General features: G+C 39.6%; 2 protein-coding genes and 1 long non-coding RNA gene across 4 annotated transcripts; 1 reads left to right on the top strand and 2 right to left on the bottom strand.

Annotated features, from left to right (window-relative positions):
* Positions 1-12,752: 12,752 nt before the first annotated feature.
* SFRP4 (secreted frizzled related protein 4) lies at positions 12,753-22,407 on the bottom strand (the record flags this gene model as incomplete). Its single annotated transcript, XM_081346223.1, has 6 exons — positions 12,753-12,941; positions 14,115-14,178; positions 18,475-18,673; positions 20,859-20,924; positions 21,046-21,123; positions 21,954-22,407. The coding sequence occupies 6 exons, from the start codon at positions 22,405-22,407 to the stop codon at positions 12,753-12,755; spliced, it is 1,050 nt and encodes a 349-aa protein (XP_081202349.1).
* A 3,195-nt stretch (positions 22,408-25,602) lies between these two features.
* On the top strand, positions 25,603-42,530 carry EPDR1 (ependymin related 1). 2 transcript variants are annotated; one of them, XM_081344829.1, is made up of 4 exons: positions 25,854-26,514; positions 33,462-33,670; positions 34,720-34,939; positions 40,910-42,530. In XM_081344829.1, exons 1-3 carry the CDS (start codon positions 26,264-26,266, stop codon positions 34,908-34,910), a joined length of 651 nt encoding a protein of 216 aa, XP_081200955.1. In that variant the 5' UTR covers positions 25,854-26,263; the 3' UTR covers positions 34,911-34,939; positions 40,910-42,530. The 2 variants fall into 2 exon arrangements, with proteins under 2 accessions (XP_081200956.1, XP_081200955.1); XM_081344830.1 differs by lacking the exon at positions 40,910-42,530 and having other exon boundaries at positions 25,603-26,514; positions 34,720-40,458.
* Positions 29,617-56,877, bottom strand: LOC308678031. The gene is made up of 3 exons (XR_014028581.1): positions 56,783-56,877; positions 31,664-31,770; positions 29,617-30,201 (listed from the first exon to the last, which is right to left on the bottom strand). It is a non-coding gene; the product is annotated as an uncharacterized lncRNA (long non-coding RNA).
* Positions 56,878-60,948: the final 4,071 nt, after the last annotated feature.

Here is a 60,948-nt window from a genome sequence, read left to right as displayed (position 1 = left end):
AAATGTGTTCTAAATTCTTGTTTGGTAAAATGTTTTTTCCATTTCTGATATTATCACTCCATTTCTAGTTCTTCAGTTTTCTGAATCTGTCAATTAGTTCCTTCCTTTAGGTCCTCCATCTTTCGATCTGCTTCCTCTAGTTTTCCTTCTATTTTCTGGGTTACTAGTTCCTTCTTTGTAGTCATGTTCTGGGTTTGTAGATTTAGATTAGAAAATTGTTCTTTTATCTCCTTTGTGTTATTGTGTCTCATCACAAGCTAAAGCAAGAGTCTCTTGTATTGATTTCAACATGGAGAGAATTTCTTTCTGATCTTCATATTTTCTTGGTGATATATCAAACTGAAGACTTTGCGGACAGTATTAGAAATACCATTTAAAGCTGAGATTGGGCCATCCATTTCATTTTTTGCAGGTGGCCTTTATAATAAAAATTGTTCATCCATCAAAGATTTGTAATCCAAAATATTCCATCATCTCAAGCAATGATGTATGTTTCTCCTGCAGGGAAATAGCTCCACAATACAGCTCTGAAAGTCAGTTAATATTTATATTCATAAATATAAATATAAACCGTTTACCGGTTGAGCTCCGGATGGCTCCTGACCTTTGCTCCTTCCGCCGTGACCTAAAAACTTACTTATTTGAACAAGCCGGCCTGGTCTGATGGGTTTTGGGGTGTTTTAATATTAATTTTATTATTTTTATTGTAATTGGGCTACAATGTTTAATTCTGTCTTAACTTTTGTACATTGTATTTCTATTGTATTTATTGCCCTGTACACCGCCCTGAGTCCTTCGGGAGAAGGGCAGTATAGAAATTAATTATTATTATTATTATTATTATTATTATTATTATTATTATTATTATTATTATTATTATTATTATTATTATTATTATTATTATTATTATAGTTCAGGCAGGCCAGTTTCAAAATAGTTCATTGTCTCTGCCACACCAATAAGCAGCCCAAAAGGCATAACAAATTGTAGTGCCATAATTCACCACTAGATGTCATTAGTACCATTTTCCAGCTTTTAAAATCCAAACTTATAAGCTTTTCAAATCTCTCTTTTTTTTTTAAAGAAAAATCTCAAAAGCACTTTTAGGCCCCAAATTTCGAAGTCATATGAGTGTATTAATTCCAAATTAATCTTGTAATTTTCTCTGTTTCCCCCAAGTAATTAGTTCACCGCTTTTCTTTTCCTGAGGGAATAGGGTGGAAATTCCCCTTCCTCTCTCATCAGGGAGGGTGCTTTTGGCATTTTTTTTCTAGGAAGAAGTCTTAGAGTCATAAAGGGAGGATAGGGTCTCACCCAGTTTCATCCATGTTGCTGAAAAATTGCTTGTTGGTGCTTATTTTCTTCCATTGTCAGCAGCTTCTGACTGGCTACACAGAAGGGCCGCCACACTCCCACAATCAACAAGGGTTCCCTTCTTGCTTGTCGCCTCTACAGGGTGACTTTCGACCCTTTCCAGGGTCCCTAGTGGGGCAAAATTGAATGTTAAAGCTGGAGCAACGGCTTCCTGCACCCATCTTGCTGCAACATCAAACCATGCTTTTCTATGTTCTTAAAGATAATTTATATCAACAACCTAAGATATGCAGGTGATACCACTCTAATGGCAGAAAGTGAAGAGGGAACTAAAGAGCTTCTTGTTGCGGGTGAAGAAGGAGAGTGCAAATGTTGGGTTGAAACTTTCTTAACAGTAAGAAAACCAAGATCATGGCATCCGGCCCTCTCAATTCCTGGTAAATAGATGGGGAAGAAATGGAGGTAGTGACAGATTTTATTTTCCTAGGCTCCAAGATCACCGCAGACAGGGACTGCAGCCAAGAAATTAAAAGATGCTTGCTCCTGGGGAGGAAAGCCATGACAAATCTAGACAGCACACTAAAAAGCAGAGACATTACCCTGCCAACAAAAGTCCATATAGTTAAGGCTATGGTCATCCCAGTTGCAATGTATGGCTGTGAAAGTTGGACCATAAAAAAGGCTGAGTGCCAAAGAATTGAGGCCTTTGAACTATAGTGCTGGAGAAGACTCCCTCAAGTCCCTTGGACTGCAAGGTGATCAAACCGGTCAGTCCTAGAGGAGATCAACCCTGACTGCTCTTTAGAAGGCCAGATCCTGAAGCTAAAACTCAAATACTTTGGCCACCTAATGAGAAGGAAGGACTTACTGGAGAAGAGCCTAATGCTGGGAAAGATTGAGGGCAAGAGAAGAAGGGGGTTGCTGGATGGAGTCACTGAATGAGGTTGCTGGATGGAGTCACTGAAGGAGTAGCCGTGAGCCTAAATGGACTCCAGAAGATGGTAGAGGACAGGAAGGCCTCGAGGAACATTGTCCATGGGGTCACGATGGGTTGGACATGACTTTGCAACTAACAACAACAAAGATAATGTTTGTAGCAGTAGTTTTATTCATCCTCTGTTAAAAATGTCTGGATATTTGATATGATTTTTTTTTCAAGGCCTGCAGTGGTGGAGAAAAACAGACCACATAAAACTGATGTTAATCTGTTTGAATGGAGATTTTCTGTTCAGCCAAGAAGTTGTCTTGGATAAGTCTACTTTCCCTCAAGATTAAACTAATTTCCAAGAGATGATGTGATGAGCTAATTCCAGACTAGTTCCCTGGAATATATTAATATATAAAAGTAGGGTGCTTTGGCTTCCGGTGGCGGCGGAGCGCCGGAGACAGCCTTTTCGGGCTGCCCGCGGCTCAGCTATGTAGATTTCACCCGAAACAGCGCCGATCAGCTGTTCGGGTGAATTTGAAGCCCCCTCCTCGGGAGAAGAGGAGGGGGTGAGGCCCCAGGTAGGGGTCGAGTTCTCCGGGGCCGCCTGAGTTTAAAGCTTGGGCGGCTGAAGGATCGAACTCCCCAGTAGCCTGGGTTGCTCCCAGCTGGTCAGCGTCTCTGCTCCGGATTTCTTGGAGCAGAGCCAGGCGTTTACGACCACCCCTGCCAGAAGGAAAGACCCTGGAATAAAAGGAGCAGGCAGAGCGGTACAAGAGAAAAAGGACAAGAGGATCTTTATTTTTACTCTCGAGCTTAATGGACTTTTTAAACTTAAAGTGAAACTGCGTCACAAGTGAAAGTAAAAGATGGCGGCTAAACCTCCCTCAAAAACCCTTCGGAGTGCTGGAACTTCTCCGGTGCAACAGACACCGTTGCAAGCCTTGCTTCCTCCTGCTGCATTGACATCGAAGGATTTAGAAGATGCCCTTGAAAAACATGCCCAGGTAATTTTAGTAACATTGGGTGATAAACTGGCAAAAATGGAGGAGAGAATAGAAGAGAGGATGGAAGAGAAATTTAGTGCGATGAGGGTAGACATTTTGTCTACAGTGGAAAGTGTGGCTGAATGTGTGCAAAGTTTGGAAGAAAAGGTGGAAGATTTGACTCAAAAAAATGCTGTACTAGAAGTAAAGGTATTGGAGAATGAAGACTTAAGAGACAAAATGGACAGAGAGTTAAGCCTTGTTCAGTTTCATCAGATGCAGTATGCTGTTAGAATCAGAGGCTTAAAAGAAAATATTAAAGAAGATTTAAAGCAGCTGATTTCTGAAGCCCTGGAAGCAGTATTGAGTCAGCCAGCATCTGAAATAAAGGGATGTATGGATAAAGCTTTTCGTGTTAACTCATGGATTGCCAGACAGAGGAAGTTACCTAGAGATGTCGTGGTTTACTTTACAAAGAGAGAAATCAGAGATGAAGTTATCCAAGCTGCCTACGATACTAAAGTGGTGGTTGCTGACCAAGAAGTTTTGGTCTTAAAGGAAATTCCTCCAAAGATTTTAAGGAGAAGAAAGGACTTTGCATTTCTCGTGCAGGAACTTAAGCAACGTGATATAAGGTTCAGATGGGAGATTCCAGTTGGGCTGGTGGCGATGTATGAAGGTAAAAGATACCGTCTGGCTACTGTGGCACAGGCGCGTGATTTCTATAATAATGTCTTAAAAGCAACCCCACTATCACTTTGGAAGCGGCAAAGGGATCTGGTGAAGAAAAACCTCATGAGGCTGAAGATGGTCTGACAGAGGAGGATGGTGCTGGAAGGGATCAAACTACAACTTTGTTGGCTGATGCTGGAGAGCTAAGGGTGACGCGTGCTGCTTTAAAAAGAGCAAAACAAATAAAAGAACAAGACCACCAGAAGTTTATGGAACTTTCAAAGCGTACTTATAGCGAGGCAGTGGGAGGAGCGCGGCCCAAAGAAGATAGGGCCATTGGAGAGGTGCTCCAAAAGCTTCGGGGGGACAAGAATGGCGACTAAATTCTTAACTTGGAATGTTAATGGACTAAATTCGCCTCAGAAGAGGAAGAAAGTCTTTCAATATTTAAAACAATTTAAGACTGATGTTATATGTTTGCAAGAAACGCATATTAGGGCTATGGACCAAAAGTTTTTACTGAATTCAAGATTGGGTACGCAATTTGTTGCCTCTGCAATGAATAAGAAAAACGGAGTGGTTGTTTATGTTAAAAGTGCTATAACAGCGGACTTAATTGAAGCAGATAAGCATGGAAGATACGTAATGATAGATTTGTTGTTAGAAGGTAAAAAAACGCTTTTAGTTGGACTGTATGCTCCTAATCAACAACAACAACAGGCTGATTTTTTTAGCTCACTTCATACAAAGCTTACTCAGTTGGATTACAAATCGTTTATTTTTATGGGGGATTGGAATGGCGTATTGGATGTACAGATGGATAAAGCTGGTTTTTTTAAGCGTATTCCGTGCCATGCCAGACTGCCTAAGTCTTTTTTTGAAATGAAGGATGATTTGGAATTGCGAGACATTTGGCGTGACACACACCCGCATGAAAAGGATTATACCTTTTTTTCTGATAGACATCAATCTTTTTCTAGGATTGACTTCATTTTGCTGACTAATGACTTTTTTTCTAGGATTAAGAAGGTAAAGATCTGTGCAAGAGCTATTTCTGACCATAGTCCAGTATGGTTAGAGATCAATAAGGACAATAGAGATAGGCGCTCGTGGCGCGTAAATGAGAACTTGTTTAGAAACCAGAAAAATGTGGAAGAATGTAAACAACGGATGAAGGATTTTTTTGAAATTAATATGAATAAGGATACGTCTATGGACATGGTTTGGGATGCTAGCAAGGCATATATGAGAGGGGTGCTGATATATATGAATAATAAATGCAGACATACTTTGGAAGCTAGAAGGAAAGAATTGGAGAATGAAATTAAGGAAAAAGAGAAGGCCTTGACTTTGAATCCATTGGATGTGAAGACTAAGGAGGCTATCAAGCTATTAAGAGGGCAATTTGATAAATTAATGGCTGATCAAGTGGCAACCAACTTGAGGTTTGCCAGGCATAATACTTTTTGCAATGCTAATAAGCCAGGTAGATGGCTAGCTTATAGACTAAGGAAAAAGCAGAGGGCTTCTAACATAGACAAAATTGAACATAAGGGGAAGGTAGTGTTTCAACAGGACTTTATTAAGGAAGCCTTTGTGGATTTTTATTCTAAATTATATGCTAAGGAGAAGATTAATGAAAAAGATATTGATGAGTATTTGGAGAATGCTAGCATCCCGGTTCTCATGCAAGTACAAAAAGAGGAGATTAATCAATTGATTACAGAAGAAGAAATATTTACAGCAATTAAGGAGTTGAAGGTTGATAAAGCGCCAGGTACAGATGGTCTGACTGCGGCCTACTACAAAAATTTACAATTAGAGATGGTTAAACCGTTAAAGGAATTGTTCCAGACAATCCAGAGAGGGGGAAAGGTGCCTCCATCTTGGAGAACTGCTTTTATCTCTTTGATTCCGAAGGAAGACCAAGATGCTACTCAAGTAAAAAACTATAGACCGATATCACTATTAAATACAGACTATAAGATATTTGCTAAGGTGTTGGCTAATAGATTGATGAGGGTTCTGCAACGGGTGATTCATGGGGATCAAACTGGGTTTATTAGTGGTAGGCAAATGAAAAATAACGTGAGGCATATAGTTGATGTGTTGGAATTTTTGGAAAGGAACAACCAGATCCCTGCGGCGCTAATTTTTTTAGATGCTGAAAAAGCTTTTGATCAATTGAATTGGTAATTTTTGATGAAAGTTTTAGATAAAATGAATTTTGGGGATAAACTTTTGCAACCAATTAGGGCATTATATCAAAAACAAACTGCCCGAATAATAGTTAACAACAGCTTGACTGAAGCTTGTAGTATTGAGAAGGGTACAAGGCAAGGGTGCCCGCTATCGCCTTTGTTATTTGTGTTAACATTGGAGATATTATTGGTAAAAATACGAAATTCGGAAAGAATTAAGGGTATACGGATTAGAGATCAGGATTATAGATTGAGAGCGTTTGCAGATGATCTGGTTGTTACAGTGACCCAGCCTGAGAGCTCTGTTGTGGACCTGATAGAGATAATAATGCAATATGGGAAGGTTTCCGGATTTAAAGTTAATGTACAAAAAACTAAAATTTTGGCCAAAAATATGACAGCATCGCAAAAGGCCCTTCTAGAAGGGTTAACTGGATTTGAGATTGTCAAAAGGGTCAAATATTTGGGGGTGCTTTTGTCGCCCTCGAATACAAACTTATATAAAAATAATTATGAAAAATTATGGGGAAAAATTCAAAAAGAAATGGAGAGTTGGGAAAAATTGCAATTGTCTTTACTGGGAAGAATTGCAGCAGTGAAAATGAATGTCCTGCCTAAATTCTTGTTTTTATTTCAAATGATACCGATTCTTAAGAAAGATTCTAATTTGGAGGAATGGCAGAGAGGTATCAATAAATTTGTTTGGGCAGGGAAAAGACCACGAGTCAAACTTAAGATTATGCAGGATACTCGTGAAAGAGGTGGTCTTAAAATGCCTAATTTTAAATTATATTATGAAGCTGCTGCGTTAGTAGGTATAAGTGATTGGATCAATTTGACACAAGAGAGATTATTAAATCTTGAGGGCCACGACTTGTTGTTTGGTTGGCATGCATATTTGTTGTATGATAAGAAGGTAGATAATGTGTTTAGAGTGCATATTTTAAGACAGGCATTGCTGAGAGTTTGGAAGAAGTACAGACATAAACTAGACTGCAAGATACCATTGTGGGCAATTCCAAAACACGCAATAGAAAATATACATGCTGGTTTCAAACATGATGTGACTACGTACAAGGAGATTCTAAACTTGGAAAGAAATATCTGGTGTTTGAAACCATATAGTGTCTTGCGAGATGAGAAGATTGTTCAGAATTGGTTTCAATATACTCAGCTACGGGCCAGGTGGAAAGAAGATCAGAAAAATGGTTTTACAATGACTGATGAAAATCTGATAAAGCAAATCAGAAATCAGGGTCCAGCACATATTAAACGGATATATCTTGCATTGATAGAGATTGATTCAGAAACAGAGCTTGTTAAGGATTGTATGATAAAATGGGCCCAAAATATTCAAGAAGTTATTACAATAGACACGTGGGAAAAGATTTGGGTGAGGAATGTAAAATTTACACAAGCTCAAAATCTAAGAGAGAACTTTTATAAAATGTTTTATAGATGGCATTTAGATCCTAAAAAGCTTGCAAGTATGTATCCGAATTATCAACCAAAATGTTGGAGGTGTGGTGATGAAGATGCAACATATTTTCATGTATGGTGGACTTGTAAAAAGGTTAAGGCCTTTTGGATAAAAATTTGGTGGAATATGCAGAAGATTTTCAAGCAAAGGATAAAGTTCTGTCCGCAACTCTTCTTGCTGGGAATAATTACAGATGCTACGGTTGTGGACACTAAGTTGATGTTGAATTTAATCACGGCAGCAAGACTTTTAATAGGTCAGTATTGGAAGAAAGAGGAACTGCCGACTATAGAAGAATGGACTTTAAAGGTTTCCGACCTGGCAGAGATGGCAAAGATCTCGGCTTATTTGAAAGATCACTCGCAAGAACGTTATAGTATGGAATGGCGAAAATGGGTTGAGTACATCCAGAACAAATACAGGGTTAAGAAGTTTCATGTAGCATTTGAATAAGTCTTCCTTCGCTTTTTCTTTCTTTATTTCCTTTTTTTTTCTTTTCTTTTTCCTTTTCTATATATATTTAATATTATTAAGATTTGTATTATCCTGTATAAGCTAGAGAGTGATGGATTTTAGAGTTTATGGTTGTTAGCATATGTTTGTTTATGATTGTTTTTCTTTTCTATACCTTGTATTTAGCTCTGGGAAGTCGGGGGGGAGGGGGGGAGGGGTAGGGAGGGAGGGAGAGGAGGGGGAGGGGGGGATTGTTAAAGATAAACTGTATGTTAAAACTTTTCAATAAAAAAAAAAAGTAGGGTGCTTTGTCTGACATGATTTATGATGAATATTTTCTCTCTTACCAGTCAGGATCAGAATCTTAAAAAGATAAAATATATGCATGGATCTGTCTTGGCTGATGTCAGTCAGCTAAGTTTATGAAAATCAATAGAGAACCTTTAGTTTTCATTAACCTAGGAGCTAGAACAGAGAATGCCTGGCGTAAAAGCAGTTATTATTGGAGGAGCTGTATTTCCAGATCTTCATGCAGAGCAGTTAAAGTCAACTGAAACACATGAAGTCAAGATGTATCTTGTCCAGAAAGATAACATATTTTAGAACTTGAGGCAGAATGAATGAATGAACCTTTGGCTAAGCCTCCCTTCGTGCCCCACCACCACAACTCACAGTGACAACAAACTCACCATCTTGTTACACCATGTGAGCTAATTGCACAATGTGCCAGCCCCACAAGTCTATCATACATAGAGTTATTTCCCATTCAGGAGCCTGACAGCCCATGGATAGAAGCTGTTCTTCAGCCTGTTGGTGTGGCTGGCTATACTTCTATATCTCCTACCCAATGGTAGGAGAGAAGGTGTGAGTCATCCCTGAGAATTTTCCTCACTCTTCCAAGGCACCAGGCCCTGACAATGTCATTCAGTGGTATCAGGGTACAGCCCACGATATTTTGTGCTATGCTCACCACCCTCTGTAGTATCATCCTATCTGCAGCTGTCAAGCCAGCATACCAAACCACAATACAGTGTGAGAGGACGCTTTCTTTAGTAGACCGGTAAAAGAAGGTCATCAGTCATTGGTCTACCCTGTGCTTCCGCAAGACCCTGAGGAAGTGGAGTCTCTGTTGGGCCTTTCTGGCCACCTGAGTTGTATTGATTTTCCAGGTAAGATCTTCACAGAGGTAGACTCCCAGGAATTTAAAGGAGGAAAATCTCTCCACACCCCCCCCCAGGGCAGGTTCCTCTCTTTTCTTCCAGAAGTCTAGCACCATCTTCATTGTCTTGCCAATGTTCAGGTGCAAGTTGTTCTCTAGACACCATGAAGATAGTTTTTGTACCTCCCCCGTATGCTGTTTCATCTCCACCTGTAATAAGACCCACTGTGATGGTATTATCTGAGAACTTAATGATCACAGTGGATGGGTCAGATGATACACAATCATATGTGTACAGTGAATGCCATGAGAGGTTCTTCTAAGCCCTACCAGTAGAAAATCAGTGCTGCTTTTTTGGGGTGGTGGTGGTGCTATCCCAAATCTGATACATGAAATAACCTCACTGCCCAACAGAAGTACTAATCAATGCTTTTCTGAGATATTTTGGAAGACTTCTTCTAAGATAAATATGTTGAATACATGATCTGTGCTGGTCTTATATCATAAATATATAGAGCCTTGGTGGAGCAGTGGGCTAATGCCTCCTTAAGTAACACCAGCTGCCTGCAATTAGTGCAGGTTCGCATCCCACCAGGCTCAAGGTTGACTCAGCCTTCCAAGGTAGGTAAAATGAGGACCCAGATTGTTGGGGGCAATTAAGCTGACTTTGTAATAATGCCGCTTGGGGGGTGTATGAAAGCCCTAATAAGCAGGCATATACATAGAATGAAGGCTACTGCTAAGCTTGTAAGCCGCCCGGAGTCTTCGGAGAAGGGCGGGATATAAATGGAATTAAAATAAAAAATAAAAATAAAAATAATAAATTGGACATATCTTGCAATGTGTATAAGGTTTACTTGTATGGTGTTTGAAAAAAAGACTTACACATCAAAAATGACTAAAAAGGGCATTTCTACACAAATGTATATTTCAGTGTGCTGTATTCTCTTTAAGAGTGTATTTCTGTATATATAATAGTGATCATTTGTGTGTGAATATGAATACATACACACAAAACACACACACAGAGAGAAAGAAAGAACTATAAAAAAGTTTCATTTTCCCTCAAGCTAAATTTTTTTAATTTGCTATGTGAACATTTAAAATCTGAAAATAAATAAAAATATGATTATAAAATTGAGTACGTAGTGGCATGTCAGTCACGGTTGCTTATGTGTGAAACAATAGTCTGAATTCTATGATGGCAATCATGTGGTTTCCTCTAATTTTAAACACATGATTTCATTTTAGAAATAAACTATCAGAAATAGTGGTGCTCTAATCATTGGAGAACTTTAGACAAACCATTAACTTATTAGAAAGAAATACAGTATAGTAACATTTATTAAAACAGAAATAAACTGTTCAGATGATTATCTTACTTTTCCCCAACTAGATTCAACAGACTTTCAACAAAGTATATTACAATGCTTAAGAAACATATGTCATTGCATGAACTCAGGTCTTATCTCAGATATTTAGCAAGGAAGAAAAAGGTTTGGACATTTGGAGCAGAGCAAGGAGGCATAATACTTGCTGCTTTAATTACTATTAACATTATTTGCTTCCTTTCCCCAAAGCAGTTTAAACATTAATTTTTCTTTAAAGCAGAAAGATGATGCCATATTCTCATTTCTTTCTTTTTGAGCCAACAGAAAATGCTAACTAAAAGAAGTCAACACTTATCAGCTCGTGAGTGTGGTGCATTCCCCACTTCCAGCCAATTAATATCACACACAACATAAAGAATTGTCAAATCAACAAAGATGAAAGCTAGGTTTATCTTATCAGTAAAAAAGACCATTGTGGCAGTTGCTTATAGTCTTTATACATTATTTATAGATAAATTGTTCAATAACAGACAACAAACAAAATACCTGCCCTAGATGTATTCTACCATTGCAAAGATTGAAGGTTATTTTGACAAAGACACTAAACCTAATTCTTCAAAATTCCAATGCATATTTATGCACAGCTAAACAATTTATTCAAATTTATTGTCCAGGATTTTCAATAAAGGAAAGTCCATTTCTTAACTTGCCAGCACTCCAGTTATGTATTCCTAGTTGTCATTCTTCTATGAAGCACATGTATTACAATCTCAACAAAAACTCAGATGTATGCAAGTGAGTCACTTTGAATTTCACCCTTACTGTGGTACCAAAAATATACTAAATATGTGGCTATATTTTAGAAAACTATTTATACAGCAGAAGGCATGGGAAGCAAAGGACATTCACGTATGCCATTCTTCAATTAATATTAAGACTCTGATTGTGTGATTCTTAGCAATTAAATCATAATTCTTCAATAGGCAGAGTTGCATTCAAATACTATTACCACAGATAAGTTTGAAGGTAATTAGTATCAGCTTCAGGTATAGTACAATGGGTATTCAAAAACATCCTATATTGTAGATATTACTGCATGCTTTTTTACACTGCAGTCAATTGGCCTAATCCAGTTTAATTTAGGAGATGGAAATTTGGGAGATGAAAATATTTCCTCCATTTTTAAAGTTTCATCTTGTTCACCTGAAAAATCCATCCCATATACAAGACAGAACATGGTTGCTAAAAAAAGTGCTTCGCAGTAAAATGAATGGGATATCCCAAACATGGAAAAGAATCCATACCTACATTTTATTGTTGTGAGACCTGTAAAAGAGGGTAAATTAAGATAAATTTAATATAATTCACTTCTGCTAAATTCATTTCCCATTTTTATAAAAAATATTGAGACATACAGTAGTTGTGAATTTGCCTCTATGTTTTTAGTTAGCAAAGTGTTTGTTTTAATACTCATTTCTAATAAATCTACAGGTGACAAGTAAGTTCAAGTTTTCAGTTTGGTAATAGTAGATTTTTGAACGAATGGCTTTTTATAAATGTGAAAGTATAACAATGTACAGTATAACATTGAATACTTATAAACAAAAACAGATGAAGTAAAAAAAATAGAGCATGCTTTATAAAAACAAGCTCCCTTACACTAGTATGCCTTATTCCTTTGTAAGTGTATTTTGGTTAGCAGCCTTATATACTTTTGCCCCAGAAATCTGCATACAATACAATGACCCAGTGATATTGTTTATGCATGTTTGACAATAAAGCCACTATATTGTATTTTTCTTGTGCAATGAAGATAGGATGAAGCACAAGAGCAGTACATGGCATCTCATTCCTACACTCAGCAAATTTCTTCAAGATACTAGGCAAAGACTCTTTTTTCACTAGCATTATGCTAAAATACTAGATAAATGCCAAAACAACATACTGCTCTTCTGCTATGGGAGCTATGTAACACTATTCTTAGAACTGGAAGCACATTGGCATACTAAATTCAAAGGGCTACTAACTCAGAGCCTTGTTGATCAACTATGACTTGCAATGCTAAATGTAGGCTGTAACATCAACTCTCTCAGTTATGTGCTTTTATTTATTTTACAAATAAACTACTGCAAATAATTTGCAGCATGAAATGTTTAGGTTATGGAGTTCAGCAATTCATGTGCTTTTCAGGCCAGCTTGTTGGCTTTGCTCCAAGAAAAAAAAGGTGGAACTCATATTTTCTTAGAATTAATTTCTTTCTGGTGATTTCTGAGCTTATTGGTCTTCTTGGAACTGGTGAGCACAGGACCACTTTTCTTTAAGTTTTGTTTTGGTGTCCCAACATGACCAGCAGTTCTGGAATTCAGGTTTCTATTAGAGGTTGCTTGTAGTTTCTGTTCTTGAAGTCTCTGTTCCCATCGCTAGGAAACATAATGTAAAATAATGTTAGCATTCAGAAAACTTTGGTAGTACTGGAAGCCATTTCTTCTCCTAATCATGGATATTCACTATCAATGAAGCACTGAGAATAGCCCTATTACTTATTAGAAAAAAAGTAAATGAATTTAATTTCAAACTATAAAACAAAAGCATTTCTTTCCCTATAGCACGGGTGTCAAAGTCGCCATGTCATGTGTCGTGTCGTGATGTATCATGACTTTTTTTACATTGCTGGGGCTGGGGTGGGCACGGCCTCTGTATGATGAGCCAGCAGTTTGGGCCAGCAGTTTGACACCTCTGTGCTACAGAGATACATCAGGCTCTGAGTCGGAGGACAATTTGCTCTATATTCAAGTGTTCTAACCTGTGTTATAAAAACCCTGCCACACAAATCTATTCTAGTGCACTATATGTTATTCTTTCACTTATCCAATTTTTCTTTTAAAATAATATATCAGTGGTCAAACCTAGCTAACACTTCTATATACGTATTTTAAATACTCCATTTGTTCTTTCAATTCATGAAAATCTTAGTATATGGGCTGGAGTAGGGGTGACATTATGACTTAGGGCTAAAACACTGTTAAATAGTTCTTTCCAAAAATATATTCCTCAGTGGGGGTAAAAATGGCTTTTAAAACTTTTATTTTTCTGCTAATATATATGCAAAGTGGTTTTGGAGAAAAATTCCAGAAATACAAATAATTAAATACAAAAGGAAAAAAAAATTCCCCAGAACACTTGGAAAAAGAATTGGATCAGCGTGCTAAGGAAGTGGTCATTACAATACCTCACCCTGAAATCCTGTAGTGCAGAACGATAAACTTCAGTATTCTGTTCATAACAATAATAGCTGATTTGTATACTAACAGGACTTATGCAAATATGCTCCTAGTATGGTTTTTGTAGACATGCGCTTAATTAACTAAGCATAACAATAACAGTATCCAGTGTTGAAAATGCTGATTCATCATTCCAGAATTCTATCTATATTTCTAATTATGTAACATCACATACGAATGAATTTTTTAAAAATGCCATGAGAATTTGTATTTCTTTATTCTTGCTTACTTTGATCCTGGGATATAGGCTAGCATAATTCTTGCTGTTATGCATCCCATCCGTTCTATATGCTTACAAGAATATGTTCTTACCTGAAACCTTTTGCTTAATGGAACCTTCCACTTTTCCACTGAGCACTCATCAAGAAGCATCAATCTAAAACAATTGCATAACTAAGATGATCAGAATAGAAATGCATATAATCTTCATCCCATTTTAGTCATGAGATTTATTACCAACAGTTTAGATAGCTTTAAAATGTACAGGTAGTCCTCAAATTAAGATCACAATTAAGCCCAAAATTTATGCTGCTAAGCGAGACATTTGTTAAATGAGTTTTGCCCCATTTTACAACCTTTCTTGCCACAGATGTTAAGTGAAATCACTGCTTGTTAAGTTAGTAACATAGTTATTCAATGAATCTGGCTTCCCCATTGACTTCCTTGTCGAAAGGTCACAAAAGGTGATCATATGACCCCAGGACACTGCAACCATCATAAATATGGGTCAGTTGCCACAAGTCCGAATTTTGAACACATGATCACAGGGATGCTACAATGGTTGTGTGAAAAATGGTCATTAGCACTTTTTTCAGTGTTGTTGTAACTTTGAATAATCACTAAATAAACTGTTGAAAGTCAAGAACTACCTGTACTGGCCAACTTCATAAGGGGTCAGTTACCATTGGCTGGCTGCTTATGAATGAATGAACCTTTATTGTCAAAGTACAACCATGTATACATTGAGATTGGCTGAGCCTCCCTTTGTGCCCCCACCCCCAACTTACAGTGACACAAACCCTCCATCTTATTACACCATGTGAGCTAATTGCACAACGCACTAGCCTCGCAAGTCGATTATGCATAAAGTTTATAAAATTATTTTCCATTCAAAAGCCTAACAGCCCATGGATAAAAGTTGCTCTTCAGCCTGTTGGTACGGCTGGCTATACCATCCAGGGTGTGAGTCATCCCTGAGAATTTTCCTCACTCTTCCAAGGCAGCAAGCCCTGGCGATGTCATTCAGTGGTGTCAGGGGACAGCCCACAATGTCTTGTGCTGTGCTCACCACCCTCTGTAATACTTTCCTATCTGTGGCTGTCAGACCAGCATACCAAACCACAATACCATACGAGAAGACACTCTCTACAGTAGACCGGTAAAAGAGGGTCATTAGCCGTTGTTCTACCCTGTTCTTCCACAAGACCCTGAGAAAGTGAAGTCTCTGTTGGGCTTTTCTGGCCACCTGGGTTGTATTAATGTTCCAGGTCAGATCTTTGCAGAGGTAGACTCCCAGAAATTTAAAGGAGGAAACTCTCTCCACACAGTCCTCCCTGATGTAAAGTGGGGCAGGTTCCTCCTTTTTCCTCTGGAAGTCTAGCACCATCTCTTTCGTCTTGCCGATGTTCAGGTGCAAGTTGTTGTTACAACCCCATATGGATAGTTTTTGTACCTCCACCCTGTATGCTGTCTCATCCCCACGAACGTAATTATCACAGTAGATGGGTCGGATGATAACACAGTCATATGAGTACAAAGAGTACAGGTAGGGGCTAAGCACGCAGCCCTGTGGCGAGCCGGTGCAAAGCTTCAGGGGGGTGGACAAAGCAGACCCAACCCTTACTGTTTGTAACCAGTCCCTAAGAAAGTCTTGAATCCAATCGCAGATGGAGGGGGAAAATTTCAAGTCAGTCAGCTTCTCGATGAGAGTGCTCAGCAAAATGGTGTTGAAAGCTGAGCTATAATCAACAAAAAGCATCCTGACATAGCTTTCCTTACATATGAATATTATCTTATAGCTTAATGTGTTTAATACCAGTTGTTATGGAACAGAAGAAAGAAAATGTTCCTGCACCAAACTTGTAAGGTTCCTGTATTTCAGGGGTTCCCAATCTCTGGACTGTAGCCTACTACCAAACTATGGCCTATTTACAACTGGGCCATGCAAGTGGCTGGGCTGTAACACACACATATAGCTCAATTTGGCCAAGTGGCGAGCTGGCTGTATGCATTTGTGCACAAAGCAAGTTGTGCAAGTTGAGCTGCATGCACATGTGTGTGCACACTGGCCTACTGCTCACCCAAGTTGAGCTGCAACCCGGTTCCCCCTCTCCTTGACTCCCCACCCTGGCCAGGCCACCAAGTTCAAAGATTGGGGACCACCGCTGTATTTGGTTATCACATACATAACCCAGAAAACTGGGCTCAATGGTTTTTTAACCTGATTTATCAGGACTCTTCATCTATTCTTACTTTGTATGACCTTTGATTTCAATGCCAAAGGAGTGAATGGCAGGCAAAAAAGAGTGCCTTGATGGTTTATGGCTAGAAGAATTAAAGAACTGTCCCTTTTTTAATGCTTTAACACTAATGTTAATAGCGGAAAGCATTAATCATGCCACCTATTGAGTAATGTAGTTTCTGTCCTTATAATGGGAAATGAGAGTGCTTTAGAACCTGAAGATCCAAGGTCTCAATTGATATGAGCGTGGTCTACGTATGTTTTGCTTTTAATGCCAGGTAATCAGCAGTGCGTTAAAAAAAATGGTAAGAGTTTTCACCAATGTAACAATAAAAGACCTTCAGAGCATCACTTTCACCACCTTTGGGCTACTTTCTCTACAATGAAGTGAGAAATCTATAATTTTTTAAGGTTTGGTTATTGTCACTGGGACTTACCCTTTTAATTTCTCTTTAGCAAAGTTTTCATTAGTAAATTGAGCTTGGTGAAATGAAAAAGAATATTTATATACTGCATTGTGGAAAGATATGAGCCTTTCTCCCAAAACAATTTACAAGAAGTACTTCTGGGATAATGAAAGCAATTATCAATAAAAAATCATCAGTTATATGCAGTTTTATATTGTATTAAATTTTTAATAATATAGAATATATATAGTATAGACCAATGATATATAGAATTATTTAAAATGCATTAGTTTGCTTCATAGATGGATACCTTTCTACTGGAAATTGATTCCAGAAATCATTTAGAGTGAATTGGTTAGTTTATCAGGTACCTATTGGGATCCAAAACATTGAGGCTGGATTAGATTCTAGTTCAAAGTTATAAAATAGTATAACATAATATTATTTGGGGATTGTTTCCTTTGATCCAATAGATATTTGGAATCAGGTTTGATACAAATCTCCCCAAAGCAGTGAAAGCTCAAGGTTTGTATAACATATTTCATCATCACTGTTTTGCCTTGAGCAAATTCTTTTTTTTAGTTCTAAGTTGCTGGGGTGTTACACAATCCTAAAAGAGTTGCTGCAGCCTTGTTTATTTAACAAAGTGAAACACAGGCCAGAAACTATCAAGGAATGTTTTTCATCTTTCTCAACCTATTGTACCCGGTTCCTAGTTAGGGAACATAGTTGGAGAATGCCATCTTGGGAAAGACCAATGGGCTTGCATATATCCTATTCAGTTGACTCACGATTGGATAACTCAACCTGAATCTATATGTGCATCTGGGTAATATGCTGATTTGCTTGTGCAGTTATTGAAAACATTTTTAAAAAGGTTTCTATCTTACAACACAAGCAACAGGCAACCCAAATCCTGCTCCAATGGCTCTGGTTCAACTTAAGGTTTCCACATCCTTTAATCCCAGACCAAGACCCACAATGTAATCACAAAAGGAGAAATTGTGATAGAAACAAGAATGTGGTATTTTCTTCAGCACTTTTCCAAGTAAGTGACCGTTACTTCTGACATTTTTAAAAGCCACTGTAACTCAACCTCTGTTTATATATGGCTGAGTTCAATGGGAAACTCAGTGTTTTGTTTTTACTGGGTTTTTTTTCAAATCTTTTGACAAAACACATAAAATTAAAACCTCAAAGACCTTTGGAAACATCACTGGCAAGTTTGTTTCATGTAATGTAGAACTCTTTCTAATCCATTTCCATTCCTGACCTTAATTTTGAAAACATTCACCCTTTTGTATTGATATTCTAAAATGTCTCAAGATTAACCAATATTGTGCTTATTACTTTACAATCCCTCACCCATTTTCCCTTCCACTTCTTTCAGAATCTAAACTCAGAAGTTTATCCTTTTCTTAATTTTTCAAAATACATCTGTTTTATTGTTTCTTACCTTCATCTTTTTAAAGCACTAATGCACTCACACCTATGGATGTGGTATTTGCATCATATTTCCTCATGCTAGAGACTGCTGCTCAGGGCTTATGATAAGGCATTGCTACCAAAATGATCTGCTGAACATTATAGTTGAAAAATGTTTTGAATCTAGGTCTCAAGTCCAGCTCTGTAGTTTCTACAGTATGTAGGTTTTCTGGTACATATATGTATTGTCTCCAAAGTTATGTGCATTCATTTTGCTAAAAATCTCAAGTAACGAGTACAGTTTGCTGTGCACCATCAGTATAAAATAGTGGTGCTATAAATCTTAATATAGCTTCCTTGTTGTTTTATCATCACTTACCTGGTGTGCCATTCATAGCACATAATGAGTACAACTTGATTTGGCAGAAGAGGTGGACACTGGCAAGAAGAATTAGTATATAGAGGAATTAGAGCACGAGGAACTGGAGTCAAAGATTTCAAAACATTTTTCACATCAACCATTGTGGTTATTTCATTGCAACTTCTTCTCTCCACACTCTTTATTTTAGCATGAATAACTGCAAGAAGCAAAATAATGGAAAATAAGTACAGAGAAACATACTGAAACCTGCATCGAGAAACACATACAAAGGTTCTCTACCCAATACATTTACCGGAGTGATTGTTCTGCTGAACTCTGGTGCTTTTGTGAGCCCATCAGGATGCCCTCTTTTTTCTTTTTTCTACTATGTTCAAGCAGGCAGGCAAGCCATTAAAACACTGTACATCTCTGTACTAAACAAAACTAATCTTTATGTATAATGTGAAACTGTTGCTTAGTTCAACAAAGGATAAGCATTTTTGAAAACAAATGAGATTTCCAGAAGCCACATGTAGGAGCTGTTTTTCTAGTCATAAAAAAGTATAACATGTAATATGTTTGGGCAAAGGCTCCAACTGAAAGTTGTTATAAATAGCATAAACATTTCCTTAGACTACTAATATTTAAAAGATAAGCATATGAATTTATTTCTTTGCTAACACTTCCCTATAAGCCAAACTATTAACCAGACAGTTGTTTGTACTAGCAAAAATTGGAAATTTTTAAAGCAGTTTGAGGACCAAATGCAAGACAATGGTGATCAGCTTTAAAAATACTTCGACATTTTTAGTCTGGAATATGTGTCCCAACTGATGTTGTGGCAACTGTTGATGCCACTGCTTAAGACATAGGAAAGTGATCATTTGCAAAACAGGGCTTTCTCAGAAATGACTACAGCTTGTGGAATGACCTCAGTTGGAATGCATCAAGCCTACACTTTTGGCTCTTTGAGAAGAGCAACTGACACGAAATTAACTATCTGCTTGGTAAATCAGGTATCTTACTTCATGGAGAGGGGAGAGTGATTGAAATTGACATATAGAATGAATCTGGGAAATAAGCAACAACTCCAGTTCAGCCTCCTCACCTTGTTTCCTTGACATAGTGATAAGGAAAACTAGAGGCTTTACATTAAAGATAACTAGATAACCTGTGACTTGTTGGGTCACTTTTTCCCCCAGAGACTTACCAAAACAGATCAACAGAATTATCATGGGAGTGCAAAAAAAGCAGCGGGAATGGGAATGATTGCTGACTTCCTATCAGCTTTCCCAATGACTCTCCTTGTAGGAATCATTCAGGGAGCATTGGAAATGATAATCACATGACCATGGCTGAACTGAAGCAGCTACAACTTTGCAAAATTTTAGCTGCGTGGCAGCTTATGAATCCCAGATTTTGGACACATTCTGTATGTTGGTCCATTTAGTGCACACCAATTTAAAAACAGTTCTGATGATGATGATGATGATGCTGTTTCACCCAACTGAAGATTATAAGCAATCAGATAGACATGTTTTGGAAGGATATAGAAATATTTCATAGAATAGTATAAAAGCACAGAGGGTCAACACCTCATTTTCTTTTTTTAAATAAAGTGGTAGATCTCTGCTTTGATATATCTTATTGTAAGCTTATTGCTATCAAGCAGGTGGGGGGCGGGAAAGGTGACAGGCATGTAAAGAACCCAAGATACACGTTGGAGAGAAATGGTTGCAAAGTGGGCTGGTTAGTGATCAGGAGAAAAGAAATTTATCTCTTTTCTATCTTCCCAGAATGCACTTCTGGGCACAGGAGCAGCAGATCAACTGACCTTAGCTCTGAAATAATGTGTAACAAGACATTGCAGATGTTACATACCTGGAAGCAGCAAGGGAAAATGTCAGCTTTAAAGGGAGAAAATGCTACTATAACTGATGGTTCCTCTCACAGAAGTGTGAAATCCTTCCTTCCTTCTGTCCCTCCCTCGCTTGTGGTATGAAATTCAGATGATGGTATATTTTTCCTCATTTCCAACCACATTGTTATATTTTTCCATCTAAAAAATGAATTATTTAAAAACTTGTCTTCCCTCCCAAAAACACGTTACTCAAAGATGGACTATCTTAAATATATAAAAGATAAAAGAAATTCCAAATTTAAGGAAAATCGAAACAAAATAAAAAAAACAAGGCGGCACAATTTTATTTTCTTGTGTGTGGTGTTTTTTTTTTACTTTCAGATTTTTCTGGATAATTAACGGGTCCGATTTTAACGAGTTGAAAATCCCAGCACTTCCCTCTTAGGAAGGGGAGGAAGTGAGGAAATCGCGCTCATTTTGCCTGTCTGCAATCACCACCACCACCACCAGCAGCACCAGCAGCCGTTGCGGTTTTTCTTACCATAGGTGTAGTTTTTGTTCAGGTAAATCGCCAGCGTGGGTTTCACCTTCTTGCATTTGCAGCGATCTAGACGTTTTTTTAAAAACAGAGAGAGTGAGAGAGAAAAGAAAGAGGTAAATTCTCATCGCCGCCAACTCCCCGGCAGAAGTGAGCCCCATCCAAGTAAGAAGACAGAAAGGGCACTTACTAGGCATTTTGCACTCTGGGAGCAGCGGCTTCTCGTGGAGCATCACATCCTCCGAAAAATCAATCCACTTCACCTTCTCTTAACGAGAAAACAAGTCACCCCAAAGGGGCAATGAAAGGTTGGAAGGCGAAGAAGACACAGAACAGGGAGAGTTTCCTCTCATCTCTCGAGAGGCTTTACAGCATCCGCGCATCTCCAAAGCCCATCCTCTTGCGTTCACACATACACAGACTTACCTACGCCCTCCCCCCCCACCACCACACACAAGGTGCACTGACCTGCAAGAAAGCTAGCAAGCTGGCCAGCCCCGCTCTTGCCACTTTCGGAACAGGCTGGCTCCGAAGAGAGTCGTTTTTTCTCTTCCAGCGGACCGGATGAAAGAGAACCTGAAATCCGACCTGGCCTGCGACGACCATCTAGGAAAGTCAGCCGACCGGCAGTGGGGAAGGGATTGGGGGAGGGGAGGGAAAGTTCCCTCTCGGCTTGGTCGAAGTTTCCTCCGACTAAAGAAACCTGGACCCAGGGCGAAATCGTGAGGTGGATCCTGAAGCTGTCTGAAAAGGCTAGAGCCCACAATTAGCGGCAGAGGATCAGTTGGGTTTCCCTTGAATATCTCAAGGGCTGGCTTACCCCGGGGCCCGGCCACTCCTTCGGAACGAGCACTTCTGAAAGCTGGTCGAAATGGCGTGGGTACAAATCCCTTGAGGCACCTCTCTCTGGTGGAAAGTCCCCCCCCGAATCCCGAAACTCTCCCTTCCTTCTCCTGACCAGCCCCTATCCCACCCGCCGCAGCGCCATCCCCTTGCTTTATCCTCCCAAGCCAACCAGCCAAGAGAGCTGTTCTTGGGAAGCTGAATTATAGGGTTGGCCTGGGACCGCTTGGACTTTAACTTGCCCCTTCGCCTCACCTGCGGGGAGATCCGTAACGATGGCCTCTGGGGCTATGCATACGCCCCGATCATAGACAGGCAACTCCTCGCAGGACAAGCCCTCGGGCCAGCTGTGGTTGTATCTCTTCATGAGGGGCTCGCAGCCATCGCGGGCTCGCTGGCACAGAGACTTGCAGGGCTTGATGGGGTCGTGGAGAAACTCCACGGTGCAAATGGGGGCGAACATAGCGCATAGGAAGAAGCTAAGCACCGGGCTGCAGCCGAAGTCTACCAGCTCCTGGTACTGCTCGATGGCGAGGACTGCGTTCTCCTGGGTGCTGTGGTGCAAGTGATTCGGCATCCGCGTCATGTTCCAGGGCATATGCCGGCACATCTGGATGCGCACCGGCTCACAGGGAGACCCAGGCAGCAGAGCCGTAACCGCCCGGCAAAGCCAGGGCGAGAGCCAGGCCAGGAGGACTAGCAGGACCATCCTCCGGACCGAACGGACGCCGCCTCACCGCTTGCTTGCACCTTCGTGCTAGGCAGCGGACACCCCGTCGGGAGGGAGAGCCGCCAGGGAAGTGCCTGATCTCCTTCAGAGGGTGTGAAGCTGGGTCGTCGAGGCTCAGTCAAGAGGCAACCATAGACAGATGAGGGGTTGGGGACCCTATTTATAACCGATTGTGCCAATGACGTGCGAATTGGCTTCTGTTTTCCGGCCCGGTCATTACAAGAAGGGAGGGGGGAATCTTTTGTGCGGACCGAGCTTCTTCCAAGGCAAGTCCCAACTGTAACTCACGTCCACCGAAGTGCCATCCTCAACGCTCTCTAGCTCTCAGGTTTTTGGTTTTTTAACCCAGCAAGGGATTTGATCCAGGCAATGAATTATCCAAGTCCATTGAGAAGAAGCAGTGGGATTGTGTAGAAGAGGGGGAGGGGGTGGGGTGAGCTGGAGGCCCGAGTTTTATCAAACTATACACGTGCAGAATACTGTAGTTTTTTGGATAGGAAAAGCCAGGAGCATTTGACAAGCCTTCCCTTATCCAAAGAAGAAAGATCATTTTCAACACAAATGAGTAAATTCCTCATCTGGGATTAGAGAAGGAAATAGACAACTTTAACAAATGTTTGTTCCACTTTTGAAACTAAGCCTTCTTCATTAGTTAAACCCATTAAAATAAAATCCTCAAGAGTAGTTTAAAAATCCAGCATAGAAACAACTCCCTTTCCCACTCCAATACTTTAGCAAATTCTTGATTGTACTAATATTAATAAATAAGATACTCAGAAAATGTGGAGCCTTCTTTAAAGCATTATCAGTTATATGCCCTCCCTTATTATATTATTCCACTTATTTGTAAAACAAGTTTGTTGTAGTACTAACTCTTAGCACTTGCATAAGTTCTAATAACAATTTTACATTTTCTGCTCTTCAATCTAATAATCTACTGTCTTTAATTCAGAGTCTTTAACACTTAAACATAATAGTATCACTGGCCAGAGGTAGCATAATTAATTTGTGGCATTACACTTTTCCTGTAATTCTGGATGACTTTGTGTTTCATATAAAGATAAAATAATATCTTTCAAGTTGTGTATCCTGGTGACTTTGCATGGATGTATATATACATGGGTTTGGAGTTCTTGTTTGGTCTCCCTAAATTCCCTGATGGTCTTCTATCCAAAGATTAACCATACCTGATTGTCTTATTTATTTTCCAAGTTAAACAAAGTTGATCAAATCCAAAAAAAGTCCAAGTATATGTTCTATTATCACAATTGTGATGCTGATACAGTAGTGTGTATCCCTATCTCTTCTAGGTATTTATTGAACAGAAGCCATGCTAACAATGGTTAAGTTTTCAAATTCTTCTTTTATTAACTAAGAACCTGAACTGTCTTATAGCAGACCAAGATTAAAGGAGCTAGGGATTGATTGACTGACTGATGGTTATATTTGGTCAATGATATACTTTTGGAAAGTTTGCCAACAGTACCATCCCATTTTATTTGATACCAACATCTGGCAATTAGAAATAGTTCAACAGGATAGTATCCATTCAGCTACCATGATTAATGAGCATAGATAGATCTTTTCTCTGTAGGGATAGGTTCTTTGGCAAGCCATTAAAATCAATAAATAATCATTGCATCTAACGGTAGTGAATGCCTTAGGCCAATGGCAGAATTACATGAAGTCCATATTAATACAGCACTTTGGGAAAGCGCAACACTTATATATGTTTTGTTCTTTTATAACTATTTGGGGAAGGAAGAAACAAATTTCAACAACATAACAATATAACAATAATTAACTGAATGGGGGTTCAGTTATTAATTGACCCTTAATTGATAATGCCCATGATGACCTCAAAGAACAAATCAAAACTTCAGAAATTTTTAATTAGATATCTTATAAATTTCATGTAACATTCACATCATTCTTTAAAATAATTAAGAGATACACTGTATCTTATCAAAAAACTACCGCTTCTTTTTATGAGTAAATACTTATTTCTGAATAATCATTTTTAATATTGGCTTCTCATAGCATACTGCAGCATAGACACTTGTTCTTCTCAAACAATGTATCCTACTGTTTTCCAACTAAGTGCTGGGCTATAATTCCCACTATCTTCAGTCAGAAGCTCATTGCCATGCTTGTCTCTTCAAGTTGGCATTTATTTGCCCATGTCCTAGTCTAAATTATTGGGCACAAATTGTCTTCTGAAAACCATCATTATGTACTTTCTACCTCCATTCTGAGCAATTTTGCAGTGAAGTTTATAATAAAATGCATGTGCCTATTTGAGCTAACTACTGTTTCCAAAATGACACTGTTCTAAACTGGCTTCTCTAAGATTAAAGTTGAGATTCATTAGACACTTTCATGCAGTTCTAAGTGAAAGGGAACATGAACCTCTTAAAGGAAAGTGGTGCTTTGAAAAACTATTTAGGTGATCACTGATATTGGTATTATACTTATTGTTAATCCAGGAATAGAAAAGTGGGATTGAAAGAGATATTTAAAACACAGTTCACAATAGAAATGTATGTGTACATGTAAACCACATTATATACAATATAATATATATCTACATTATACTTTCATGTGCTGACTCATTCATTGTTTTCTCTCCATTTTGGTTCTTTTCCTTACCAGAAAGCAACCAAGATGATTATTGAGGAAAAATAAGAACAATTCCACAATAATCTTTGATTTGCAGTTCCAAGAAGCTTCCTCAAGAAGTTATCTAAGTTCCAGTAAGTCAACTTGGGGCAAAGTCAGTGAAGAGATAATTGTTTTATTTCCATGAAAATGTGAAAAGGACCTTATAATTAATCGCTTTGTTAGCAAATGGACAATCACCAGAATACATATGCACTTCCAATGTTTGTGAAACATGATCACACTATGGAATGGGTTCAAATGGATTTTTTTTCTGTTCAATTGTGTCATATTCTTAGAAACTGTCCAGACAAGTCCCTGCAGTTTTCTTGGCAAGGTTTTTCAGAAGTGGTTTGTCATTGCCTCCTTCCAAGGCTGAGAGAAAATGATTTCTTAAAGATGACACAGCTGGTTTTATGTCTAAGACAAAACTAGAACTCACTCTCTCCTTGTTTTCACTCTGATACCTTAACCACTGACTACACCAAACTGATTCTAATCGCATGTAGAGGCACTGAAATAAAAACTCCCAATAAATAGATCAAGAAAATAAATCAATGTTAGGATCCAATTCTATATACTGCATTGCTTACAATGAGTTAGAATTGAATGACTGCTGTAATTTCTAGCAAAAAAAAAAAGTTCTGCCACTTAGTAGCCCTCCAGATTTTTGTAACGAGATGCCTCCAAGAACATCCAAAGGAAACCAAACTCGGCAGACAGAGGACTTCAGCCTGCTTAGTAATGCTACCTGCGATTATAATCGTGAGGATATAACCCCAGTTGACGACATCGACTATATTTCCTGTTTAGGACATCGGCAACGTTGCCGTTAAGCCTGCAAGAAAGAGCACCATGCCGGCGATCTGCAGCCATTATGATCCAGCTGGGAAAACCAAGACCCTCGTTCTTCTCCCCGTGCAGAAGCGCAGAGCTCTTTGGGTAAAGATCGAGATTCTTTTGGCAGAGCGGTGGCGGTAGCTCCCTCTGCAGTTCCTGTCCAATCGCGGCGTGGCGAGCAGCCGCAGACATTTCCCTTCGCAGCCTTCCAGATCTGACACTGCTGCAATTGACTATCGGGGACACGCCGTAGGAGGGAAGAGAGCCGCCCACGAACGGATTCTGGCCGAATCTACAGCGTTAAGCGAGCGGGGCAGAAGAGAACGTGGGCGAAGGCATGACCCTCAAAGCCATCGCTTTCAGCCGCGGCTTTTCCGCGTTGCTGATCAGCAACATCTTATTAAGCTTGATCTGGGCAGCAAGGGCCCAACCGGCCGTCCCCTGCAAGGCCCCGCTCCAATGGGAGGGCCGCACGGTGGAGTACGACCACAGCAGCGGCAGGAATATCCGCGCCGTGGTGTCTTATGACAATCCAAACCAGCGTCTCCGTATTCTGGAAGAAAAAAAGAGATTCATCCCTTGCAAGAAGTAAGTTTCCCCTTGCTATCTTTCAGGTGGAGTTTAAGAAATCACTGCGACAGCCACATCCAGCATGCACACATTAAATACTGGGGTTTTTTTTCAGCCTCGCCTTTCACGAGGCGGGGAATAAGTCCTCTACCCAATCCCATACACTGCTTTGTCGCACCGGATCGGGGAAGCCTGCAAAACTTGCACACGCGCATATTGAATCATCCGCTAATAGAGGAGGGAGTTTTGTGCAGGCTGGTAACAAATCCCGCTTGCTTTTCAGTGGCGGGTGTGGTTTGTTGCAGCTCCGAAGAAGCCCAACCCCAAAATGTTGGTTTATGTGTTCGCATAGGGTGTTGGCTCCAGGTGAGACTTTGAGAAAGCAGAATGAATACCCAATAGGTGGGTCCCAGCGGTGCAATTCAATAGAGCTCCACGCAGTAGTAGTGCCCTAAAGAATGTTTTGTAGTTGCGGGGGGGGGGGGAGAGCGCAAGAAGCAGCGGACAAAACCTGGGACAAAAAAAAGATATTGACCACCTCACCACGCCCCAATTTAGTTCCATGTTTGGTTAATATAATTACACAGTAAAAATAATCGATTGGCACTTTTAATTGGATCATGATTATGCTGTGTAGAATTCCAGCCTCTTTAAAGATACTTAATTCTCTTCCCGTGGTCTTTATTGGAGCCCTTATTGCCCCACCTAGTATTTGGCTATATTCAGAATAGTCTGTTCCGTTTTCTTTTAGGCTTATTTTTTCTATTTCTTTTAATTTCCCAGCATTCCGTGTCAACTGAACGTGTGGCTTGTGGCTATTCTCGAGCTGTTTCACCTTTCTTAGGCTTTTCATAAATTTATGCAAATATATTTCTCCCACCTCCAACTATGGTATTAGTTTGCTTGTGCATGGTGTAATTTTGGCTCCATAACATTCCATTCCAAGCTTTCAGAAAATTAGAATTTAAAGAGGACAGGTACCAAGGAAGCAGGTTGCCTACTTATCATAGATATGGAGAAGAGCATATTACAGCAGACAAAGCTTTTGTGGTGAGTTGAATTCTTTCTTCTGCAGAATTCACACCCTACTTTTTGTATCTGGTTGCAAAACAGGAGACTTGAACTTTTAGCTGAGGAATTTAAGGAAGTAAAAACTAGCATTAAAAACGGGAATCTTCTGTAGATGTTGTCATGCACTTTTTCTTTAAAGAGAAAGTCTTGAACTTACAAGGTAGCTTCTCTGCTTGCAGATGAGTGCATTAGAAGAAATGGAATGATTTACATTATACAATGTGGTCTATTGGCAAATAGAGATGAATCAAAATTAAAATGCATGGTGAAGAACTGGCACAACTATGGTATACACACAGATACATATTCATCCTCATCATCACCACAATTTTTTTGTTTAATGATCAGAACAGTAAAAGAGTTGGACAATAAAATTGCATGATCATATAGCATAATTAAAAACTGATTTAAAACTATTATTCAGTTACAATTCTAACAACATAAGTAGCTCTGGGCATAGTATTTATTCTTTGTTACAAGAATAGTATTCTTGTAATTTGCATCTTTCACTGCTGTGTCACAAAATTCAGCTACATTATATGTAATGTTAGACTTGTGTCTGAAAAGAGAAAATCAAGATAAAATTTAACGAATCATCCTGGCATAAGTTCCAGCATGGCAGAGATGAGAAACTGATGGCTACCCTTATAATAGAAGTAATGCAATAAAACATGCTGGTGGTTTCTATTGAATTTTAATTGTAGGGAAAGAGAGAAGCTTTTCTAGAAAAAGGAATTAACATCATGGTTAAATATACACCTTAGATCTCATCTAGATATTCTGAATGATTCTTGATACAATGTGCAATTAAACACAGTTCATTCAAAGTAATCTGGTTTTAACAATCGGAAAGGCTTGGTTTTATTCTAAGGACAAGAGCTGGTTGAAGAGGCAAGTTTTTTTTGAGTTTTAATAGATACCAGAACCCTGAAATTGTTCTGTCAAAATCAGAGATGTCAATCCTGCTGAGGAGAAATGAATTTGGTACAAGTGTAGATACACACAAAAAAATTGGTTGTAGGAACCTATTGTGGATGTTTTATAGAAGTTTGGGCAGATGTAAGAATTAATTTTAGTTAATTTGGAGACTACCTGCTCATAAATTAGAAATTAATTAACTGAAACAATGCCAGTTTACAATGGAGAATTATCAGCTCAAAAAGCATTCATGTTTATAAAAAATAGGGAATAATTAACTGTGACAATCCTTAATGTTCAATTTTTTTCATATGTATTTTATTCACGCAAATAAACATTTAAAGCATGGAAAAGTAATAATTCACATACAGAAGAAAAAAAAGTTTAGTTAATATACCCTTTAATTATATCTAACACATTAATACAACTATTGTGTTAGAATTTTTAGCAGTTTTCAGATAATGACATTCAGGTCCAAGTTTAATTATATTTCTATAGCATTTTCGTCTCATAATTGCTGTCCACAGAATTAAATAAAAGTTATGTATAAAATGGTGAACTTTTAATAATATATGTGTACCTGTGTGTCATTCCTTGCATGTGAGAATTGCAATGTGTTGGTAGACAGGAAGAGCCCATGGTGATTACAGAGGCCTTTCTTTTTCTTTCTCCACATGGGGAAAATGGCATTCTTGCATTTTTTCCTTCTGAACTGATAAGAAGCAACACTATGTTTAAAGTAGTTAAGCTTTTTAAAAGAAATAATATGTGAAAAAGTATCATTTTTCTTCAGCTATTTGTTTGAGGCTAAGTTACAAGAAATTCTTTTCCATAAAATGAAAACAAACAAAAATATAGCACATAGAAAAATAATCTCTGTTAATTGATTACAGTCTTGGCCAAAGGACTAACTATATGTTATTTACCATATCTGTACCAACTATACATTCTTTGAGCAATTTCCATCTTGGGGCTGACTCTGAATTACAAATCCCATTAATATATGTGGGAAAGACATACAGGCAATTAATTACAGTTATTTTATTATTATTATTCATAAGATTTGCTTTTACTAATTTATTTTGAATGGTTTCATACTCAGATCGTGTTTACTATAGGAGCATTGTTCCCCCCCCCCACTCCAACTATGTCCAGTAATTAATGGATGGCATCTGCCTGGGGAGTCATTACAGTAGGGAGAAGAGTTGTCATATTCTGTTTGCAGAAGTTCAGTTGTATAACATTGATGTAGTCCATAGTAGGATACACTTTGATAATATACAGTGACTCAGCTCTGAAGTATGATTACATCTGGCACTACTTATAATTCTTTCTGTTTGAAAAGGCTATTTTGATTGTTCTCTTCTGGTTCCTTAACATCATTTGACCTTCTGTTGATTCAGAGAGGATAAGATCTCGTCCAGCCAAGATTCACAGGATGTTGTCTCAGGATAGCTCTCCAAAGAAAGCAGCATCTATTTTCATTTAAGGACATTTGCAATGAATTTCAACTATTAACCTTTACCAAATGGCTTCATTTATTGATTTAGTCACCGTCTTTCCTTGTATCAGTGTGACCATCATCCCTCACTTCTTTCCAGAGATAATGTGATATGTCTTCTGTCTGTTCAATTTCAGCCATCCAAGGATGAAGAGTCATCATCTTGCTGTGGGCTTTTTTGATTTTTTCAGTTTGGATGAGCCACAAGTTCACTGCTGGGGTAGAATATTAATACTATGTTTTAGTACATTTATATTGGACTTAGAAAGGGTTATAATCAAAGGAAATATAATGAAATTAATAAAACATAACAAAAAGCAAAATCAAGAATAATAAGGTAACTTATTTTTCCTGCACCTCTGTAGAAAATGGCTAAAAGTTTGTTGTTTTATTAAATTAATTCCACTTTGGGGGAAATATACACAAAGTACTACTTAGCGGTGACCTTTTAATATATATGGGAATATATATCAGTGTGGAGCAATTATGTAGCTCAACATTGAAACGTTTGTCTAACTTTCTATATAGTTTGGTAGAAAAAGGATGTATCAGTATGTGGGACTAGTTTCAGTATATCATTTGGCATATAACTAAATAATTACATAAAACAAGCAAGAATTGACTTGTGAAGATTTTAAAAGCATAAATTGTGGAATGCTAGCATCCTTACCGGCAAGAAGTTAAGAAAACAGTGTTTGGCCACTGATAAAAACATTTTGAGTTCTAAAAGAAAATATATATAATGAACAGAATCATGATAAAGATGATTCATGCTACTGGGACAGAAGGTTTTGTGCTATTGATATTAAACAAATCAAACAAAAATATAGCACATAGAAAAATAATTTGTGTTAACTGATAATTGTAGTCTTGGAAAAGCAAGATGGAACAATGTCTCATGGATAAATAATGAGAGTAAAATAGTTATAATTAATTGCCTATAGGTAGTCCTTATTTATCTTTATTAATGGGATTTCTCATTCAGAATAAGTCACAAGATAGAAATTACTCAAAGAATGTATAGTTGGTATATATATGGTTAGTAACATTCAGGTCATCCTCAAATTATGATTGTAATGGAATCCGCCAATTACAGTCATAAGTAATAATAACCGTAAAGTGGGTCTTTGCATGTCTGCTCCATTTTACAACCTTTTTTTATGGTGGCGGGGGCTAAATGAATGTGGCAGTTGTTGAGCAAATGTTGCTGTTATTAAACAATTGTGTATCTTATTAAGCTAGTGTGTTACTCTTTAAGTGAACCCATTATTCACTCTGGGGTGTTTTGCCAAAAGCCTGGAAGTAAAGAGTTTTTGATAAAATTTTAAATAGCAGTCACATGCTGTTGGTTGACAGTCAACCAGGATATCATTCCGCACTTGTGTGTGTGTGCACAGCAGAGCCGTCTTCCCTTTTCCACTGCATCATTAAATGGCATCATGAAGGCCATGGCAAAATAAATTAACCATTCACTGCAGAATGTATTGAAGAAGACAGAATTTTGCAAATAATTTTAACTCCAACTTCCACAAAATAATTACACGTCTCATATAGAGTTCCTAGAAATACACTAAATAATACAAGTAGTCCTTGACTTACAACAGTTCATTTAGTGACTGTTGGAAGTTACAGTGGGATTGAAAAGAGTGATTTATGACAGTTTTTCACACCTTTTACCATTGCAGCATCCTCGTGGCGATGTGATCAAAATTCCAATGCTTGGCAGGTGATTCAGATTTATGACAGTTGCAGTATACCGGGGTCATGTGATCATCTTTTGCGACCTTCTAACAAGCGAAGTCAATGGGAAGTTAGATTCTCTTATCAACCGTGTTACTAACTTAAAAAGTTCAGTGATTCACAACAACTGTAGGAAGAAAAGTCGTTGAAATGGGGCAAAACTAACAATGTTTCACTTAACAACAGAAATGTTGGGCTCAATTGTGGTCATAAGTCGATGACCACTTGATTTTTTTAAAAAATAATGGATATGTTTTCTTACTCTACCTTGACCATGGCACAAAATAGCTAAAGATGAAAGTAACTGCAATAGTAGCGAATGTCTGTATAGCTTGTGACAAGATCCTCACTTGACACACCCACACCTGAAACAAAAGAACACCGACACCCCCTAAATTGTGCTGAAGATGTTTCATAACCTTGTAACAAAATGTTCGGAAACCATCTAACAAGCTCGGAGAACAAATCTCATGAGAGTAATTCCAAATTTTACATGTTGAATCATTTTATGTTCAGTTTTTCATCTGATTTTACAGTGGAACGCAGGGCCAGAATGCAAAATATAATTGGATATTTTCAGTTGTAATGAAACCATCTTTGATTCAGTGCCACAAGATATACAAAATATAATAAACTGAGATAATAGAATTCCAGACAGTTCTACTTTAATCTGCAGATGGATTAGCATGCTTAAATTGAAATTTAAAAATTGTAATGTTTTTAATCTCATATAGATTAAAGATATATATGGTCAACAAATAAAATGTTAACAATTTAATATTTCCAACTCATTTTTGGTCAATGCAGAATAAGTGCTGAGAAAATATTTAATCTCTCTTGCATCTATTGTAACTGACAAATTTCCTTGGCATTTTTTTCATTAGCAGGCTACATTTTGGGACCTGGTTTATTTCTCAAGTGAAATTATAAATAGGCTCATGGAAAACTAATGGGTATAAAATTAAAAATTCCTTTTCCAATTCTCTTTATCCTCAATATTGCATTATACTACAAGGGAAAGTGGCATTCTGCTTGATTATACTCAGTATTCTGCACATGAGACTGTTTTAGCATAGCCTTCTCTTTAGTGTGTAAAGGGAATTGTTTTTTAATCTATGGACTGTTTTGAAGTATAATACTGTATATACACAAATAATCAAAGCTTAAATTCAGCTCTCTTCAGGTTATCATTGTATAATTACCAGACTGATTATGTTCATGGCTAGATCTTGATTTTTAAATGTCTGCCTATATATTATGACATCGTTCTCAAGTAAGTATTGAAAAATATGTGCTTGCATTACAGACTACAGTTTGCAATTTTCTGACCACAATATCAAATTTACCCAGTTGGAGATGGAAAAAACTGAGGTGAAGAGGAGTGGCAGTTGTCTATAATTTAGGCAAAAAGTGGGTTTTAAACCTACAGTTATTGGTATCGAGACACTAACATATAAACTATGCAAAAATATACATTATTTTTATGTTAAGAAAATAGGAATTCACTTGGGTATTCTAAGACTTGTAGTTTTATGATAAAGTTAATAATTTCTCTTTGAAATCTCTAACCCACCTTACAAATCCACAGATCTATCTGTTACCTTTTAATCAATAACTAATATTTAGTTATTGATTAAAAGGTAGTGGACAGATGTAACTGATGCAATGAAATATATCTTCTAAGTTATGTTACATTTGAACAAGAACCTTACCCCACTTTTTCTTTCTTTTTCAGGTTTTTTGAATACATATATCTTTATAAAGATGCAGTGATGTATCAGATTGAACAAGAGACAAAGATGTGTTCCAAGATTTCTTTGAGTGAGCCATGGGACCCTTACGACATTCCTGACAACTCAACCTATGAAGATCAGTACTACATCGGAGGACCAGATGATCAAATTATGGTCCAGGAATGGTCTGACAGGAAGCCAGCTAGGAAATGTAAGCATTATATTATTATTTTCTAATCCTAAATGAGACAATTTGTCCCCATGTGAACAGAATCATAATTATATTGTTATCATTTTTAGGTGATTATCAGCAAATGTACAAAAATATGCTAAATATATTTTATGTTCTCATTTTATATAAGCATTGACTAATTCAAATATGGATTTAAAATATTTTGTAGTCTTAATTTTGAATATATCCCTAGATTTCAGTTTTAAAAACATTATAACATTGTTTCTCCTAGACTTGCAAAATGTTTGCAGTTTAGTTAACTTAATTCATAGGACGGGAAACATGGCTTGTCAGATGCTGTTGCCTATTTTACAATACACAGGCCAAAATACAATTATTCTTAAAAATTCACAGTTCTCCAAATTTGTTAATATACTTAATTATATTAACAAATTTATATATAAATGTTTATTCAGAGTACTAAAGTATTAACCTGTAGATTTTGAACAGACCTGGATATTTAAAACACTCAAGTTTGTAAGGGAAGTCAGTTTGGTATAATATTTAAGACATCAGGCTAGGAACTAGGAGATGATGTCTTCTAGTCCCATTTTAGGCTTAAAATTAACTGGGTGATCTTGGGCCAGTCATTCCCTCAGCCCTAGCAAGGAGGCAAAGGCAAATCACATCCAAAATTTTTCCAGGCACTACAGTAATCAACACTGACTTGAAAGCATTAAAAAATTGTTTACAAGAGGCAACTATTTGGTGCTTTTTTTCATCTAGTGGTGCTCTTACCAACTTCCCATTCGTGTTAGAATATCATTTAACTCTGAAGTCATTCACTGCAGAGTGATTGCATCAAAACCAATGAAATTAATTCCTAGAGTTAGCAAGCAGGCTTAAGATTGATTGTATTTTTTTTAAAAATTCCATTTATATCCCGCCCTTCTCCGAAGACTCAGGGCGTCTTACAAGCTTAGGAAAATTGAAATTATTATTTTTAATTATATTATTGTCTTATTATAATTGAAAAAAATCATGCTTTTCTCTAGAAGCAGTAAGAATTTGTGCTTTTTTCATTACAGTCGAAAATTGGGTGGGAGTTTACACAGTCAAGGATTGTTATCCAGTTCAGGAAACCTACACCAAGAACTACAGCGTGACAACCTCCACTCGTTTTTTTGATCTCAAGCTTGGGATAAGTGACCCATCTGTTTTCATCCCTCCCAGCACTTGCCAGACAGCTCAGTCAGAAAAGATGACTTATGTATGCTGATGGTAGATCTTGGCTTCTACAGTGCATATGTAAGCTCAATATGTATTATTAATAACTAGCTGCTAATGTCTAATGTGACTGTTGCACTTTGCAGAATGCAGGTTCTAACAGACTAGAAAAGGGATAAACTCATATTTTTTGAGGCATGTTATTCTAAATGTGTTCTCCTACAACTGTAAGCAAATGATCATTTATATTTATTTGTTTTAGCTGCTAACATCCTCTGGCAGAAGCTTTTCTGTTTTTTCAAGGGGTATAATATATTTCTAAAACCACATTAAAATATGAATGTGTTAATTTAGAGCGCTGGGAAAACTATATGAAGTAGATAAGTCTTACCATAAAATGGCACCCAAAGGTGCTTTTTAACAAGGCAACTGGACTTTCTTGTTTTTCTTTGAAGACATTTTGCTTCTCATCCAAGATGCTTCTTCAGCTCTGACTGGATGTTGGAAATGGAAGGATTTATATTTCTTGCAGATAGCTGGTCATTTGCATTCTTTTAGAGAATTGTTGAGGCCATTTGCAGGGCTCAAAGAGAAAAAACACCTTTGGGACAACCATGACCTGGATGACTGAGAATTCCCCCATACCCATAAAATGGCACATTGTAGCAAAATGATTTTCTCAAAGCTGCTATAGTGAATAAATGATCCTCTTGTTATTTATTTATTAAATAGATTTCTATGGCAACCCAACTCACACATAATGACTCCAGGTATCAAACATCATTTAAAAACCAACAATATAAAAACCCCAGGAGACACATTCCCAATGGTGTGGGAACAAATGCAATTGTATAGAGCCACTGACAGGGCCTGAATCAGTCTGGGGTCCCCAGGCCTGCTGATAGAGCTATATCTTGAGGGATTTCTGGAAAAGTAGCAAGGAGGGGGTTAACCTTACTTCCAAGGAAATGATGTTTCAGAGGAAGGAAGCTACTGTAGAGAAGGCCCTTCTTCTAGGTCCTGTTTGGTGAACCTCCTTAACAGATGGGACCCACAATATATCCTGCCTTCCCGCTTTGGTCAGCCAGATAGATGAAAAAGGTTTCTGTCAAGAGTCATTTAAAGCAGGGGTCCCCAACTTATGGGCCATGGCCCACTACCGGGCTGTGGCCTCTTGAATGAGCTGCGTGAATGGCTCCCCCCACTGAGGGTCATGCAGGCACTAGGCCTGCCCCAAGCATCGCCCGGAGGCTAGCCCCGCCCCGAGCATCGCCCAAGTGCTAGGCCCGTTTCTAGTGTCATGGGGCTAGCCCTATACCTAGCACCGTGCGGGCACTAGCCCCGCCCACACTTGCATCGCATGCATGCAGCCCCATGCCTCCCCCTACCTTTCCCTCTGGGCCACCAACCTAGAAAGGTTGGGGACCTCTGATTTAAAGTTTAGGTCAGGGGTGTCAAACTGCTGGCCCATTGGCCGGTTGCATTGTACGGAGGCCATGCCTACCCCAGCTCTGGCAATGCAAAAAAAACCCTTGCAATACGTCATGACACATCATGTGATGCGGCGAGTTCGACACTTGTGGCTTACGTGAATTGCTGTGATATAGAGAATGAGAAACTATATATAAATCTTTTTTTTTCTATCTGAATAGTTGTATCTGATGCTATTGTTGTGTTTATAATCACTATTAAAGCATGCACAATGTCTTGTCAGAAAACTTGGCAACATATAAAACAAGAAATATGCAATGTATAGTTATTATTCTGATAGTCCAGAAGAGAAGTAAATATAGTGAAGATTATTGTTATGTCAGCAAGATTAAGAGTAGTCACCAGAGTCAGCACTATTAATTTTGGAAATGGAAACATTTAAGAAGAAAAAAGTTTTAATGGATGATACAAAGATCTGCTCTTTATATAATCAAAATTAAATTACAGATACTCTTGAGTTGTAACAGTTCACTCAGCAATGGTTCAAAGTTACAACACCCTCACCAAAAGTACTTATGACTTGGTCCCTAAGTTAGATATGTTACAGCACCACAGCGGTCGTTCATCCTTACAATCAACCACATAGGCGCTGGAATATGTTTCCTGCCTATTTTCCCCAAATCATGCCCTACCGAGTCTCCACAGGCAGTGGGCCAGCTTTGGTAACCCACTGTATTCCATATGCTCTTCCTCACCCGTCACTCACCACTCAGTTGCGTTTGGAAGATTTCCAAAGCTCAAGATGTTGATATGAAACAGTTTTCCTTATATCTAGTGTTCTTACATATGCTTCCATCCTCTTCGGAAAAGTGTTTTTGCAGGGAAGACAAGCATATGCAAGAACATGAGATTTATTATGTTCCTGCAGGCTTTATTTTGGCCCAGCCTGGATGGTTCCATTTGCTCCCTCTGCATATTTTCAGCAACAGTTCCTAAACTGCTAAATCAGCACCACAGTTGCCGGGGACACCTGAATGCTTGCAGTAGGCCAGGTTGATGAAGATCTGGCTGTCCCCACTCGGGAGTGTTCCTTTGCCTGGGGTGACCCTTGCAGTCCGCAGGCACCTTCCTGCCTGCCAGATCTCCATCAGAGTGTGCCCGGCAAGCAAGGGGCGCAGGGCAGCCAGCACACCAAGCTTTCCAGGTCCACAGCAGCACAACTGGTAAGCACTGGCCCAGCCTTTCCCATTACCCACTGAGGCCCAGCCTCTCTCAAATGGGCATGGCCCTGCCCTGCCACTTGCTAGAGTGCCAAACCTGCCTGGATCTTGCTAATTGCACCGCTACACAAAGGGAAGCTTTGGGTGGCTGGAAGCAGTGGCTTTGTCTATGCACTAGGCCTCCCATGGTCTTCCCCACTCCTGAGGTACCCAGTGTGCTCTTAATAACCTGTGTATTTGATTTGTAAATACATTGGGAAGAGGGAGGAATGGACTCATTAACATGATCCAGTTAACAAATCCTTAGGTTACACATGTAATTGGCAGGCTTCATTACATTTGTAATTCAAGAATTACCTGTAAAAATAACTGACATATATAAAATCTGTATCAATACTCTGATTATAGTCTTTTCACCCCAGAAAAATATATATTGTAACCCTAGTTGTTTTTGTGGTTATTCAATCACTGCCCCTGATATTTTGAATTTGCAGCCAAGGCACCTATTACTTTTGGTATTGTCTTTGCTTTCTTTTGCTGCTGTTGTTCTATAGGTATTTGATTTTCTCCAGTTCTTTCTTTTTTGTTCTGTTGCCTCCAGTGCTTTTTTTCTAAAAAAAAAAAAAAGGTGCCGGAACTCAGAGGTACTGTCACTGGGAGCGATGCCGGTGTCTTGCTACGGCGTCACTGCCTGTCCTTTGTACCCCCGCCCCTGCAGCTTGGAGCCACAGGCCGCGGGGATTCCCCTCCCCACAGTTGCCACGCCGCGGCCTGTGCTGAGCCCCCACCCGGAGCTGCTCCGAACCCTGACCCAGAGCTGTGTTCCTCGTGGCAGTGGTCTCCGGTGCCAAACAGCTGATGGCCTCCAGCACCGGCACTCGTTCACTTACTGCCCCGTTGCTTCCAAATGCAGTAAGTGAGTGAGCGAGCAAGAAGCCTTTGAAAGAGACGGAATGAGTGGGGAAGAGACTGAATGAGGTGCCTTTGAAAGAGACAGACGAGTGAGTGAGAGCGACTGGAGGCTTTTGTGAGCAAAGTGAGTGGGGGGGGGGGCTTTTGCGAGCGAAGGGTGAGAGAAAAAGGGAAAATGAGGGGAAGAAGGGGAAAAAAAAGACACTGACTTCTGACTTCCTCTGTTACAGGAGTAGAAGGAAGCATTAGCATTGAACGTCAACTTTTTGTTTTTCTATAATATTGTAAACTAACCATTTCTATAACAATAAATGAATCTAACCAATGAAACCCAAAATACCCCCCCTTTTTTAGTCATCAATTTATTGACACCTTGTTAAGCACTGGTGGTGCTTGAATATTGTCATGTCCTAAAAGTGGTACAATTTCTGAAAAGGTTGAAAAGCCCTGAGGTAAAGGCAGCCTAAATTGTTTATTACCATCCTATTTGCAAATAATATCTTACCTAGTTGAGATGGTGTAGTTGGGCAGCAGGGAGGGGTACAAAGTTCCTGCCTTCACTGCAGACAGCTTGCCTGTGCAACATTGCACAGTGAAAGATTGTGACTGAACAAAATTGTAATGTACAGATAATACCACCAGAAATTATTTTATCCTTTTAATAAATGTTGTTATTGATGTTAAGCTCACCATGGAATATATCATATATTGTTATGTATATACTAGGTTAATTATTTAAAGACTGAAGTGCAACATAACTAGATTCTAAATAATATATTTTTCAAAACACACAACAGTCCAAACAATAAAAGTAAAGTCCAAATTAAGAATATTTAATTCTTAAGAATTGTTTAATTTAAAGTGGTTTAGTTGTAATAGAGTATGTACAAAAGATACTATTTTTTTCTAGCATCAGCTAAATTAGATATATTACATTGAGAAAAATGTTTCTCATTCCTGTTACCTTTATTGATTTCATTGCAGAGATGTTAACGTAGGAAATAGATTATTTTGTTATCTAATTTTACCTTCCAAAAGACAAAAGCAGATGTTTAGTTCCTAAAGAAGTAACCTTGTAAATAATTTTTAATGTCCTCCTCTAGTGCAGGGTATGCAACCTTGACTCTTTTATGACTCAAGGACTTCAACTCCCAGAATTCCTGAGCCAGTATGGCTCAGCTTGGAAACCTCTCTCTTTCCCCTCAGTGTGGCTGGCTCAGGATTTCTGGGAGTTGAAGTCCATGAGTCATAAAAAAGAGCCAAGATTGCCTACTCCTAAAGCCAATAGAGGCAGTTTTTTTTTTTTGGCAAAAAAACAGGTGCCGGAACGCCATTCTGAGCATTCTATGAGAAAAAAAAGCCCTGGTTGTCTCCATTATTAGTGTCCACTATCCAGCCCTTTTTATCTTATCAACAGTTGTTAAGTCTGGGATGTTACGTGCTTGTCCTTTTGAACTCTGAAGTCCCGGAACACTTTAGTGTCTTCACTTGTTATTAATATCCCCCCAGTTTTTGTTTATAGGCTGTATCTCTTTTCTAGTTTGGTCTCTTTATACCGAGTAAGCTATTCTTTAATTAGAATACAACAGTGATAATAACTTTAATATCAGCACAACCTTGAAGAGGTTTCCCGACTATTTTTATTCCATGTTAGATGACTTGTGTACCAGGGATTCTCAGTATGCAACTTGAAAAAGTAGTTCTTAAAATTCTTATGTTTTAACTTTAGTTATTTTTACTCATGTTGTAAGAGTGTATAATGTAATGATTCCTTCTGAAAATTTATGAAGTGGTAAACCTAGAAAATCTGCTTATTAATTCAGAAATGTCAGGAATGAGACATTTTTATGTATAATTCGCTAAGGTCATTTTAAGATATATTTATTCCCATATTGAAAGATGAAAGCACCCCTATTGTTATTCTCCTGTATTAACAAAGAATAATGCAGTCCAAGGATGATTTGAAATTTAATTTTAATTTCTCCATAACTATTTCTTCAATAATTGGTCAGGTATTCCAGTTGTTCTTTCTACTCTGATGTAAAGGTAAAGTAAAAGGTAAAGGTTCCCCCGCACACGAGTGCTAGTCGTTTCTGACTCTAGGGGCCGGTGCTCATCTCCGTTTCAAAGCCGAAGAGCCAGCGCTTGTCCGAGGACATCTCCGTGGTCATGTGGCCGGCATGATGTACTTCTACTTATTAATTCATTGTTGGAACAACTAATTTTATTGTGAGACTTCTGTTTACATGCCATTTTTATTTTTATTATAAATATTAGGTATATATGGGGAAATCTTGTAATCACAGAAAATCTTGATGAAATTAAAAAGGGGGCTATACATATAAATGTCTTTACAAATATTTGGAACTCTGTACGGAATTTGTAATTATGGAGAAAAGCCTTTGGTTTTCACTCAACTTGTACAATATGGAGACAAGGTGATTAGGTGCTCATATTCATTGCAATTACGTGAATTTGTCATTCACAGGTGGAATGTATGGAAAGGGAAGATTTCCATCTTCTCCTAAGGTCAAAGACATAAAGGGCTTGTCACTTTATTTACATCTGGAGCAGTTAGAAAAATATGTATTTAATACAGGGGAGCCAATATTTTATATTAGAACTGCATGAATTCACAAGTATTGTTTTGTGCCTTGCTTAATCACTACAACACTGCTATTAATTAAACAACTACTTCTGTTGTTCTGTTTTAAGAGTTTCTTGAATTACTCAACTTCTGAAAACAGTGGCATTATTTTTAGGCCTTTGTGAAAGATGTAAGAAAAACAGGACTACTTTAATTAGTAGGGGAGAGGTGTTGTGCTCATGCGTTGGGTGAAGCTTAAACCCCTACTTCAAAATGACTTTTGAAGCATGCACAGCCGTATTACTACTGTTGTTTCTCCCAAAATAGACCCGGTCTTATTATTATTTTTTTGCCTCCAAAAAAAATGGAAGAAGCAACAAGTAGAGAATACAGAAAGGAGTTACCATGGAACGTGAAAAGAAATATATATTTCTGTGAGCAAAATAGGCCATGATGTGGTCTCAGAAGGTTAGATATTATTTAAACTGAAAAAAACTATAAAAGCATACTTAAGTTTCTTAAGTGGTATGGTCAAAATGTACAGGATGCTCTAAAATTGTGATGCTAATTTTATGACAATTTTTTAATCATCCTTGTTTAAGCGAGTCATCTGGGCCATTAAGTAAACTAAAATCAAGCTTGCTGTTTGCTTCTGCTCATTAAGGACCTCTACGATCATTAAGTAAATCAAGAGGCTCAAGAATTTGCAGAGCTCCCTGGCATGCAGCTCCCAGAGGGAACCGCTGCTGCTGTTCATTAGTTGGCACCCAGCTAGGCACCTAGACCAGCAGTGGGATGGTAGTGAATTTGCAGGGCTCCCAGGCATGCAGCCCCACAGGGCACTGCTGCTGCTGTTTATTAGCTGGTTGACAAGGCAAGGCAGCTCTCCGCCTCCAAACTGCAGCACTTCCAGGCAGGTGTCCGGCACTCACTCCATCTTTCTCTATAATGGAAAACTATTTGTCATTCTGAGGTGGCTATTGAGAAAATGATGGCGGGAAAATAAGACTTCCTTGATTTGTTTAACTTGTTTTTTATTTTTATTGGACTGCTTATTTTGGACTACATTGTTTTTGTTCACTTTCATTATAATTATATTGTTCTTTGAATAAATTTGCTTTTCATTTGTAAAGACCTTTTGGAAGCAAGATTCCCATTCTGCTTTATCTTACAATATCCTATTTTATTTCTTTCCTGATGCTTATTTTTTTTTCTTGTGTATCTTAAAGTAGCTTAATAAATTTACGCAAATACAATAAAATGTATTTAGGCATTTATTTTTTAAATGGATTTGATACTATTATGGAACAACCCATGAAAACATTAACACACAAAGACGTCAAGGTCTTTGAGACAGGTCTATTCTGAATTCCTCTTTCAGTGAGAATTATTTCCAATTCTATAGTTTGGACTTGAATTCTCTGAACACTGTCATGGAGGCTGGGCTTAATGGTAATTGACAACTGAATCAAATGGAAACTCCTCGGTCACCTACTTGGTTTACTTAGATCTGCTTGCTAGTTAGTCCTTGGGGTACAACACTGATGGAGCCTGCCCATTAGGGTTCGAAGTAAAAAATATTGTCGAATCAGACTCAATTTTATGACATTTTTAAATCAAATTCGTGAATTGAATCAAATGGGTCCTTAATTGAATGAAGATCTGACTTACTTTCCCCAATGTTGCCAGCCACCCATCAGCTATTTCCAGTGCAACCTTCTGCTCAAGAACTAAATTTCCTCCAAGCAAGCTCCCAGAGCAATCCTTGCCGTTGCTTTAAAAACATTTTTTTAAAAAAAAATGCTAGTCATCTCAAGCTAATCAGGCAGGAGGCCAAAGTGGGGTGGGGTGGGGAATTTACACAGCTCTGGGCTTGAGCCTCTTTAAAAAAACAACTTGCCATTAATCAGCTCCAGTATTTCCAGGCAGGCACCCAGAGGGGGGTGGGGGAGGAATTTATAGAGCCCTCAGCTTACAACAGTAATAGAGTTGGGACCTTGGAGGTCACCTAGTCCAATCTCTGCTTTTGCAGGACACCTATACTATTTCTGATAAATGTCTATCCAGTCTCTGCAGTGATAGGGCATCCATAACTTCTGGAGGCAATTTAAATTTAAAACCTCTTAAAATCACTGCCCCTGATCAGCTCAGGCCTCCAAGCAAGCATCCAAAGTGGGATGGGAGTGGTAATTTCCTTCCAGCAAGGGGTCAGCAGACTCTAGTGGGTCTGTACTAAGGAGCGGAGGCAGCAGCAGCTACATGAAACCCATCCTTTGCATAGATTGATCAATTAATTCCATGGCTTTCCTCTCCCACCCTCCCCACATGAGCTGAAGATTAGCCCCTGATTTTTGTTCCTCACCCACAAAACATCCCTGAGAACTAGGGCAGATTGACAGAGGGCTGGTAAAAATTGTAATTTTCTAGGCATGAACCATATCAATTTGCAGATGGCACAAAGCTGGTGGGAATAGCCAACTTTCCAGAAGATAGGTTCAAGATCCAGAAAGATTTCAGCAGACTTGGACCCCGGGCCCTATCTAAACAAAATGAAATTCAGTGGTTACGCTTAAGCAAGGAAAACCTTCTCCCTTTAGACCAAATTCCCTGTGCCTTACACACTCCTCCCCTCATTTTCTGTTTCTGTTCAAGGAAATTATCATTATTAACATTACTGTATGAACCTTTTAAATAATAATTACATAAATACTGTCCAATAGCTTAAAAATAAAGTGCAAAACATTGAAATACAACATAAGTGAAAACATAAGTGAAGTGCAGTGAGAAATCTAAATTAGTCCTCTTTGCTGAGGTCTGAAAGGGTGGAACAGCTGGCTGATGGCTGAGGCTCATCCAGGGCTGTTGAGGAAGATGAAGATGGGAATACTGTAGTTTTCTGAAGGAATCCTGCAAGAGTTGTTTGCACTGGGTTTTTTGTTTGCTTAGCTTCATATATTTCTTGATATTTCAAAATGTTATTGATTTCTCTTTAGATTCTACCCACAGTTCTTTGTTGGGGTCATTGTCACTCAAAAAAAGATAACACAGGTTTCACTTTGGAGAAAAAAATGCCAATTTTTTTACTGTTAACTTTTTAGGTACACAAACTCCTCATCCATCTTCTTATTCTTCGTCATCTGCTCCTACCTCCATGACCCCTTGTCCTTCCAATTGTTTTTGTAGTTGTATTAATTCTTCATTAGAAAGCCCCTCACTATATGCAATCAAATCTTCCATATTGTAATGACCCACTTCAGCTGTCCTCCCAAGAATTTGAACTCTTGAGGCAATCACTACTTCAAACAGGATTCTTTTATTTTGGGATCAGTAACAGTGAGGGATCAAGGCGAGGTCTGAGGTAAAAGCTCGCTAACATCATATAGTCATCCAAACCGTAAACCCCTCCCACCAAAGCTGCATGGGGATTTGAATTGTATCCAATCAGCTGGCATCTCGGGGCTATCAGCCATTGCTTTTGGCATGCAACTTCCTGGCTTTGCTGACATCTGGCTTGTCACGATCATCTTTGGAGAGCTACCATACCCCTCCACATGGCAATCAGGAAAAGGAAACAGAACTGGCAATCAAATACAAACATGCAAGTAACGCTGGACCCCCTCTTCTTGCAACAGAATGGCAGGGTAAGTGGAAGGTAAGTAAAATAGGGAACCATTTGGGATCTGACATCCGCCCCCCCTTCAAAAAGGAGGGAGATCCACTTAGAGAAGGGAAAAGTGGGGGGGGAGAAAAGGGGACAACAACAATGTTATTTAGGTTTATCAGGAAACAGTGTATGAAAATGTTTAAGCAATCTAGGAGCTCTCGGAACCAGGGAGGTCTTTCCAAGACACGAGGTACTGAGTTTTCCCATGGTGGGTTCTAGAGTCTAAGATGTCATGGACCTCAAAATGTTGTTCTCCCTCAATCAAGATAGGGGTAGGAGAAGGGGGAGCAGATGGCCTGAGGCCGGAGGTAATTTCTGGTTTCAGCAAACTGCAATGGAAAACTGGGTGGATTTTCCGTAGATTCTTTGGTAGGTCTAATTCAACAGTTACAGGTTTATAATTCGTTTAATTGGAAAAGGACCCACAAATTTTGGGCCCAATTTCTCTGAGGGTTGTAGCGATTGCAAATATTTAGTGGAAAGAAATACACATTCCCCAATGTTGAACGTTTTTTGTTCATTTCTTCTCTTATCAGCCTGGATTATGTAAGCTTCCCTAGCCTCATCTACAGCCTTCCTGACTACTGGCCAAGTATTCTGTAGTTGCTTAATCTATTCCTGTAACAAAAGGATTTCAGGCTCTTTAAGAGGAAATTCCAGCATGGCTGCAAAGGTCTGCCAATTGGCAGCCTGAAATGGGATAAATCCAGTGCTAGAATGTACAGCATTATTATAAGCCACTTCAGCAAATGGTAACAAGTCTGACCAGTCATTCTGCTGGTAGTTAATAAAACATCTCAGTTACTGTTCCAGGACCGAGTTTAATTGTCCCATCCCCCTGTTCGTTTGAGGGTGATGAGAAGATGAGAGGCCTTGGCTAGAGTCCATTAAATTCAGAAATGCTGTCCAGAATTTAGAAGTAAACTGGACCCCTCTATCAGAAATTATCCTTTGGGGGCGCCATGGAACCGATAGATATTTTATACAAAAAGTTTTGCCAGTTTTTGCCTTGGGAATTTTTAAGCACAGGATGGAATGTCTGTCTGGGAAACAGATCTGAAACCACCCAAATAATCCTATTACCAGCACTTTTGGGTACTTTCACAATGAAGTCCATGGAAATCTCTCCATGGTGCTGAAGGCTTGCTACTGGCTGAAGTAGTCCTGGTCTTTTTCCTTGGCACTGTTTCGCTGCTGCACATGTCGGGCAGCTGGCTATGTAACTCTCAATATCATTTTTGAGTGCTGGCCACCAAAATTGTCTCTTAATCAAGTGTAATGTTTTCACGAACCTGAAGTGGCCGGCGATTTTTTAATCATGTCCAGCCTGTATCACCTTAATTTTCATTTCAGCTGGGACATAGATTTTCTCCCCCACCCATGCTATTCCATCCTTTATATTACATACATTTTTATGGTTGCGGTGCCACTTGTCAGTTTCTTTTTTTTTTATTGAAAAGTTTTAAAATACATTTTATCTTTAACAATCCCCCCTCCCCCTCCCCAACCTATCCCTCCCTACCCCTCCCCCCCCTTTCCCCCCTCCCCCCCCCGACTTCCCAGAGCTAAGTACAGGGTATAAAAACAAAGAACAATCATAAACATCCATATGCTACCAACAATAAATTCTTAAATCTATCACTCTCTAGCTCATATAAAATAACTACAAGCAATATTAATATTACATATAAAAAGAAAGAAAAAAGAAAAAAAAAGAAAGGAAGACTTATTCAAATGCTAAGTGAAACTTTTTAGTCCCATATTTCTTCTGAATATATTCAATCCATTTTTCCCACTCCCTAATATAACGTTCTTGCGAATGATCTTTCAAATAAGCCGAAATCTTTGCCATTTCTGCCAGGTCAGAAACCTTTAAAGTCCATTCTTCTATAGTCGGCAGCTCCTCCTTCTTCCAATACTGACCTATTAGAAGTCTTGCTGCTGTAACTAAATTTAACATCAACTTAGTGTCCACAACAGTAGCACCTGTAATTATACCCAACAAAAAAAATTGCGGACAAAACTTTATCTTTTGTTTGAAGATCTTCTGCATATTCCACCAAATTTTTATCCAAAAAGCCTTGACCTTTTTACAAGTCCACCATATGTGAAAATATGTTGCATCTTCACCACCACACCTCCAGCATTTTGGCTGATAGCTCGGATACATACTTGCAAGCTTTTTAGGATCTAAATGCCATCTATAAAACATTTTATAAAAGTTCTCTCTTAAGTTTTGAGCTTGTGTAAATTTTACGTTCCTCACCCAGATCTTTTCCCACGTATCCATTGTAATAACTTCTTGGATGTTCTGGGCCCATTTTATCATACAGTCTTTAACCAATTCTGTTTCTGAATCAATTTCTATCAATGCAAGATATATCCGTTTGATATGTGCTGGACCCTGATTTCTAATTTGCTTTATCAAATTTTCGTCAGTCATTGCAAAACCAGTTTTCTGATCTTCTTTCCACCTGGCCCGTAATTGAGTATATTGAAACCAGGTTTGAACAATCTTCTCATCTCGCAAGAAATTATACGATTTTAAACACCATACACTTCTTTCCAAGCTTAAAATCTCCTTATACGTAGTCACGTCATGTTTGAAACCAACATTTATGTTTTCTATTGCATGTTTTGGAATTGCCCACAATGGTATCTTACAGTCTAACTTGTATCTATACTTCTTCCAAACTCTCAACAATGCCTGTCTTAAAATATGCACTTTAAACACATTATCTACCTTCTTATCATACAACAAATACGCATGCCAGCCAAATAACAGGTCGTGGCCCTCAAGATTTAATAATCTCTCTTGTGTCAGATTAATCTAATCACTTATCCCTGCTAACGCAGCAGCTTCATAATATAATTTAAGATTGGGCATTTTAAGACCACCTCTTTCACGAGTATCCTGCATAATCTTAAGTTTAACTCGTGGCCTTTTCCCTGCCCAAACAAATTTATTGATACCCCGTTGCCATTCTTCCAAATTAGAATCTTTCTTAAGAACCGGTATCATTTGAAATAAGAATAAAAATTTAGGCAGGACATTCATTTTCACTGCTGCGATTCTTCCCAACAAAGACAATTGCAATTTTTCCCAACTCTCCATTTCTTTTTGAATTTTACCCCATAGTTTTTCATAGTTATTTTTATATAACTTTGTATTAGAGGGTGACAAAAACACCCCCAAATATTTGACCCTTTTAGCAATCTCAAATCCAGTTAATCCTTCTAAAAGAGCCTTTTGCGATACTGTCATATTTTTGGCCAGAATTTTAGTTTTTTGTGCATTAACTTTAAATCCAGAAACCCTCCCATATTGCATTATTATCTCCATCAGGTCCACAACAGAATTTTCTGGCTGGGTCACTGTAACAACCAGATCGTCTGCGAACGCCCTCAATCTATAATCCTGATCTCTAATTTGAATACCCTTAATTTTTTCCGAGTTCCGAATTTTTATCAATAATATCTCCAATGTTAAAACAAATAATAAAGGTGATAACGGACACCCTTGTCTTGTGCCCTTCTCAATATTACATGCTTCAGTCAAACTATTGTTAACTATTATTCGGGCAGTTTGTTTTTGATATAATGCCCTAATTGGTTGCAAAAATTTATCCCCAAAATTCATTTTATCTAAAACTTTCATCAAAAATTGCCAATTCAATTGATCAAAAGCTTTTTCAGCATCTAAGAAAATTAGCGCCGCAGGGATCTGGTTGTTCCTTTCCAAAAACTCTAACACATCAACTATATGCCTCACATTATTTTTCATTTGCCTACCACTAATAAACCCAGTTTGATCCCCATGAATCACCTGTTGCAGAACCCTCATCAGTCTGTTAGCCAACACCTTAGCAAATATTTTATAATCTGTATTTAGAAGTGATATCGGTCTATAATTTTTAACTTGAGTAGCATCTTGATCTTCCTTCGGAATCAAAGAGATAAAAGCAGTTCTCCAAGACGGAGGCACCTTTCCCCCTCTCTGAATTGTCTGAAACAGTTCCTTTAACGGCTTTATCAACTCCATTTGTAAATTTTTATAGTAAACCGCAATCAAACCATCCGTACCTGGCGCTTTATCCAACTTCAATTCCTTAATTGCTATAAGAATTTCTTCTTCTGTTATCAACTGGTTAATCTCCTCTTTTTGTACTTGCGTAAGAACCGGGATGCTAGCATTCTCCAAATATACATCAATGTGTTTTTCATTAATCTTTTCCTTAGCATATAATTTAGAATAAAAATCCACAAAGGCTTCCTTGATAAGATCCTGTTGAAACACAACCTTTCCCTTATGTTCAATTTTATCTATATTAGAAGCCCTTTGCTTTTTCCTTAGTCTATAAGCTAGCCATCTACCTGGCTTATTAGCATTGCAAAAAGTATTATGCCTAGCAAACCGCAAGTTGGTTGCCACTTGATCAGCCATCAATTTATCGAATTGTCCTCTTAATAGTTTAATAACTTCCTTAGTCTTTACATCCGATGGATTCAAAATTAAGACCTTTTCTTTTTCCCTAATTTCATTCTCCAGTTCTTTCCTTCTGGCTTCCAAAGTACGTCTGTATTTATTATTCATATATATCAACACCCCTCTCATATAGGCCTTGCTAGCATCCCAAACCATGTCCATAGAGGTATCCTTATTCATATTAATTTCAAAAAAATCCTTCATCCGCTGCTTGCATTCTTCCACATTTCTCTGATTTCTAAACAAATTCTCATTTACGCGCCACGAGCGCCTATCCCTATTGTCCTTATTGATCTCTAACCAAACTGGACTGTGATCCGAAATAGTCCTTGCACAAATCTTTACCTTCTTAATCCTAGAAAAAAAATCATTAGTCAACAAAATAAAATCAATCCTAGAAAAAGATTGATGTCTGTCAGAAAAAAAAGTATAATCCTTTTCACGTAGGTGTATGTCACGCCAGATATCTCTCAATTCCAGGTCGTCCTTCATTTCAAAAAAAGATTTAGGCAATCTGGCATGACTCGGAGCACGCTTAAAAGAACCCGCCTTGTCCATCTGTACATCCAATACACCATTCCAGTCCCCCATAAAAATAAACGATTTATAATCCAATTGAGTGAGCTTTGTATGAAGTGAACTAAAAAAATCTGCTTGTTGTTGATTAGGAGCATACAGTCCAACTAAAAGCGTTTTTTTACCTTCTAACAGCAAATCTATCATAACATATCTTCCTTGCGTATCTGCTTCAATTAATTCTGCTGTTAGAGTACTTTTAACGTAGACAACCACTCCATTTTTCTTATTCATCGCAGAAGCAACAAATTGCGTGCCCAACATTGAGTTCGATAAATACTTTTGGTCCATAACCCTAATATGCGTTTCTTGCAAACATATAACATCAATCTTAAATTGTTTTAAATATTGAAAAACTTTCTTTCTCTTCTGTGGTGAATTTAATCCATTGACATTCCAGGTTAGGAATTTAGTCGCCATGCGTGGCATCCCGAAGCTTTTGAAGCACATCTTTAATAGCCCCTATATTTTCTTTGGGCCGCGCTCCTCCCACAGCTTCACTATAAGTACGCTTTGAGAATTCCATAAACTTCTGCTGGTCTTGCTCTTGTACTTGTCTTGCTCGTTTTACAGCGGCGCGCGTCAACCTCTGCTCTCCAGCAGCCACCAATGAAGCTGTAGTTTGATCCCCTCCAGCACCATTCTCCTCTGTTTGTCCCTCGTCAGCCTCTTGAGGTTTTCCCTCTCCAGATCCCTTTGCTGCTTCCAGGAGTGATAGTGGGGTTGCTTTTAAAACATTGTTATAAAAATCACACGCCTGAGTCACAGTAACCAGACGGTATCTTTTACCTTCGTACATCACCACCAGTCCAACTGGAATCTCCCATCTAAACTTGATATCACGTTGCTTAAGTTCCTGTACGAGGAATGCAAAATCCTTCCTTCTCCTTAAAATCTTTGGAGGAATTTCTTTTAGAACCAAGATTTCTTGCTCAGCAACCACAACTTTAGTATCATAAGCAGCTTGAATAACTTCATCTCTAGTTGCTCTCTTTGTAAAATAGACCACCACATCTCTAGGTAGCTTCCTCTGCCTTGCAATCCATGAGTTTACACGAAAAGCTTTATCCATACATCCCTCTATTTCAGATGCTGGCTGGCCCAATACTGCTTCCAAAGCCTCAGAAATCAGCTGCTTTAGGTCTTCTTTAGGATTCTCTTTTAAGCCCCTGATTCTTATAGCATACTGCATCTGATGATACTGAACAAGACTCAATTCTCCGTCCATCTTGTCCCTTAAATTTTCATTCTCCAGTACCTTTACTTCTAATATAGTGTTCTTTTGACTAAGATCCTCCATTTTTTCTTCCAAACATTGCACACATCCAGCCACGCTTTCCACTGTAGACAAGATGTCTACCCTCATTGCACTAAACTTCTCGTTAAGCTTCTCGTTAAGCTTCTCTTCCATCCTCTCCTCCAATTTCTCCATTCTCTCCTCCAACTTTGCCACCTTATCATCCAGCATTTCTGAAATTACCTGGGATTGCCTTGCAAAGGCGTCTTGTAAATCCTTAAGCGTCAATGCCACAGGAGGTGCAGGAGGAAGCAGAGCTTGCAACGATGTCTGTTGCACCGGGGAAGTTCCCGCACTCCGAAGAACTTTAGAGGAAGATTTAGCCGCCATCTTTCTTCACTTTCACTTGTTGCGCACTTTCACTTTAAGTTTAAAAAGTCCATCAAGCTAAAGAGTAAGAATAAAAGTCCTCTTCACCTGAGCCTTCTGTACCGCTCTGCCTGCTCCTTTTACTCCATAGTCTTTCCTTCTGCCACTTGTCAGTTTCTAATGCTGACTTGAATTCATGTGAAAGTTTCATTCACCAGAACTTTCAACTTTGATTGGGCCCTGGTGGTAACAGGAGCCACTAAGTGGTGAGGGTATAAGAAGGGTTTAGCGACCTCAACTTTCTTGCTGTTATATTGAGATAACCTAGAAAGAGTGTCAGTTAAAAAATTCTTCCCTCCAGGGAGGTAATGGATAGTGAAATTAAAACAGTGAAAATATTGAGACCATCTTGCCTGCTTGGGTGAAAGTTTCCTAGGAGTTTTCATTGCTTCTAGGTTCTTATGATCTGTCCATACTTGGAACGGTATTTTATTCCCATCAAGAAAACGTCTCCAAGTTAGCAACCCCCACCGTACTGCATAGGCCTCCTTCTCTCAGGATGCCCACCTTTGCTCCATCTCTGAAAGTTTTCTGGAGGTGTAAGCACACAGTTGTAACTGCCCCCCTTTGTTCCTCTGTAGTAATACAGCACCCACGGCCACGTCACTAGCACCTGCTTGTATTATAAAAAGTTGCTTTGGGTCCAGATGCCTCAACACCGGTTCCATAGAGAAAAGGGTTTTTAATTTTTCAAATGCCGCTTGGCACTCCCCCGTCCAATTGATAGGTTTCCTAGGCTTTGGTTTGAATTTGTTTTTGAGTTTTAGGAGGATCCCAGTCTAATATGGCTCTTACCCTTTTTGGGTCCATCTCTATTTCCTGGTGTGTTATGCAATACCCCAAATAGTCAATGCGAATTTTTTGAAATTTGCACTTTGATAATTTAGCATACAGTTTAGTGGAGTGCAGTTTCTCTAATACAGCCCTGACTAGTTTAGTGTGTTCATCCTGGGATTCTGTATATATGAGGATATCAGCTAGATAAACTAGGACTCCCTTATAGAGGTGTTCATGTAAGACCTCATTAATTAGCTACATAAAAACTGCAGGTGCACCTTGTAACTTGAATGGGAGGACCCTAAACTGGAAGCATCCCAGGGGGCAGTTAAATGCAGTCCTCCACTTGTCTCCTTCCCTAATTCTTATGCGGTAGTATGCCTCCCTTAAATCAAGCTTTGAGAAAATCCTGCCCTTCAGCAGGTGTACTAGCATGTCCTTCATCAATGGTAACGGATATACATTTTCCACGCAGACTGCACTGAGGCTCCTATAGTCTATGCAGAGACAAAGAGAACCATCTTTTTTTCTCGGAATAACACAGGGCTGCCACTCAAGGTTTGGTAGGCTTAATGAACCCCCACTCTAAATTCTTATCTATAAAGTTTTTTAGTTCATCCAGTTCCCTAGGGGTCACAGAGTACATTTTTCGCTTTGGTAACTTCGCCCCCAGGATGATTTCAATCACACAGTCTGTGGGTTGATGAGGGGGAAGTTCATCTACCCTCCGCTCACTAAAAGCCTCAGCCAAATCTCTGTTCTCCATTGGTAGGCTTTGCCTCTCTGGCTCAGTAAGGGTGGCGGTAAACTCCCGTTTCAGTTCACACATACCCCTTGTCAAGATTGTTACAGGTGTTTAGAGTCTTTTTTTCTGGAATCTGAGTTTCCCCTCCCTCCAGTCCACCAAGGGGTTCCAATTTTTTTTACCCCAAGACTAGAGCCATTCCATTCCAGGGACCACAATAAAAGCTAGAGTTTCTGTGTGGCTTCCTAGGTCGATGTGTAAGGGACTAGTGGCAAAGCTGGCAGGCATCCCCCCTGTGACTGAACCATCCAATTGGTGAGATGTGATCGAAGTCTTTAGTCTTCTAAGGGACACTCCCGTTTTCCTAACTAGTTCTGGGCCAATCATGCACTGAGTGCAGCCTAAGTCTAATAAGGTGGTTAGTTTCATGGTTCTTCCTGTACCCAGGGTGGACAGTTCTGCGGGCACCATTATTGGATTGATTGGCGCACTCACCAAGGGGTCATCCTCTTCCTAGTCTTCCATAGCTCTGGAATCCTTGAAACATGGGGCCGTAGCTCAACCTTCTCGGTTGGGGCCCCAAGGAACCTTGGTGGCTTAGACAACCCTCATGGTGGTCTCTTTAGGGTGTGGTGGGATTCACAAGGGTCAACCAGCCAATAGACGATGTCCCCTCCTTTGTAGGTATCTTTGCCTGACACACTGTGGCCCAATGCCTTTCTTTCCCACATTTAAAACAGGCAGTGCTGTGGGGTGAGAGAGGCAGTGCTTGTGTGGGTTCCCTTCAATTTTCTGAGTGTGGGGTGAAATTTAACTTCACTGGGCAGTGTAAGTGCTTACATTGATCAATTTCTACCTCTTCGGCCAGCAGGCACCAGTCATATAACCGTCCTGGGGCCACAGGCTACATAGGCATTGTAGAGGTCCTCATTAAGTCCATCCTGGAAACAGCTTACCAGGATGTCCTCTGGCCAATGGAGGTGGCTAGTTAACTCTCTAAACTACTCCGTATACTCTGCTACTGGTTTTTTAGGTATGTTACAGTTAAGGGGGGGGGACCATCCAGTCAGTGGCTGCCCCTTCCAGGGCTAACGTGACCACCTGGACTTTCTCCACATCAGTAGCTAACATTCTCCCGTAAATCTGCATATATGTGAACACCTTTGCAAGGAAGAACCCCAGCTGCTTTGGGTCCCCATCAAATTTCACCCCAATTGGGACCACTTTTGTTTCTGCTGGCTGAAGTGGTCATTGTCTAGTTGCCTGAGTTTGATGTCCTGAGTACTGGGCTGTAGTCTTGGCTGCCATGGCACCTCCTTCTTTGGTCGCCAATTCCTCAAACTCTGACTCTAGTCCCCCTGATTCTGTCTTGGATTTCTGGCTCTCCTCCAGCTGTAATTTCATTTATCTAAGGCTCTCCTTACGTATTCCATTACTGCCTCCATAATTTCTGATTTGGTTCCTCCTTCCCCCCCTTCTGTCCCGGGGGGCAGGGCTGGACCCCTTCTTTCTCCTCCCCCCTCAGTTCAGGGTAACATTGGAGTCTCTCTTCTCCCAACCTTTGGATTTACTGACTCCAAGGGACCATCTGCCTCAGTCCCCTTCATCGAATGGCCCAGTCACTTCCACCTCCCTGGAGAGGCCTTCTTCACCTTTTGATCATTGGAGGTCTCCGGACCATTGCTCTGATGGGAACTCTTCCATACATGCAATAATTTCAGCTCTCCGGGTAGAGCAGTTGCATCTCTGGGTTGAGCGTCATGCATTAAAGATCTGCTGTGATGAATAGTTGCCCTCTACTATAAATTCATCCAGTTCATCTAGAAAGTATTGGGCAGCTTCTTCATCAGCACTTGCAGCTTTACCTGTTGTTCATATGTTATAATACAGGGGTGTCAAACTCAATTTCATTGAGGGCCGCATCAGCATTGCGGTTGCCCTTAGGGGGCTGGGTGTGTATGTCCTGGGTGGGCGTGGCCTACTGGGTGGGTGTGGCTAGAGTGCGTATGGCCTACTGGGTGGGCATGGCCAGCTCTACATCGTTCGCATCAAGGGTGCCTATGGGGGCTTGGGCAGGAGTGGGACAGATCTGAGGGTCTCTGGTGGAAGGAGGGTCTCTGGGCCAGGGCCAGGACAGTGGGGGCCGTTCCTTCACTGTTTCCAGGACGGCTTCACGGGCCACATGAAACCACTTCGCGGGCCGGATCTGGCCCCCGGGCCTTGTGTTTGACATGTCTGTTATAATAATTAAATCATTTTTGAGATCACATAAACCAGCCACGGCTGTTCCTGGAGCTGATTTAACCTTTTATCTATACTTTATCCTTAAGGATAGTGCATATGATGGAATGGGCCAATCCTTTTTCTCCTTTTTCTGGCTGAGTTAGCTGGGAGTTTCTTCATGGTTGCCAGATTGTAGAAAGAAAAAGCCAGGGGCTCACTTTCTAGCTGGGAGGCTGTACATTTAAGAGAAAAGAGAAAACCCTGGAAGTGCTGTCATTTGAAATAGACGAGAGGAGGCCAGCTGCTCAAGAGGAGATGTTTATTTGGAGAAGCAAAGTACCATTCAGCATTTTAGTTCTGGGTCAGCTGAATAACCCACTGGGTGACTTGAAGGGTTTTTATATGGTTCTGTGACTTTGAAGTTTTTGCAAGATGGGCTTTGTGTTTTAATGGAGTGTTTGCAATTTCTATTGTGGCTGATGGCGTATGTCCTGTATTGGATTTTTAGGTGACGGCTTGTTGGTTCTAATCCTATCACTCTGCTATCGTTAGCTGTCAGCTTTGCTGCAAAGGATTTTGAAACATTTTGTCCTGAATGGGGTTTGCTTATGAATGGGGCCATTTGGGGAAGTTGCCTTGGCTGGCAGCTAGTACTTGCTACATTTGTTTTATTTTTCTTAAGTGAGGGCAACAGTCTGTGATTTCTCATCTCATTAACATTTCTTTGTAGCTGGTTGTTAGTTCTTAAAGGGGAATACGCCTTTTAGGCTAGTTTCCTCAGAGGCTTATCTTTTCTGTCTCTAGAGGCTTTTCCTTATTTGATAAAATTATGGAAGAAGGAAAAAATGTGTGTGGGGGGAGTTCAAATTCTTTCTTCAGTATCTTGTCCTGTAGATAGATAGACTGGTTCAGAACTGTTTACAGGAAAATGTGGAGGAGGTAGTAGTTCAAGAATGTGTTTTTCTTCTCTATCAAAAATTTCTTTCCCTTGAGAAAAGTTTAGGAATGGTCAGTGCTAGTAGCAACATACTGTACAGCATTTGAAAGTCTTTTATTTACAGTAGTGTATTAAACATTGGTCTATAGATCAACAACAGCTACCAAGATTAAGACAGTACATTCAGCAAATAAAATCTCATTTTACAGATATACAGTACTGTAGTGCAGTAGTAGAAACAGCAGTTTGTGTAATGCAGCATACTTTTTTTAAAAAAAAACAAACCTGTGTTCCTTCCCTTCTTTTTCATTGTAACTGTCTTTTGCTAATTTCAGGTCATTCTGCAGATTTTTATCTGCAGTTCTTTATAATTTGAAAACCGGAAATAAATTGAGCAAGGCCATGTTTCCAAAGAAATATAGTATTTTTACAAACTATCTACAATAATATACATTATATTTCAAAATAAAACCAAGAAAATACAATGCCTGTAGAATGCTTTGTACAGATGCTGGCTAGCATTTTTTCAAGCAGTTTCAAGGCATATGTAAACAAACTTTATCTTTGGAACGTACTATACTTACAAACACAATAGTTTGCAAAGTACAGTACTTAAGAAGCAGAGCAATTTGCAAAGTGCTTATAAACAAATAGTACAGTATTATAGAGTAACGGAAAAAGAATATTTTAAAATACTTACAGAAGCAATTATAGCATTCCAGTCCTCAAGCCAGCAAAAACGATCCTCCAGGCAGCAACAGATCGTCCAGGCAGCACCAAAGAAACAAAAACACAGTCGGCGCCGGCTGCAAAATCACCAGATCTTGTTTGGCCATGTGACCAGGATAAAAAAATTTCCAGCCTCTGGAAATTGCATGTCATAACCCAGAATGACAAAGGGAAGTTGGAGGGTTGAAAATGGTTGCTGCTGCAGCAATGACTGAATCCAAGTCACACGGTTGCAGAGACCTCTTCTTGGTCACAATTTAAAATTTCTACCATAAGTACACTTTTGGGATAACTTGTGAACATTCGCTAAATGAACGATTGTATCTGGGGGAGTATCTGTACTTAACTGTGATGACCACATTTGATGTAATACATGATGCTTACTTTTGATCAGATATGTATAAGCTTGCCTGAAAATCAAACAATGGTTGAGCACTTTATTAAAACTTGTTAATTTCAACAAAATCACCAGGATATTGTTGATAAACTGCTGAAATCCAATCCAAACAATTGTAAATAACTGTGTCTCATAGTTGAATATAAAGTTTGCAAAGAAAAAAAAGCAAAGAAATGTTAATCTCGATGATAAAACTTTATCACAAGGCAAGCTTAAGTTCTATGTGGGAGGCTTGGACTCCGCCTGGCAGAATCTCAAGGCTCCTCCCACAGAGGGGAAAGGTGGGGGTCAGCAGCAGCACAGTTCCACTGTGCCAGGGGAAGGGAGGAGGCAGTGGGCATCTATTCTTTGTATTGATTTATTGAATAATTGATTCTGTGACTCTCCCTGCCCCTGCAAACTTAAGGCTGATCCTCACCCCAAAAACAATCCTGTGAGGAAGGGCAGGTTGTCAGAGGGTCTGGTGCAAAGTCTCCTATGTTTTCAGGGGTGAATCGGTTCAACATGTCCTCTTTCAAAACCCATTATCTCTGCTTTGATTTTGGCACCAATCTTCTCTGGAAGCGCTTGGGGGATTTGCAATCCAGGCGGAGGACATCTGGGGATTACTCCTAATGAATTGCATTAGTCTGGGTTACAGTAGTGATATTTTCATTTAATATTATATTGCTTACTGTATTTAAAACTATTAAGGTCTCTCTTCTCACTGTAATATTTGTTCTACTGTACAATAGATTTCTTACTTTAGGCCAGGGGTCGGCAACCTAAAAAAGGAAAAGAGCCACCGGGAACCGGTTCCATCACAAATTAAAAAAACTGGGAGCCGCGTGCGTGTGTCCATGCACGCGCATGCGAAAAAAACGTTTTGCGCATGCACAAAATGGTTTTTTGCGCATGCGTGGACGCACGCGGTTGCCATTTTTTTAAAAAAGTGAGATGGAACCGGTTCCCGGTTGCCCGACGGTGACGGCCCGTCTGCAAAGCTGCCACTTTCGGCAGCTTTGCAGACGGGCCGCGGCAGCTTCCTCAAAGAGCGGCACCGCTGCCCGTTCGCCCGGAGGTACGCGCGCACCTCTCCAAAGGTTTGGGGAGGTGCGCATGCACCTCCGGTCGTTCGGAGAGGTGCGCGCGCACCTCTCGGAACGGGCCGCGGCGTCGCTCTTTGAGGAAGCTGCCGTGGCCCACCTGCAAAGCTGCCGCTTTCGGCAGCTTTGCAGACGGGCCGCGGCAGCTTCCTCAAAGAGCGACGCCGCGGCCCGTTCGCGCAGAGGTATGCGCGCACCTCTCCAAAGGTTTGGGGAGGTGCGCGCGCAGCTCCGCCCATTCGGGGAGGTGCGCGCGCACCTCTCAGAACGGGCCACGGCGTCGCTCTTTGAGGAAGCTGCCGTGGCCCATCTGCAAAGCTGCCACTTTCGGCAGCTTTGCAGACGGGCCACGGCAGCTTCCTCAAAGAACGACGCCGCGGCCCATTCGTGCGGAGGTACACGCGCACCTCTCCAAAGGTTTGGGGAGGTGCGCGCGCAGCTCCACCCATTCAGGGAGGTGCGCGCGCACCTCTCGGAACGGGCCACGGCGTCGCTCTTTGAGGAAGCTGCCGTGGCCCATCTGCAAAGCTGCCGCTTTCGGCAGCTTTGCAGACGGGCCACGGCAGCTTCCTCAAAGAACGACGCCGCGGCCCATTCGTGCGGAGGTACACGCGCACCTCTCCAAAGGTTTGGGGAGGTGCGCGCGCAGCTCCACCCATTCGGGGAGGTGCGCGCGCACCTCTCAGAACGGGCCACGGCGTCGCTCTTTGAGGAAGCTGCCGTGGCCCATCTGCAAAGCTGCCGCTTTCGGCAGCTTTGCAGACGGGCCGCGGCAGCTTCCTCAAAGAACGATGCCGCGGCCTGTTCGCGTGGAGGTACGCGCGCACCTCTCCAAAGGTTTGGGGAGGTGCGCGCGCACCTCCACCCATTCTGGGAGGTGCGCGCGCACCTCTCCAAACGGGCGGTGCCACTCTCCATTTGGAGAGGTGCGCGCGCACCACTGCCCGTTCGAAGAGGTGCGCGTGCACCGGGCGGCTGGGAGCCGCATGAGACGGCTCAAAGAGCCGCATGCGGCTCCGGAGCCGCGGGCTGCCGACCCCGTGCTTTAGGCCAACTTATCTGCCCCTTACATATTTCTCTCCTCGATTTCTTGTTCTCTTCAAAGAAATGAACACTGTTAACATTAATGTATAAAACCTGCGTTGTCTGAGAGACATTTCTGCCATCATGTGGCCAGCATGAAAATATGGAATGCAATAACCTTTCAGGCCAAAGTGGTACCTGTTTATCTACTCACATTTGCATGCTTTTGAACTAATATTTTGGCAGGAGCCGGGACTAGTAACAGAAATTTACCCCATTGCATGGCACTTAGGTCTCGAGCCTGGGCTGTTGGCTTTCTAGCTGACAAGTTCAAGCATCTCAACCATTGAGCCATCACACCAATCCTCTAGTTTTTCATAACTTCAAAAATAAAGTGCAAAATATTGAAGTACAGTAAAAAGTGAAAAGTACGGTTAAAAATATATATCAAAATTAGTCCCTTTTGCTGAGGTCTGAAAGGAAAGAAAATTTGGTTGATATCAGGCTCATCCAGGACTACTGTTGAGATGGATGGGGATGGAAATACTGGTAACTTTTTTTGAAGAGCCCTGCAAGAACTGTTTACATTGTTTTTGTTTGGTTTACATTTCTTGATAACATGTCAAAGGTTATTTATTTCTCTTTGGGTCCTACTTAGCCATTCTTTGTGGGATCAGTGTCACTCAAAAAGGATGATGTATGGCTCATTTTGGAGAAAAACTCCATCAATTCTTTTACTGTTCACTTTTTGGGTATACAAATACAAATTTCTCCTTCTCTATCTTCCTGTTTATTTTTGTCTTCTTCATCTCTCCTAACCCCAATTCTCCCTTCCAGTTGATTTTGTAGCTGAATTAATTCTTCATTAGAAAGCTCCTCTTCATTGTAGGTAATCAAATCCTCCACAACCTGAGCATCAGTGCCTAAATCAAGGGAATTAAAATGTCCTGACCACTGGCTTGTAAATATTCATTGTGGTCAAAGCCTTCCCAGTTTTGTTTTTTTTTACAAATGCAGCAAAATGTTTTTAAAAGCTTCTCCAAATTCTTTGCATGCTGCAGTGGATATTCTACTGCCATGTTTTTAATACAGTAGAGGATATTGAAGTCTTTCTAAAAATCACACAGTGTTACTCCCTCTTGCTCCATTGCATCTATCATCATCATCATCGTTAGTTACTGTGCAGAGCACATTAGCAAGTATTTTTCTGTGGTTTTGATCATTCGCAGCATCTTTGGCATTATCACAAAGGATATTAATAATCTTAAGATCTTCCTTAGGTTTTTGGCAGGGAGTTTTCCAAGGCCAGTCTTGTTTCCTCGTTCCTCCAGGAGGTATATAACACAGTGCAATTTTTAGATGCTGGTCTTTAGGCATATATAAGATTTGACCAAAAGCCACATTCAAAGTTTATTCACAATTCTCAATAGGTGTTCTAAATCTGATCTTTGTAGTACTTTTCATTAGTGAGGTGATCACGATATGAGACTCGAAGAATTCTTCGAAAGCAGCATTGTTGGAAAACTTTAACTGTTTAATCATCTTGGCTGTACATGTCCATGCTTTCACAAGCATATATTGCACTTAGTATAACAACACTCCTGAAGAGTATCATTTTTGTGGTAATACTTA

The sequence above is a fragment of the Vipera berus genome (genome assembly GCF_964194415.1).
Source record: "Vipera berus genome assembly, chromosome: Z".
NCBI classification, from domain to species: domain Eukaryota; kingdom Metazoa; phylum Chordata; class Lepidosauria; order Squamata; family Viperidae; genus Vipera; species Vipera berus.
Note: the sequence above shows the minus strand (reverse complement) of the source record. Positions and strands in the feature narration are given on the sequence as shown.

What these genes read in the sequence shown, in the direction of transcription:
- EPDR1 (XM_081344829.1), top strand. Translation starts at nt 26,264, where the DNA reads ATGACCCTCAAAGCCATCGCTTTCAGCCGCGGCTTTTCCGCGTTGCTG. An exon ending in AGATTCATCCCTTGCAAGAA is followed by an intron (nt 26,515 to 33,461) that starts GTAAGTTTCCCC and finishes TTTCTTTTTCAG; the next exon opens with GTTTTTTGAATACATATATC. An exon ending in CAGGAAGCCAGCTAGGAAAT is followed by an intron (nt 33,671 to 34,719) that starts GTAAGCATTATA and finishes TTTTCATTACAG; the next exon opens with TCGAAAATTGGGTGGGAGTT.